Source organism: Brachypodium distachyon, chromosome 3 (genome assembly GCF_000005505.3).
Source record: "Brachypodium distachyon strain Bd21 chromosome 3, Brachypodium_distachyon_v3.0, whole genome shotgun sequence".
Taxonomy (NCBI): Eukaryota; Viridiplantae; Streptophyta; class Magnoliopsida; order Poales; family Poaceae; genus Brachypodium; species Brachypodium distachyon.
The window spans coordinates 18,332,501-18,402,016 of NC_016133.3; the positions used below are offsets into that span (position 1 = coordinate 18,332,501).

Consider the following 69,516-nt stretch of genomic DNA (forward strand, 5'->3'; position numbering starts at 1 on the left):
ACATGTATCTAAACGCCTTTTGGATATAGATACATCCATATTTAAACAAATTTGAGTCACTTAGGGAACGTTCAGAATCTAGGCTAGAACGGTTGTAGCCTTGCTAGGCTAGGTTTGGCGTTTGATAGTGAACAAATATTGTAGCTTTTGATATCCAGCTAGCCAGCTCGGGCTAGAAAAAGTTTGCTGCCGAGGGAGAGCCGATTTGGCTCGCCTCCGACGGCAAGCCCACAGCGTGCTCAAAAAATCCTACAACAACCGTCTAATCTCCTGGCTCACGTACTTACTCTTGCCATCCCTATCAACTTAACCAAATATGCATCCATAGCAAGGCTAGCATAGCCAGAACGAGCTAACTGGGCTAGCTGAGCAATAGGCCAGCTGAGCGAGAGAACCAAACATACCCTTAGTATCTGACGGAGAGAGTACATTGAAGAAGGCCCTTTGATAATTTGGCGAGGATGAGCAGGAACTAGGCAGGAGGGGTGGCTGACCTCGGCAGCAACCGCCATGTTCTAGGTCTCATTTGGCTGCCTGGATGCCCTTCTTTGCCCAGATGTTGATATCCCGTTTGCACTTAGGGGTGAGATTGCATTGGATAGGATGGTATTCAGCGGCAAACTCCAATAGTCTTATCTTATCTTACCTATTTCCTCCGTTTCATAATTCCTGTCTCAAATTTGCTCAAAAATGGATGTATCTATTCCTAAAAAGTATCTAGATACATGTAAGATTTCGACAAAAATTATGGAACGGAGGTAGTATTCTTTAATTTCGAGTTTGCGTCGCATTGTACATCGTCCCCTCTCCCAAGAAAAAAACCATCATATAAAAAAAACGCAACCTCCCCGACGTGAGACCTTCCCATCCCACGCACACAATCCCACCGTAACAACACGGTGGTTTGAAGGCAAAATGATTGTCGTAGGTAGTAGCCATGCGTCCTATCAACCCTTAGCAAGGTGGCTGCCATTACCCAATTCCTGTGTCCAGCTGGTTGCCATCGTGTCATGTGGCGGCACACATGTTCGTCATAAACTCGTATGAAAATTGGTCGGCCCTGATAGTGTGAAGAAATTAGTACATGTGTAATTATATGATTAGAAATTTGAAGAAGAAACAAATATTATATCTTGTGTTAATTATCAGGATATGTTTGATCGGCATGCATCGGTCATAGGCCTGTCTAAACAAGACAGGACTCACATACACAACAAAGCCATAGGTCTGTCTAAACAATCATTTTAACTAAATTTTTGTTACACATATGTCATTGGCCTTGTTGTCTATGCGAACCATGTTGTGTTTAGACAGACCTATGACTGGCACATGTCAATCAGAGATATCCTGATAATTAACGCAAGGTATATTATTTGTCTTCGTCTTCAGATTTCTAATCATATAGTTACACATGTCCTAATTTCTTCACGCTATTAGCGGGCAACCAATTTTCATGCAAGTTTAAGGTAAACATGTTTATTGCCACATGACACGGTGGCAACCGGTTGGACGTAGAAATTGGGTAATGGCCGCCACCTTGGTAAGGGTTGATAGCACGCAAGGAGGTTTGCCTACTACCTACGACAATCATTTTGTCATCAAACCACCGTGTCCTATGGCACACCAGTGATGCGACCGTCGTGCTACCTTGGTCGGAGGAGGACAGTTTGAGCCCTATATCAATCGAATAAACCAAACTGCTACGCTCTGAGTGCATCAGATAGATAGCAATTTCTTCCACATTCTAGTGTTTTTATTTGCGACCCTTTTGTTTAATAAAAAAAGAATATAAGTTATTTCGATTATGTACTTTGTTTGCTTTTTTGGAAAAAGATACTTATTGCTAGAATTCCAATTATATCAATGTCTTAATTAATTTATGCATGTTTATTATTCGAGTAAATTTCACGGAACCACAAGTTTTGCGGCAGGCTTTTCAACAAGCACTGACTTTTGCTAATTTGTCCACAAAATCACACGTTTTGTGTCCAACTGTCTCACTCCACCCAAAACACTGGTTTAATCACTGTTGACGGTATTTCTTATATGTGGGCCCCACATGTCAGGCGTGACGTCTTTTTCATTTGACCCCTTGCCTTTTTCTTTTTTTTTTCTTTCGCTCTTCTTGTACGATGAGCTGCTGCGGTGGGCGGCGTCGGCGGCGCGAGCGGGGGAGCAGGGCGGTGGCTCTGCAAGCAAGGCAGGGCGAGGCAGTAGGGCGTGCGGCGCGGGTGGTGGCCGCGTAGGGCGAGGCGGTAGCCGGGCGGCGCGGGGGGCGGCCGGGTGGGGCGGGCGCGCGACAGGGCGGGCGGGGCGAGGCAGTAGGTCGCGCGGCGTGAGCGGTGCAGCAAGGCGGCGGGCACCCGCGGACATAGAATCATGGCATCGGCAGCAAGAGCCTGGCCGACGCGGAGCAGCAGCAGAACCGTGGGGCGGGCAGGCCATGGTGGCTGCCGGAGTTGTACAAGAAGAAGAGTGGAGGAGTAAAAAAAGAAAAAAACGAGGGGTCAAATGAAAAAGACGTCGCACCTGACATGCGGGATCCACATGTAAGAAATACCGTCAACATCGCTTAAACCAGTGTTTTGGGTGAGGTGAGACAATTGGACACAAAACGTGTGGTTTTGTGGACAAATTAGCAAAAATCAGTGCTTGTTGAGAAGCTTCCCTCAAAACCCGTGGTTCTGTGAATTTTACTTTTATTATTCTGATAATTTTTTATTATTTACCGAGATAGACATTCACCTAGGAAGGGATGAGTAGAGTCGAAGAGAAAGGGGTGGGAGAGACGAGGATGAGCCTGATCAAGCGGAAACTCCCAATTCTCCTTCAGCTCGCTCGGGCCCCTATTTTGCATCTTTTGGGCCAGGCCCAAAAAGCTTTTGCGTGATAGAAAACAAAAGTGAAAAATGCGCCTGATGCGATGAACATCACCAATCGCGCCCTTAAAAAAGATACTCTCCCATGCGAATCAAAACATAATCCCCAAAAAAATCTCATATGAAAGACATTAAAAATCATGCTCAGTGCTCACCGAGTAACTGCCCATCGGATATCAAAACAGAATACCAGAAATCTCTATCTCCCCTAAAACATCCTATATAACCACAACCAATCATAATCCCGCCAACCACATGCCGCATCAAAATCTCCAAATCAATTCCTTCTCATATTAGGTACGTACCTCCTTCGCAAAGAGGCAACAATACATTTTCCATGTCAGGTCGAATTTGGCGTTGACCAGCCTAAACCGACATGAGAACCAAATTTACCTGGTAATAATACTTGAGGGATGAATTCGCTCAAAAAGAGTCAATGGATGAAGTCCGCACTTATGAAATAGTCGAGGGGACGAAAATCTTAGTTTCCAGAGCTGAACTATACACAAGGGAACAGTGAAAACATCGAGGGATGCAAAAATCAATATATAGTTTGGTGAAAATCAAGAGTGTGTTGTGCAACTAAGAAGAAAAATCAATATATAGTTTTTTTAAACAACGATCTGGTTTTATTTATTCAATGAATAACGTACATCTGTTCGAAAAAACTAAAACGACAACAAAGATTTCAGATAAACCGAAAGTTACATCAAAAATCTTTGAAGCCAACTTACACTTTGTAAGTTTTAGTGAGTCGCATGAGCCATACCCCCGAACGGGCAGCCCAGCGGACTACAAGAGTTCTTTAGTTATGTTGCGCTGATGGCCCGTGGCCCAGCCGGCCAGCCCAGCGGACTACAGCGTAGTGGAACGAAGCCAATCCCTACAAATAAGGCACGAATGGATGCGCTCAAAAATAAAAATAAAAAGGCACGGATGGATCCCCTCGAAAAAAAAAGGCACTGATGGAAAAGCGGAAAACTCCTGAAAATCTGGCTAACCCTCCCCCGAAAACAAGATGACCAACTTCCAAAGAACCCCAACCCCTCCCCAAACCCGCCGCCGCCGCCACTGCCACCTGCTTCGTTGAAGGATCGAAAAATCGCCGCCGGTTGGATCAATCTTCTTGTAAGTTTTCTACCCCCAACAGGTTGGAAGTTTCTTGCCAGCATTCCTCGTAAGGCCTTTGATCTTGACTCTTCGGTTGGTGTTTTGGCTGTCATGCGCCGTGCAGGCTACCCGTTCGACGAAATGCCCCCCAAGGTAACCAAGCGGTGGGTGCCGGTTAGCCGACCGGCGGGGACATCTCCCGCACCCGCAGCACGCAAGCCATCCAACGAAACGTCCCCGAAGGTATCGAAGCGATGGGTGCCGGTTAACCATAACCAACCTGCGGGGACGTCCCGCGGCGCAGGCAACCCATCCAAGAAAATGCCCCGGAAGGTATGGGTGCCAGTGGGGAAGTCTCAGGGGGCAGCCGAGCCCGCCGATCGGCTCAGCGACCTCCCAGATGCGCTCCTGCACCACATCATGTCGTTCATGAAGTCCTGGGAGGTGGTCCGCACTTGCAAGCTCTCCAGGCGGTGGCGCAACCTCTGGGCTTCTGCACCCTGCATCGACATTCGTGTGGGGCGCCATGATAGACCACCCACGGATATGGTCAAGTTTATGAACCGGGTTCTGCTCACTCGGGACATGCTCACGCCAGTCGACACGCTCCGTCTGCGCTCGGTTGGCGAAGATGATTTCTACGAGACTTATAATAATGGCAATGTCAAGAGGTGGATCCGCAATGCTCTCAAGCGAAGAGCTCGTGTTATCCATCTTAATGGCCATCTCCACAACTGCATAACACTGGATCGCATGGACTTTGTGTCTTGCCACCTCAAAATCTTGAAACTGTCATACGCCAAGCTGGATGATAGAGTTATGAGGCAGCTCTCTTCTCAGTGCCCTTCTTTGGAAGAACTAGATCTTAAGAGCTGTGTGGTAGATGGCCATGAGATAGTATCCTTCTCTCTGAAGAGTTTGATCGTGGTCAAGTGCAAGTTCACTATGAACCTCTTGGTGGATGCTCCAAACCTCATGTTGCTACGTTGCATCACACCGGAGAAGTGGGTTCCCGTGTTAAAGAACTCTGTGTCTCTGGTCACAGGCAGCATCAGTCTTGATGACTCTTTATTGAGTTCTGAATTTCATAAGGATGACGATGATGATGATGAATTCCCTCAGACTAGCGATGAAGATGATGACAATGATAATACAGATGCCCAGTGTGATGGTAAAAATGCTGCTGCTGACAGAAGTCATAATGAGGGATTTCTTGATAGTATTTTGTTTGGCGGATTTTCTGATTTCTGTGATGATTATCCCGATGACTATCCTGATGGCTATTCTGATAACTTCAAAGACGATTACGATTATGGAAGTGATATCAATAGCGATGATGATACATATGAATATAGTGAGATTGCAAATGGCTTTGAAGATAAATATTCTGGAAACTGCTATGATGATCTGGAATTCAGTAAGGGTGGTAAAAATTATGGCTTCAGTGCGAACTATGGGTTCAATGACTATAAAACCTTAGGTGGCCAAAATGTTCTTCACAGCCTTTCTAATGCCAGAAGCATAGAGCTGTTAGGTCATGCGGGAGAGGTATGGTTATTAACTTCATGGATGTATTACTGTTCAGTCTGTATCTTTACTTCTGTGTAATAAGTGATAGTGGACATGGTGCTTATATCACAAATTCATAATAATCATATGCAAAAGAAACTCGTTGGTTTTCTGGTGTCCATGTTTTTTTAACTCTATGCAGCTCAGTTAATAACTGGACAGATTGATGCAGTTTACTGATGTTGCATCATTCTTGAATGAATGGGCTTCTCTAGGGGCTTGCTATCATTTCGGGAAATTTATTTAGTATATTTACAATGTTCAAATCTTCACTAGGGATTAAGAATGACCTTTCTTAGGAAATACTTAGTATAGATGTGTATGCTCATGCAACACGTCATATACACCCATGTTCTTTAATTTGTTCATTTAACTAATGATCTTTTCTATGCTGACTAGTTAAGAGTATACATTTTGGAACGTTTTACTCGACCAAATATAGCTATGGGGTCTTGCAAATCACAAACCGTAGGACATTCTGAAGGTTATGGTTTTCTGGGGAAATCATACTTTTTATCTCATTGACTGCAAGTCTTTCATTGGTTCTATCACAAAATTTCCAATTTACCCCCTCTACTTTCGTGGGAACACAGGTTCAAACATTTTATTCAATCCTGTTAACTTTGAAAATTGATATAGATCACCCCTGTGGTGGTGTTTGAAAAGCAAAATTTGCCTTGTTGGCCGGTTTTGTATAATCCAGGTTTAATGCTGGCTCACTGTGTGAAGTGGCTTGCTGACATGGGCCATTTACTTGGTATCTCAATTAGCCAAGCCAGTCAGATGCCATGTAAGAAAAACCAAAAACAAACTGGCATGACTTTCAAAGTTCAGGGATTAAATACACAGTTTTATATTAGGTATAATCTGGACTTCTGGAAAGTAAATCGAACTTCTCCCAATAAAAGTTACTCCCTCCGATCCTAAATTGTTGTCGAAATATTACATGTATCTAGACGCTTTTTAAGAATAGATACATCTATATTTGGGCAAATTTGAGTCAAGAATTTAGGATCAGAGGGAGTAATAATTTTTTATCCCTTGCCTATGATTTGATGCCTTGGAAGCTTTTGTTAACTGAATATGGAACAGGCAACACTAGTGGCATGAGGTTTCTACCTTCTGCTTCCTAGTTAATATCAATGACTTCGTCACATCTAATTTTGTTTTTCAATTACTTAACAGTAAATTTGAGTTAGTGTTGCGGATCAAGAGCATTTGTAAATTGTAAATTTTCTATTATCCAATACTGCAGGTCAATTAACGAACTATGAAAGCTTTAAAATTCCTAGCGTGTCATATCTGATGATTCCAATAATGCTTTTGAAGTGATTTTGACGTTCCTTATATTACCATATAATTTTGCTTCAGCACAGTGTATAATTGTAGAACCAGTTATATAACTACTTCCATGTACACAGTTACTGCAGTACTTCCTCATATACTGCATAACTAATAATTTTCCATTCCTTTGTATATATGGAACAACTCACTTTTGTTAAAAACATGAAGGTGGTTCTGAGGAGGGAATCAATGAGTTGTCCAACTTTTAACAACCTGAAGACTCTGTCCCTTGGTGAGTGGTGTATCAGCAGGGGTGCTGATTTTTACATACTAATTCGCTTACTCCAGCATACACCGTGTTTGGAGCAGCTCTTTCTTCAGCTTGAAATGGTGCGTGCATGCATTGTTTCTCTCAATTCTTGCATTTTGATATATTCGTTTATGATTTTACTTAACAGCTCATCAAACTAATTTTTTCTGCCCTTCTTAAAGAACTTCGGCATTGAAAATGCATTAGGAAGATGTAAACCAAATGGAGGTTCATTTTCTTGCAAACACATTAGAATGGTGAAGATCAAATGCACCAAAGATGATCCTAGATTGCATATGTTGGCACAGTTGTTTAAGGCCAACGGCATACTGCTTGAGAAGATTTATGTGCGTCGAAGTGGGAGCTTCCGTGAGTACCTTGTGTTCATATATCTAGTTATTATGTTTTTGCAGTTTTAAAATTTTTGTTTAAGAAATAAGAGTCATGTTACCTTGTACAAGAAAACTGAGCTATAGTTTAAATGCATTTACTAAAAAAATTCAACCATATAATCTTGGTCAGCAAGATGTTTTGTTTTTAAATCTCTGCATTCACTGGATCTCTGATCTTTCTGCCAGATCTTTGTATGTTGAAGCGAAACAGGGAAATTAGCATTGCTGAAATGCGCGACTACCTGTAAAAACCCTTGCCCCGTTCAAAATACATATAAGGTACGAGTTCTTGTTAAGCATGCCTTTTTTTTCCCCCTGAGGTAGCCATTTCAGCATTTGATAATTGCAACATTGTTTATCTGTAGAATGCAAGGCACTTGAGCTGGGAGTCAAGAAAGCATGATTTTCGCAGTATGCTGGCAGTGCCTGCAGATCTATGACGGAGCTTTACCTTAGTCAATATCATCACGGGAACTTAGCAACTATGAGTATTCAATATTCATTTTCACCGCGTACTATCTTTCTTCATTCTCCTGTTTCGTTCTTATCACCGTGCATCGACTGCTTATGATTACCAGGGTGACTTGTGCTGAGCTCTCTTGCTTTGTTCTGGAGTGGCATTGTTATGAAATGAATCTGTGTGTTCTTTCCATTGAATGATGATCATATATACACAAGGGGAAGGGACACCAATACATGCATTGGTGTCCCAAGTTTTGGGCATTCGCTTCCCAATTTTCGACACGAATAGTTAAAACACTAACCGCCTAATTAACTATTAATTAACTAATAATTAATCCTAATTGATCATAATAATTATTCTCAACACTCTCCCTTGATCAATTTGCTCCGTTGATATGTGTATTCTTGAATCATCGTGGAATCTTGTAATCTTGTAATTTCCTTCAAAAACCCAGTGGGAAAAATATTGAGGAAATAATAATAATATTGATACGTTATGAAAACTCCGTTTAAAAACCTAATGGGAAAATAAGTAGAAAATGATATAATATATTTTGAATATTGTCTCTTGATGATTCATATCGAATTATATGAACAATAAATATGCCTTGCATATTATCCACAAAAACCCTGGTGGGGAAAATAGAAAATATGACATATAATCTTATGTTAATATTGTCTCATTAAAACCCTTTTATGAGAAACTAGTGAGTAAAACTCATAATAGGAAAAGAGTGCAATATGATGTTATGAACAGGTTAAACTCATGTGAATACTCCCCTTGATGCTTGCAAAATTTTAAGTCGTCGCATACCAATCCCATATACACATTTCTGAAATGTGGAGTTGGATAAGGACTTAGTGAAGAAATCTGCGAGGTTATCGCTGATTTGGTTTGCAAGATATTTATTTCCCCATTTTGTTGTAATTCATGAGGATACAACAGTTTAGGTGCAATATGTTTAGTTATATTCCTTTTTATATAACATGTTTGCATCTGGGCAACACAAGCAGAATTATACTCATAAATAATTGTTGGTGATTCAATCGAACCAATACCACATGATTGTTGTATGTGGTTAATCATTCGGCGTAACCATACACTTTCACGAGATGCTTTGTATAAAGCTATTATTTCCGAATGATTTGTGGATGTAGCCACTAGAGTCTGCTTAGAAGACTTCCACGGTATGGTTGTCCCACTATGTAGGAACACGAAACCGGTCTGGGATCTGGCATTGTGGAGATCAGATAAATAGCCAGCATCTGTGTATCTGATTAATTCAGAGTTTTGGTTTTTTTTTTGAAAATATAGACCTAGATCTTTAGTGCCTTGTAGGTAGCGAAAAACTTGCTTGACTCCTACCCAATGACATTTTGTTGGAGCTGCGCTGTGTCTACCTAGTAAATTTACCGCAAATGCAATATCCAGCCGGGTGCAATTTGCTAGGTACATTAATGCTCCAATGGCACTAAGATATGAGAATTCAGATCCCAAAATTTCCTCTCGATTACCTTTTGGTCTGAATGGATCTTTCTCTACGTCTAGAGATCGAACTACCATAGGTGTTTTGCATGGATAGGATTTGTCCATGTTAAATTTCTCCAAGTTCTTCTGTATATATGTAGCTTGGTGAATCAATATTCTCGAAGGAAGGTGCTCAAGTTGTAAACCTAAGCAGAATTTGGTACGTTTTACCCAAATCTTTCATTTCAAATTCCGTCATTAGATGATTACGAGCTTCATCTATATCCTGTTTGTTGCCAATGATGTTTAAATCATCAACATATACAGAGATAATGCAAAATCCTGCTTTGGATTTCTTGATGAATAGACATGGGCAGTCATCATTGTTAGAGTAACCATTTTTAATGAGAAACTCACTTAGTCGGTTGTACCACATTCTACCTGACTGTTTTAAACCGTATAAAGATTTATTCAACTTTACACGGTACATGTTGCGTCTTGCGTTAGTATTCGGAATTTGGATTCCATCGGAAACTTTCAGGTAAATGTCTGAATCTAATGACCCATAAAGATATGCAGTCATGACATCCATCAACTGCATAGATAGACGATTTTGAACAAACAATGAGATTAAATATCGGAAAGTAATTCCACTCATAATCGGAGAATGTGTTTCACTGAAATCAATGCCGGGTCTTTGCGTGAACCCTTGTGCTACTAGTCTCGCTTTGTATCTCACCACCTCATTGTTTTTGTTTCTTTTCTGGGCAAAAACCCATTTGAATCCCACTGGAAAAACATTTGGAGGTGTAGATATTACTTCTGTAAATACCTTCCTTTTATTGAGCGAGGCTATTTCTGCTTGAATTGCATCCTTTCATTTAGGCCAGACGGAGCGTTTTTCACACTCGGCTATGGTTTTTGGATCATGATCATTTTGAAGGTTGTTTGCAATCTTAGTAGAGAAATAAGTGTCGACAAACGTAGTCTTTCTATTGTATATTTCTCTAGTGTCTAAATAATTTGTGGAAATTTCGTTTACCTTTGGTGACTGTTAGCAATTTCCCGTTGCGGTTAAGTCCAGGTTTTTCGATGTCCCAGCATCAGTAATTGAGTGCACTATTGAGCTGGGTTGTGGATGTTGGTTATCCACTGGGTGTATATTACTCAATTGATCTCGGTTAATCAAATATTGACTCACATTTGTTGTTGTAGAAGGAGGTTCAGAAGGTTTATTCTTCTGTTTTCTTTGCTGTGGCTCCTTCGTTTGTTCCTTTTGTTGCTTGCTGGAAGCTAGATCCTTTTTAGTTGTCGTACCTCTCCTCCTCTTCCTTTGAACGGTAGGTGCAGGAGGTTGAGTAGCTTTTATAAGTACCTCCACTCTTTCGGATATGTTCTTTGCCGGGTTATAGGATTTAGTTACACCTTTGTAATCAACAAATGCGTCTGGTAAATTGTTTGCAATATGTTGCAAATTTATACTTGTCTGAACCTATTGTTCAGTTTCTTGAGTACGTGGATCTGAGGCGGAAATGCCTTAGACATTCCAGTTGATTTTCTGGCATTCTTGTTTTTGGTACTTTAATTCTCCCCCTAATGCCGGGAAATGATCCTCATTAAAAATACAATCAGTGTACCGGGCAGTGAATAGATCCCCTGTGAGAGGTTCTAGGTACTTGATAATTGACGGTGATTTGTACCCCACATAGATCCCCAATTTTTTATGTGGTCCCATTGATGTACGTTGTGGTGGTGAGATCGGTACGTATGTAGGGCAACCGAATTTTCGCAGATGGGAAATACTTGGTGGACTTCCATGTACTAATTGAAGGGGAGAAGTAGTATGATATGCAAGTTGGTCGCAATTGAATTAAATCAGCGGCATGTATAACCGCATGACCCCAACAAGTTGTTGGTAAATTACAATTCTGTAATAAAGGTCTTGCAATAAACTTAATTCTCTTAATAAAATATTCAGCCAAACCATTTTGTGTGTGGACATATGGGACTGAGTGCTGAACTTTAATTCCTAATGCCATGCAATAATCATTGAAGGCGCATGAGGAGAATTCAACGGCATTGTCCATTCAAATTGTTTTAATTCGATGGTCTGGATAATGAGCTTTTAGTTTAATTATTTGGCTCATTATCTTTGCGAATGCATGGTTACGTGTGGAAAGTAGACACACATTAGACCATCTTGTAGATGTGTCGATTAAGAGCATGAAATACCTAAATGGTCCAGACAATGGTTGGATAGGACCACAAATATCTCCTTCAATTCGTTCAAGGAATTTGGAGTGGTTCCGCTTGTATTTTAAGATAAGAAGGTCTTAAAATGAGCTTGCCTTGTGCACATGCTGTGCGTAAAAAATCCTGAGATTTTGGGAATTTTGCTTTATTAAGATTATGACCAATAGAATTATTAATAATTTTCCGTATCATCCCGATACCAGGGTGACCAAGGTGATCATGCCAAGTCTGGAATGTATTGACATTCTGAAAAATTATTTTATACGCAACATGGGCTTCAGGTTTTATGATGTATAGTACAATCCGGACGATAACGAAGGAATTTTTTCAAGAATTTGTTTGCCATATCCGTTACTTTTTGTAAATAGGAGAAATTCCTCATTGTTGTCATCGTGGATTTCTATATGAATCCCTTTTGACGGATATCTCTATAACTTATTAGAGTACGAGTTGAATTGGAATACAATAAAACGTCCTCGATTATTACTTGTGTACCCATAGGAAGTGTGATGATGGCACGTCCAGAGCCAACAATTAATGTATCGCGTCCAGCGATTGTCAAAATATTTCATTGTGTTTTAGTAAGGTTTTGAAAATATTTTGTTACCTAAGTATAGTGTTTGTGGTGGCGCTGTCCTCAAGGCAAAGTTCTTCGTCCATTTTGGATTGACTCTCGTAGAAACCTATATATGGAAAATGAAGAATTTTAATATCATTCTTAATAGATATATAGAATACATACAAATTTATTTATGTATTAAATTGATAATACAATATTGTAATTTACAATACATGTGTCAAATATGTAGGTACCAAAGTGCTGATACAATAATGTAATATTACAATATAGATGACAACGGTCACTATAATTTATTTACAACAATACTTAGGAACATAAATATAGATAATATCTATTTCGGAGGTAGGTGAACTAGTTTAGGTCTCCCAACATATCATTAGAAGTAAATTCAATGATCATGTTCTTCGTGCTCATTAGATCCTCAGACGATCGGATTGTCGGGTTGTTGCTTGGGTCCTCCTTGATATCATGCGAACAACCGGCTTCCTTGGAATTGTCGGATTGGAAATTGAAGTGTGATTTAAATCTTGGTCCTTGATGAGCAGGTCGCTTGCGTCCTACGGATTGGAGGTATAGATCTACCAAATGACGAGGGGTACGGCATTTTTTTGTAATATGCTTGTAGCACCCACATTTCTGACAAACTTTAGATTTGTCGTATTGTGGTTTGAAAGTGCCTTTCTCCTTTCCTGTACACATGGCTTGTTTTTCTTGTTGCCCTTTTGCTTGCCTTTGAAGTTGTTTGGTCGATTAGTCGATCCATTGAACTTATTGTTTTTCTGAAAATTAGCATGTACTTCAGGCAAAGGTGCAGTGCCTACAGGACGCTGATGATGGTTTCTCATTAGAAGTTCTTCATGCTTTTCGGCTTGAAGTAAAACATGGATAAGATCAGAATATCTATTGAATTGGCGTGCACGATACTGTTGCTGGAGGATCCTATCGGCCGAAAGCATAGTGGATAAGGTCTTTTCAATCTTTTCCGCTTCAAAAGGTTCCTTCTCGCAAAATTGCAACTTTGAACAAATTTTATGAACGGCATGATTGAACTCTCCAATGGATTTAAAATCTTGTAGACGTAGTTGAGTCCATTCATGTGTGGCTTCAGGCAGGCAAAATCACGGCCTTCTGCTGTTCATATCTAGTTTGAAGGGCAAGCCATAGTGTGTATGGATCTTCTTCCCTGAGATACTCTAATTTGAGATCAGCATGGATATGGTTCCTTATAGTATATAAGGCATTATATTTGTATAAATCTGCGATGGGCGGTTGTCCCTCTTGAGGAGGTTGTATGGTCGCTGAAAGACCATGTGACGCAAGGCTCACTTTTACGTCCATTGTCCAAGTTGGATAGTTTCGACCGTCGAGGGCGAGTTCCTCAAACTCTTTCCTGGTCATTTTGTCCTACATGGGGTTGAAAAACCATGGATTTTGTCAACTACTAGTAGGTAAACCCAAAATATTCTGGTCATTGTTGTAATTAAATTGCAAGAAAATGCATGAGATTTAATCAATGTTAAATTCATATAGTGTAGACCTCAAATAACACTTTGAAGATAATCACCGATTATTGGTGTAGATCTCTTAGTTCTACGCGAAAAGTTCACTGCTTTCAATAAGGTGTATGTTCCCACGGAACATTCAACGTCATTTAGCATTTTACCGTTATTGAAAGACTGTAGCACCTTTTGTTATTTTTTAATTTAATATTGGAAGAGCACGTTGAAGGTAGTCATTGTGTGTATTCGACACAATGAAGACCTTTCGGCACTACGCGAAATAATTCGCTGCTTTGAATAAGGTGTATGTTCCCACGGAACATTCAACGCCATTTAGCATTTTACCGTTATTGAAAGTCTATAGTACCTTGTGTTTCGCATATATTAAATTGAGGTAGTCACATAGTGATAATTTTTTGCTTATCACTAATGGAGATTTTTCTTAAATCAAGTCTAATTTGGGCATTTTTTTAATGCCATTTTGGGACTTAATCGTTGAAGCAAAACTCACAAATATGCAAGAAATAAAGATCGCAATTGCAAAGGCGTAAATATCACATGTAATAGGGGATGTATATCATACAAACACATTGAACACGACAATATTTACGTTGACATTTACATAGGAATATGTCTTTTAATAGAAATCCATCCTAAAAACCACTGGAATCTAAATAAATATAAGTGCAGTGACCTATAAGTATGTAAAATACTATATTAAATAGATACAAGGACCAAATCGCAAATAGCCGGAATTTTCCGGACTTTTCTGCAAAATGGCCGTAGCCAGTGAAGGGGGGCCGCGGGTTCGGGGGGTGGGCCTGGGCCTTGGCGTCCTTTCGGCCGGCCCAGGTAGGGGCTGAGGGCGCGGGCAGTTATAAGGTTGTAGGGGAGGCAGTTACGGTTAGCACCCCATCCCGCCGCCGCCGCCACCAATCTCGTCGCCTCTAAGCCCGTCGCCGCCTCCTTTGCTGCTGCCCGGCCGCCTCCCTCGCCGCGTGCCTAGATGGAGGAGGCCCCCCCCCCCTCATCGGAGGAGGAGAGGCTGAGGGTGGCCGGATTCCACCCGTCGGCGGCCGGCCCCGAGCGGTGAGCGGCCATGGCGGCCGCAAACTTGCGGAGGAGCCTCCGCACCTCCGGGTGGACGTCGTCGAGCCCTTCATCTTCGTCTCGGTCCGCCTCGGAGTTGCCGCAGTCGGTCGGATTCGCGTTGATGTCGAGGCCCGGCGGGGTTGGAGATGGGAGCGGCGGCGCCATGCCGTCCCGCGTCGGGCACGGTCCATGCCCGTGGCTCGGGCAGTACAGTGGCGGTGGTGGAGGTGCAAGAGCGAGGACGAAGTTGTCTTCATTGCCAAGCATGGGCGGCGCCGGCTCGGACATCATCCACTCCATAGAGGGAGTGTATTCCGGGGAGGCTGGCGGCGCGGTTGTGGACGGCGCGGTGGCCGACGGTGCAGCCGCACTTGGGCCGTCGTCGGGTGCCGGGGCAGTAGCCCTGCAGCCTGGGCGTGGGCGGCGGCCAGCCGCGTGGGTCTGGCGGCGAGGAGCCCACCGGCGACGAGTCAGGCGGCGCCGGCGTCCATGGTAAGCACCCCGGCGGTATCCTTCGTGGCCCAAGAACTCATGAAGAGCAACAAAACAAGAGACAGATCGTATATCGCCATGTTCCTCACCTTCTTCTCCTCTCTATGATTGTAGAACAAACGTGGCTGATAATATGTTATGAAATGAATATGTGTGTTCTTTCCATTGAATAATGATCATATATATATAAGGGAAAGGGACATCAATACATGCATTTGTGTCCCCAGTTTTGGGAACAGTTACAACACTAACTGCCTAATTAACTAATAATTAATCATAATTGATCATAAATAATTATTCTCACTGGGCATATTGCAAGGAGATGGTATATGGTCAATGCTTGTTTACTACTTCGTACCAGTTCTTTTTTTGCTTTCGTTCGTGAGCGAGATGGTGCAACTGATTGGCCTGAGATTGCGACAGGGTTATCCTAGTAGGCAGTTCTGCTGGTGCGGGTAGGGCGTGAACTGTTTAGTGGATTAATTCTTAAGTTAGCAGAAGTACACTGGATTAGCATATGCACACTTCTGGACTTTCCCTCCTGCCACAGGAGATTTCGTCCACAGAGCTAGGCTAGTTGTCTTGGGGTTAGGGGAGGTTGTGATGGTCACGACCTTAGCCCATTCAAGTCTGCTAACCTGCTGCATGCCCATAGGCCCGCGGTGCCTATATATATCCCATGCCCTCCTAAGTAAGCTGATTTTATTTATGCGAATTCCTAAGTAATCCCATGGCAAGGAGGAAGAGAACGAGGGAAATGGTGCACGGCGGCGCGGGTCTCATAGTTGGAGATAACAAATACTCCTCCGTTCCTGTAAACAACCCGATGAGGATGAAATGTAAAAGAGATTGTTGGAGCTTCTCGTGGGGGGTCTGCTTCGGCCATAGCGGCGTCCTTCGGCAGCAACGGCGGCTGTGCGTGGGCGGGCCCGATCAAGGCCCATTTCGGTCTGGTGGGCCGTGGGGGCTGTGGCGGCTTCCTTCCTGGTCACGTGCATGCGTAGCATCCTTCCGCGGCAGTGGCAGAGGCTGTAGCTTCGGTATGGCTGCATTGACGGCGTGCAGCTTCGAGAATCGTTGCGTCTGATTGTTGGAATTTGCAGGGCCTTGGTGTCGTGATGCCCTTCGACGGTGACAGGGCTCTGTTATGATCGTTGCGTATTATTATGGCGAAGTCTTGTGTAAACCTTATCGGGTTTCTTTTATTTTTCCTAGTACATCTTTATACTTCTATCTTAATTAATGATTTCGTAAAAAAAGCAAGTTAAAATATCACAAAAGCCTCGTGGTGGCTTGAAGAAAGCCATGCAAGTCCACCCATGTATTTGGGGTGCATGAATGAGCCATTTACTGAGTTGCCCACATCTGTTCGCATGCAAGATATTTCTCGTTAAAACTGTCAACTATCAGTTCGAAGAGAATCGCGTGCAGAGTACTGCAGGCACCTTTTAGCAATTGCAACAAAAACAAGGATCTGAGGTTTCGTAGACCAGGTTCACTGCAGGGTCAGCCGTACGACTCAAGGAACTGAGGTTTCGTAGACAATGGAGCAGCAGAACATGGAAATAGCGGCGCCGTTCATTTTCTTCAGAAAGCACCAAGCAAATATATATAGCCTCTCTTAACGTCGTCAACCACGGAGAGAATGTCAAGCCAAGATCGATAATAAATAAACTTAGGAGATGAGAACATAAATTTAATTAGCTCCCATTCGTGTCTGCGCGTACATGTAATCTTCGGATTAGCCCGTAAGCCATGGTGCGTACCTGATTGACGATCCGTTTTCTACCCCGATGCGGTTGATCAACTATTAGATTTTAAAATCTTTTTATCTCCCATAACGTGTACCCGATGGACGAATCATTTTTACCGTTAGCTTAAGCGTGTCGAGACCTACAAAATTTGATTAGTTTGCTGAGCATCAACATGCACCTATGTAAAAAATTAGATCATTGTATCTTTATGATTTAATGACAACTCTTGTTTGTTGCAACTCTTCAGTGCTCACATTTTGAGCTTGCGTAACATTGCAATGTCTAAACATATTTTTGTACTTGGTAAAAATGTTTTAAGGTGTCAATTTGCGTTTGGCAGAACAAATTTACATACCACGAGGGATCGGCGGATTTGACAGTGGTCCGTGCACGAAGGAGGTTGAGGAAATGAACAGTTGGACCTTTAAACGGTTGTCAGAGCGATAGATGAAGGACGTGGGCGGAAAATTTACGGGGACTCATAGAACTTTTTTAAGACCGACAATTTTACGGGACTCCTAAAACTTTTTAAAGACCGATAAAACCCAAAATATTTATGAACCAAGGCTGTACAAGGGATTTGCTAGAGATGCTAAGACACAAATGTGACCAGGTTCAAGTCCTAGGCTTGATGTGGGTGTCATATTTTCCTAGATTATTCCAAAATCGGCGATATTCTTTCAATGGCAAGTGATGTACCCATCGAAAGTGTGGCGCATGCGGTGACTTTATCAATCTCTCAAGATCTACCGGTTCAGTCCTTCGGAGCTGCTCATAGGGATAGTGTATGTGTGTACGTTCATAGGGGTGAGTGTACGCGCTGTTGTGACTCCCCACCCCACCCACCCAAATGCCTGGTTGTGAGCGTCTGCGTTTAAAAAAAACGGTCGGTAGAGTCAGGACTTGCTCCCAACACAAATGACCTAGGGTGACATGCCCTCGGGGTAGGCCCAGCAAGCGATTTCGTTGAGGCAGAGACGAGGACTTGCTCCCAACACAAATTGACCTAGGGTGACATGCCCTCGGGGTAGGCCCAGCAAGCGCTTTCGTTGAGGCAAAGACGAGAACTTGTCCCCAACACAAATGACCTAGGATTAACGGGCCCCTGGGGTCGAGCCCAGCAAGTATCCTCGTCTTTCCCAACTCCGTCTCGTCATCCCTGCCGGCCCCCCAAGGCTGGTATTCGCGTGCTTGCCAAAGCACGCAGGGCGATACAGGAGCCTTGGCATATCCATTTAACCTACCGGCCCCCCAAGACTGGTATTCGCGTGCTTGCCAAAGCACCCAGGGCGATACAGGAGCCTTGGCATATCCATTTAAGCAGTAAGGTGTTCAACTAAACAATCGATGCGGTACTATTTGCGAGCGGCGCGCTCCGCGCGAGCCGAGGAATCGCGGCACCGCCCGTTTGCCGAAATGGGCCGAAAGCCCAGTAAGCAACCGCCCGACGAAAATAGCTAAACGCGATCGTGGTACACAGTATCTGACCGACTAGGAAGAACATCTACCGTTGTTTACATGTCTGACCAAGTGCTTTGCTAGCCAGCTTAGTTCTTAGATCTCCTCTAAGTATCTCCTCTAAATATCTCCGCAAGGCCGCAACATTGTACTACGAAAGATGTGTCCTGTTGACAAAAACAAAGTGCTGCTGCAGGATCAGGATTCAACGTCAGGAATTCATACCATCAGGATGCACAAGGGCAAATAGAACTCAGTAGCCATGGGACTGGATCAACATGCCTTTGAGCCAACCTCTTCAAGAACTCAGCAACTATATGGTACTCCCAATGTCCTTAAAGTAGAACCTTATATGGGTCACAGCCCCAAGTGGTTCCTAAAGATTTCTAATGAACTGCCTTTACAACACTATCTTAACTCAGAGCCAACATGTCTTCCTGATGCCATCCTCCTTCAACGTACTTGGATTGCAGCCGCCTGAGGGCTTCGACTTTATCTGTCGATGCAGTTTCAGCAAGGAATGTTTGAGCCCAGATCTTCCGCAGTTCTGACAGGAAAATAATAATTAAGCAGCAGCAAACATAGTACTGTTGCAACTACTAAAAAAAATTCAAATCATCTTCATGCAATTTTGAGTAATCACATAGGGACGCCGAATAAGGGACTATCACTCTATGACGTGGATGAGGGAAAACGGAGAATGGATGCAAGAGCGGCAAGTTCAATCATACCAGATTTATGCATTGGTGAGAGGCACATGATTATCAAGTCAAAGCGGGAAACTTTCACCAAATTGTCTAAAATGCTAACTGCCAACTCTGCATCATCCCTGGTTATATAATAATGATAATTAATAATAAAGTAATAACAGCAAAGGTCATGAAAGCAGTAGAATGCAAGAGATGTAACGCGCAAGCATACCGGAAAATCGAGGCTGTGCACTTCACGATATCAATCAGAAAAGCCGATGAGAGTGCATTCTTAAAAATTTCCGGTAGGCTCGCTGGTGGAATTGACTGGTCACATAACAAGAAAGTGAGAATTTAGTAGCATACACATCAAGATCAAGCAAAGGCACCAAAAAAAGGGGGGCTGGGAATAAACCTTCAACAACTGTATTTGCTGGGCAGGGTCGTCAGAGATAGCTCTCCAAGAAACCTCAAAATCATAAGCTGTCTTTGGTGTCTTCACACTTTTTACAGTACTGGACATATATCGTGAAGCAGCACGCGATGCAAGATCTTGTACTGATATTTCTGGCCCAGACTTCTGTTTAGCATCTCGAGATTGCTGCATGAAATAGTTAAACTGTGATAGAAGAAACAACAAAAATACAAATTTCCCAAAGAAGTGTGAAAATTCAGTACTTTACATCACAATTGCAGCAAGAAAATAAACAGATGTTTCTGAGATGCAGGACACCTAAGTAATAATAGTGTTATGGACACTGTAGGGTGGGTTTGCCCTCCACCTCTTTCTTTAAGGTTTCCCGACAACCTGCACCCTCTGCTTCACCCCAAAAGAAACAGACAGGTTGCAAAGAGTTAACTTGCCCCGTGGGCGGACTTTCCTTTGCTTGAGTTGACATGTTTGCCATAGGAAGCCAGACCAGCTACTGAGCTGCATTTGAAATTAATACACATTTCGCATACCTGGTTCAATCGAGGATGGGTGGATGGGTTTTGAGAACTCCAGATACATGAATAGTTTATCTCACATATCCATAAGGATCAGATACTTTATTTCAGTAAAATAGCAAGTAGAACCACTTATATGCTATGAAGGCTATCCAATGGAAGATGCTAATTAGGCCATGGTATAAGCTGACAGTACCAACACAGAAATCATATACTCCCTCCATTTCACAAAGGTTGGCGTATTTTGTTTCGTTAAGACAAGGCTTTGACCGATGAAAACTCTATTGATATGTGTTTTTGATACATGAAATTTATATCAATGGATTCGCCTTTAAAAGTACTTGCTAATAATCATGATTTCGTATCATATAACTTACATATTAATAGAGTAATTCTTGGCCAAAGGCTTGTCTTAACGAAACAAAATATGCCAACCTTTGTGAAATGGAGGGAGTACGTGCTGGTTTTAGTCAACTCATATAGTCATATATCATACGCACACAATGTCATGGTAGTATGATAGCCAGAAATGCTGAAGTCAGAACGCACCTGCATATTATTATCTTTGAGGCCTACACCAGATGCTCCTTTGGACACGCCACCTGAACACTCTCTGATCCCAGCTGCAGCTCTCACAGACGAATCAACTTCCATGAAGCTGTCCTGTAGAATTATAACACGTATTACAAATCCAAACAGGTTGGTTGAACAGAAAAAGGTGGAATCTGACCAACTCTACAAGAAAGAGATGTGCATCACTTGTACGAAGGTGACAGGATGTATTACACAATTGTATTCATCACAAAGAACAATACAGAATTATTATGCAGTAGAACCTACCTTCTGCGGATCACTCAGTGGATGAGAGGACATATCTTTTTTATCTCCAGCTTTATCAAATTCAGAAATTGTATGTTTCGCTAGAACTGAACTTTTCTTGGCCATTTTCTACAGAAGCAATAACCTCGTAAGTGGAAAGGGAAAAAAAAAATCCAAAACCATCAAAACCTGTAACGCCTTGCCATCTTGAAAAGCCGTACTTTGTCACAACTTCTGAGCTTGAATGTGATCTATAACCAATAAATAGAAAAGAATTCACCAAACAGCTTACACACAAACACACAAACCTCCATGAGTAGCGCCTTTATCTCAGAATACTGTTTCCTCAACTCTGGATTGTTAGCATCAACACTTACAGCAAATTCAGCATCTGTATTGCCAATAAGTAATGCACACTGCTTGTCAATGCTGGAGCACAAAATAAATAAGCTCAAAAGGAAAGCAGGAAGGGTTAAAATGTAGAATACCATCCATTGCCTCCTTAAGCTTCCCAAGTCCTTTTCTGGCAGTAATTCGTCGTGAGTATGCTTTAACATAACGGTCATCCAGATTCAGAGCTTCAGTGCAATCATTCTCTGCCTCCTCAAATCTAATGAATACCACATAAAAATATAAGACTAAACCAGAGAGCGGTCATAAAACATGCTTTCAAATTCCACAACAGGAAACATACGAGATATATCACAAATAGTAGCAGAGAAGACTATCAGCGGTCTGAAGCTTTTGCTTAACATATAGCTATCTATCAAAATTAAAAAATGTATGTTAAAGAACCAAATAAGGTGAACTGGGTGAATCGATTGTAGCAACAAGCAATATCACATCGATGAGCATCCCAAGCTAGGAAACACAAGCATAGTGTAGTGGTGACTTGCCTCCTTAGTTTAAGATACGTCATGGCTCGATTTGCAAAAGCTACCGCTGTCGGTGACAGCGCAATACTTCTCGAGTAGCACTCGATCGCTTCAGCAAACTTTTTCTGCTTGAAATACTCATTACCCTACAAACAGAACCATTGGGGGGGGACATGTATATCAGGAGTTGGAGCTTAATTTTATAGCAAAAAAACAAAAGAAACCATTGGGGGAAAAACATGTATATCAGGAGCAGGCGCTTAATTTCACAGCAAATAAAAAAAGAAAAGGAATTTGCTACTTATTTCAGTAGCTATCCCGACCTGTTCCTTCTCCGATGCGGCGTCAGGCATGGGCTCGTCGTTCAAGTAGCTCGAGTAGTTCTTGTGGTTGTACCGAACAGCCATCTCTAAGCGGAAGAAGGAGAAGGAGAAGGATCCGACGGCGTTCGATTCCGCACAGCAAACGAACGAGAGAGCTGCGCAATCCGAGCAGGCTAGGCTAGGGCTTCCCTGACCAGCAAAAACGAACCGCCGAATCTTCAGTCAGAGGGGATGGGGTCGGCAGAGGAGGAAGAACAGGCAGGGGGCAAGAGGGGAAGGGGAGGGGGGCACAGGGGAACGGGTAGAGCGAGGGGCTCTGCCGCCGATCTCGTGCCTTCGCCACGCTCGCCGCAGCCCGTCGGTTCCAATCCACCGCGACCTCTGCCTCCTGCCGCTGCACCCACGCCGCCGGTGCCGCTCACCTCCGCCGGTTCCCGCAGCATCCTAGCTCGTGCCTAGCGCCGCCGCTTGCCGCCGGTCCCAACATCAGGTGCCGCTCTGAGCCACCGCAGCGACGAGGCAGAGAGACGAGGGAGATAGGAACGAGAGACAGAGAGAAACGAGAAAGATTCGCCCCGCCCCGTGAGCGGTGTGAGCCGGCCAAATCGACCGTGTCATGTGAACCGGTATTTGGGCCTGATTTTCGCTCGCGGGTGGCCTGTCCTTAAAACCAAACACCAAAAAAAAAACTATTTGGGCCAGTTGGCACCGCGTGGGCCGCCCCAACTCCTGAACCAAACTTACCCTAAGTAATCCGATGACAAGGAGGAAGAGAACGAGGGAAATGGTGCATGGCAGCGCGGCTCTCGTTGTAAGATAACAAATACTCCCTCCGTTCCTGTAAACAATCCGATGAGGATGAAATGTAAAAGAGATTGTTGGAGCTTCTCGTGGGGGGTGGGGGGGGTTCACCTTCCTCCGGCGGCGATGTTGGCAGTCTGCTTCGGCCATAGCGGCGTCCTTCGGCGGCAACGGCGGCTGTGCGTGGGCGGGCCCGATCGAGGCCCATTTCGTTCTGGTGGGCTGCGGCTTGCGGGAGTGTTGATGGCTCACGGCTTCCTTCCTGGCCACGTGCATGTGTAGCATCCTTCTGCAGCAGCGGCAGAGACTCTACCGTCGGTATGGCTGCATGGACGGCGTGCAGCTTCGAGACGATCGTTGCGTCTGATTGTTGGAATTTGCATGGCATTGGTGTCGTAAATGCCCTTCGATCTTGGCAGGGCTCTGTTATGATCGTTGCGTATTATTGTGGCGAAGTCCATGTGTAAACCTTCTCGGATTTCTTTTGTTTTTCCTAGTACATCTTTATACTTTTACTTCTATCTTAATTAATGATTTCGTAAAAAAAAACAAGTTAAAAGATCACAAAAGCCTCGTGGTGGCGTGAAGAAAGCCACCCATGTATCATGAGACTTAATTTGGGGTGCTTGAATGAGCCATTTTTACTGGCTTGCCCACATCTGTCGGCATCCACTTCACTTGTTTTGAGACGGAGATAGTATACTGCATGCAGGCACCTTTTAGCAATTGCAAAAAAATATTAAAAAAGTCGGTAACGATGATGACCACTGAATGTTTCTTGCACTGAACTAATCATTACACGCCGACTTGTATGCGGGATCAGCCGTAAGATTTTCAAGGAAAAACAGCGGGCTAAAAATCCGAATGCCTAGGATCATTCAGTGTAATTAAGTAGACCAGGTTCACTGCAGGGTCAGCCGTACGACTCAAGGAACTGAGGTTTCGTAGACAATGGAGCAGCAGAACATGGAAATAGCGGCGCCGTTCATTTTCTTCAGAAAGCACCAAGCAAACATATACGTCGTCAGCAACGGAGAGGATGTCAAGCCAAGATCGATAATAAACAAACTTAGGAAATGAGAATATAAATTAATTTAGCTCCCCTGCGTGTCTGCGCGTACATGTAATCTTCGGATTAGCCCGTAAGCCATGGTGCGGCTGCACGACCATGCACACGCACACGCCACCCCCGGCCTAGTTACCACTGCTTCTTCTCATTCGTGATGACCATGATGACCTCCAGGTATGGATCGACCACACAAGTAGCTAGAGCCTATATATACAGACACGATCAAACGCAGGATCATCACACAAATTTAAGCCAGCAGAAGCAACTATTCCACTTTCCACATAGGCAGAAGAAGAAACAAACGAGCGGAGACATCTAGCTTTCAATTCGGCAGCATCTGATCATCTCACGAGTTTGTGAATATTTCTGAAGGCGATCATGGCGCCGGCTCCAGCTCAAGTGATTGCGGTGGTGCTGCTCACAGCGGGCTATACTGCTTTGGCCGCTGGGTCGCCTCCGGCGCCGATCGTTTGGCAGAGGGCGACCGCCACGTTCTACGGTGGAGCTGACGCCTCCGGCACCATGGGTAACTAATTAACTTCTTACAAACTCATACGCTAATCTAATTAATGTTGCATCTCGTGCTAAGAGCAAATCTTTTAATTATCTACAACGACGCGCACATGCAGGTGGTGCGTGTGGGTATGGCAACCTGTACGACGAGGGGTACGGGACCCGGTCGGCGGCGCTGAGCACGGTGCTGTTCAACGACGGCGCGTCGTGTGGACAGTGCTATAAGATTGCATGTGATCGCAAGATAGACCCGAGGTGGTGCAAACCTGGCGTGACGGTGACAATCACCGCTACAAACTTCTGCCCGCCCAACAATGCCCTTCCGAACGACAACGGAGGCTGGTGCAACACGCCACGGCCACATTTCGACATGGCGCAGCCGGCCTGGGAGAAGATCGGTGTCTATAGAGGTGGCATCATTCCGGTCATGTATCAGAGGTACACACATGCTAATTGTATTGTGCTTTTGTAAGTAATTAATATTAGCTCGAAGTCAATCTAAAACCAAAACTTTTGATTAGGGTTCCGTGCGTGAAGAAGGGTGGCCTACGGTTTAAAATCAACGGCCACGACTACTTCAATCTCGTGCTTGTCACCAACGTTGCAACTGCTGGCTCGATAAAATCCATGGACGTCATGAGCTCCGATTCAAAAGATTGGGTCCCCATGTCACGCAACTGGGGTGCCAACTGGCACTCGTTGGCATACCTCAGCGGGAAACAACTCTCGTTCAGAATAACCAACACAGATGGGCAAACACTTGTGTTCGACAAGATTGTGCCAAGTGGATGGAAGTTTGGGCAAACATTTGCAAGCAAAGTACAGTTCAATTAATCATTCCCATCAGATCAAAATATAAGGTGGTTGATTCGATGCAGTACTTGTATATAGATGCCGAATGGGTCATGTCATGTACATATACAATATTAATATTGTGTTGTGTTATGTATTGTTTGTGTTTATAACTCATGGGGTGTATAATTTTAAGATTGCTTGATTTAATCTCAGACAGAAAACTGTTTGTACAAATCCTTATCTACGTGACAGTATATAAGCGATTTGGTTTGCACATCAAGACTCTCTTTCAATTCTTCTCTCAGCTAGCTCATCCGAACCCCTCTTGCTAACATATGGAGGATTTGTTAACTCTCTGGCCCAAAACTTGAAAGTAGGCATTGAGGGCATCATATTATCCTTGTCGCCCTTCCAATATCTGCTTAGCAAGCTGCCGGTTGCAAAAAGAAGATGATTGACTAGGGGTGCACTAGGTGCCACAAAAATTCTGAAATCCCATCGCTTCTTAACAGGCATGACAAGCCTTCAGGTGCTAACAAAATCAAATAAGCCGAGATGGGAGGACGTCTACCCTGGTTCGGTCAAAAATTCTCCGATCCCCGTCGAATATTAGAGAGAAATGAGAGCTTCCGGCCATAGGAATCTTTGTTTTTCATAGGAAAATAACGGTGCTGGTGTAGCCCACAGACTATGGCCATAGATAGAGATGCAAAAATGTTACCCTCAGGATACCCTCTGACTGTATTTAGTTCAAACAAATGAATTAGTTTTTTAAAAAGTGACGTGACATTGAAATTTTAATTCATTTGTTTTTGAGATCAATCATTTGGTTGAACTAGCCATAGTCCAGAGGCCATCTTAGGCCCTGAAACTCATTGGATTCTGGGTTCTCCTAAGCCCACTAAGCTGATCAGGTCCTCTAACCAAAACTAAGCTACGGTCCATTCTGTCCAGAAAAAAAGAAAAGGTGAGCACGGCTCACTTCAAAATAAAATAAAAAGCTGAGCACGGCCCGATTCTAAAAGAAAAGCTAATCACGGGCCATTCTGTCCAGAAAAAAGAAAAGGTGAGTACGGCCCATCACTGGGCCATCATCTTGAATTTTTCGGTCCACTGTCCGTACCACTTTCACCCCTAGCCCAGTTATGCCCACTAAGCCGATCAGGTGAGCACGGCTCCTCTCCCATCATCTCATTTCGGTCCTCTCAAAAAAAAAAAATCTGATTTCGGAATTCGCTCCAAAAAAAAACTGATTTCGGAATTTTGAAGTGGCAATACCACCATCTCGAAGAAATGTTTCTGCCGATCCATTCGCCCCTCTGAAACCCTATCAGACGCATCTTTCCTCCATGGGTTTTCTTGGGAAACTTCGAGAAGATCGCGCCCTGTGTCACCCTAAACCCGTGCGGGCGACAAGCGCAGGCCATCTGTTCGACAAAATGCGGAAGACAACAACAAAGGGCTGGGTGATGCGCCGGAGAACGGCGGCCGTCCGCTGGGTGCCGCGCCGCCGCCGCGCGGGCGGCGGGGTCGACCGCCTCAGCGCCCTCCCGGACGCGCTGCTCCACCTCATCATGTCCTCCCTCAAGGCGTGGGAGGTGGTGCGCACCTGCGTCCTCTCGCGCCGCTGGCGCGACCTCTGGGCTTCCGCGCCCTGCGTCGACATCCGCGTGTTCTACTCTGGCCGCGACGGCGCGCCGCCGAGGGAGCTCCGCGGCTTCGTGTACCGCCTCTTCCTCTTGCGCGACCCGTCGGCGCCGGTGCACACGCTGCGCCTGCAGTCCAACGACGAGGATGACTCCTTCTGCGATGGTGATGCTGACACGTGGATCAAGACTGCCATCAAAAGCAATGCCCGAGTTATCCGTCTGGATGGACGTCGCGGTGACTTTGCTTCGTTGGACCACACGGCCTTCGTTTTTTCTTCCCATCTCAAGATTCTGAAGCTGTCCTATGTTGTGCTTGATGACAGGATCCTCAGGCAGCTTTCTTATGGGTGCACATCTTTGTAGTAGCTGGATCTTAAGGATTGCTTGGTCACGGGCCATGAGTTTTCTTCTGCCTCTTTGAAGGCTTTAACCATGTCCAAATGCAAGATCGTCGTGGACTTCTCCATCGATGCTCCAAACCTTGTGCTTCTGCGCCTCATCATACCGTACATTCGAATTCCAACGTTTAAGAATTTGGGGTCACTGGTCACAGGCACTATTGTACTTGTTGACTCTTGCTTGGGTGATGACTTTCAAGGACTCAGTGATGCTGATCATTCGGGTGAAACAGATGATGTTGATGACGATAGTGATACAAGTGAGAACTATAACATGGGATATGGACATGCCTACATAGGTGATTATAGTTATGGCACCAACGGAACCTACAAGTACAGTGAGATTATAAGTGATTGTGATGATGAAAAGTATGGTTACCATGGTGACGGTCATAATTGCAGTAAAGATGGCAACTATTGTGACTATGGTGCAACTGCAAACTATGGACGCAATGAGAGTAAAAGTTTAGATGTCAATAGTGTTCTTCAGAGCCTTCGGAATGCTAGAACTTTGGAGCTGTTGAGTTATTCTGGAGAGGTATAGCTAAGACTCTTTTGTTGACATCTCCCTTTTAGTATGTCATGTTATTCCTTAACATGCATAGTGAATCCAATGGTTTGTTCCTTCCACAAGAACATGGCATGTCTGCACATCTGTTACCGTTTGCTCTGTATTCGTTTAATGACAATTTCCAGTATAAGGACAGACTCAAGTCTTCATACCTGTGTAACAACAATTAACATATGTAACGTAACAGAAAGAAAGATGAACCATACTACTATTAACTGCTAATCCATTGGTAATATGTCAACATGTGTCTTCTTAGGTGGATATGTGTTTTTTCTCTCTCTGTTAAATACTCCACTTCACTTGTATGCAGTACACACAATATTAATTTGATTTGAATTACTGTTGTTGTCTTCTGAATACTCTACTTTATGTGCAACATGAAGGTGCTTCTGAACAGAGATTTTAAAAGCTGTCCAACTTTTAGCAACCTGAAGACCATGTCCCTGGGTGAATGGTGTATTGCTGCTGACTTTGATGCATTAGTTCTCTTGCTACAACATTCACCTAATCTGGAGAGACTTTTTCTTGAACTCATACTGGTAAGCGTAATCACAAATTTGGTGCATTCCCATTCTTTTACTGTCTGACCACATGTTAAGTAATAGTTTTTTTATTCTGCAAGCAGAACTTGAACATCAGAAAGGCATTGGAAAGAGGTCTCAAACTGAAGGAAAGATCATTTGCTTGCAAACACCTTCGAATGGTGGAGATCAAATGCTCAAAGGATGATGTGAGAGTCCATATGCTAGCAGAACTGTTCAAGGCAAATGGTATACCCCATGAGAAGCTCTACGTCCATTGGCCCGGGTGAGCTTGTTGAGTCATGCCTTCTCTCAATGTAAATTGCGTGTTGCTTTGCGCCTTGCAATATAGTGTTATATCACTGCTTCATTTATTTTTCTAAACCATTTGCTCACAGATGTGCGGTGCACAGTTCGTCCGGGATGGCGCCCGTCCCGAGCTCTCTGATGCGGTCGGCCGTGGAGTCGTCGCCCGTGTCCCCAGGCCTGCTCGGTGCGCCACTGGAGCTGGCGGTGCACAGCTCGGTGGGGACGGCGCCGATGCGGTCGCCATGTGCTCCCGTGCAGTTGCCGGTCATGGTGGCCTCATCTCCGTTCCAGTCCGGTGGAATGCCTGAGCTGCGGAACTCACCGCGGGTCACAGCTGCGACGCCACGGGACCCTTCGCCGCCTTTCCAGGACATGGCGGAGGCCCCTGGAGCTGCTGGGCCTGAATTGCAAGAGGCTGACCCTTCCGACTGTGCCGAGCCAAAGGTGCAGCCATTGCATGAAGTGGAACAGGAGGCTCCACTCCATTGTGGTTCTGTCTCAGGGTGCGGGGCCAACTCTGTGCATCCGGTTCTCAAGGGGGCTGCTGTGGTCACGCGTCGCAGTGCAAGGATCGCGGCCATGGCTGACGCGGACGACACGGTTCTTGACAAAGTGATGCGCCGTGCCAAGCTGCGGGACCTCGAGTAGTACAGGTATGTTCTTCTGTCCATATATTCACCCACATTGCAACTTGTCTCTATTTCAGACCTCACCGGTATAATTTTCAATCATATAGCTAGCACAATGTCTTCATGAAACTTAATTTATTCTTGTGTCCATATATTCATCTTTTCTTGTGTCCTATATTCATCCTTTCTTGTGTCCATATATTCATCCTTTTTTGTTTTATTTTTCCTACCAGATTTCCACGGCGAGAAAATGATACATGTTGACGTGCAGAAAGCAGAGCAGTAAATCCTATATGATGATTGCAGTAATGCTTATGTAGTTAATAAGGATCTAGTTGGCAAGAAACCGTGGTTTACAGTTTTCCACCAAGTACTGATTGTGCTCGATTGGCAGTGACAAACCTTTGTGCAACATGGAAGACGGAACTTTTTATGGCTATCCCACTGTTGGAAACTGTGGAATGTGTTAAGATTGTCACAAGTCTCGCTCCTGCTCAACCAGCTGGGCGCTTCCGCTAAGATGTTTAACCATCCATTTCCTCAGCGGAATGCCCGTGTGTTGCAACGGAACAACAAAATAAAATGCAGTAACAAATGGCGGCACATTATACATCTCTTTTATTATTATTATGAACAATCAGAATGAGAACTGAGAGCTATATAGTGATTCACCGAACTTAGACTTGCATATTTCAGCTGGGACTTCAGTTTCAAGTTGCCAGAAGGAATTGGTTGACAAATCAGCATGGCACTCTGAACAAGCAATGGCTGCATACTTCATCTCGGACTTCAGTTTCAAGCTGCCTTGAAGGAATTGGTTGTAAAATTGTTAATTCATCACAATCCACTTAGTAGTATGAGTGGTAGTTATCAAATGCAAAAAAAAATAAAAAAAATCCATTGGCTTGGTATGTCAAATTATGGATCTTGCATGTACTCCCATCAATACATGGGAATCACTGGATTGTTGGATACCCTGAAACTCCATGAGCAATGAGAAATACAGTTTATAGTTGTATACAAAGTTCGTAATGAAATCAGTGACATGAACACGATGGTCATCAGTTCTTAGTGAAATCACTGTCATGAACACGATCTTCATCATGGCAGCACCCAACAATAATGTATGACTTGAAGGAGCAAGCAAGTAGTAGCCCCACCTTGTAGTCCTCGAAGGCAGCGTTCTTGAGTGGCGGCGGGCCGGCGGCTGGGAAAAGGTGTGGGCGGCTGCAGGCGCAGTGGGACGAGGAGGATGGTGAGGACCGTGCATCCAGAGGCTCTCGGGCTCCTGCGTGAAATGGCGGCGCTGCGCGCGTCCGCACTTCCTTTCGACCCCGATGAATCGCTTAATTTTGCCCACCGGCGACGACGAGGTGTCGGAGCTCGACGGCTGTCCTGGGTGCAGGGAGGCGCGGAGATAGTCGACGGTAATACGGTGTGCGGGGAGATGGCCAGATGGTCGCCTAGGGCGGGGAGCGAGGAGACGGTGACGACGTAGAAGAGGCCAGCGGCGTAAGGAAACCGTAGGCCGGGAGGGTTTTTTCTCGTTTTTTTTTTTGTTCGTGCGTGAGGGAGGAAAGGACGCACGAAGGACGACGAACCGACGCAAACTGAAAATTAAAGAATAGTATAGATAAGAGCACGCGCCAACAGGCCTGTGTGCACGGGCTTACGATTGATGCAAGGCGAGGCCAATCGGAACAGGAAGAGCTATAGGCGATTGGTTCAAAAGCCAAGATGTGATTCTCGCAAATGCAGTGGTGAAAAACAAAACAAACGGCCGAGCCTGTTGCAGTGGATCAAATGCCTAAAACGTCAATAGGAAACGAAGAATCTCTCTTAGTAAAGAGCTCTTGCGAAGCCTCAGTTACCTCGCACGTCCAAGAAATTCATTATACTAGAGTTTACACACACAGAGAACAGTTCGACGTTCAGGCTCCATGAAAACATACTCTCTGTCCAACAAAAAATGTTTTCAAGTTTGTCAAATTTAAATGTATCTAGACATGACTTAGTGTATAAATGCATTCAAATTAAGTCAAATTTAAGACATCTTTTATTGAACAGAGGGAGTATATAAGTTGATCTACCGTCGTCAGATATTCAGATAATCGTCCACGCACGTCTATCAGTTCTCTACCTGAGTGGTCGACTCGGAGACCGGGATTCCATCACTGTCGCCGCTCTTCACATCCTCCTTGATCTCCTGAGCAGAACGGACCCTGTGCCAGTGTGCCCTCGTGTAGAGGTGCTGCAGCATGCCGTCCTTGTCGCGGCCGTGCACGCCGCACAGCCCACAGGAGAGTGTGCCGTCCGCTTGCCGCAGCACGGTGCACTCCTGGCCCTCCACCTGGACCTTCACCTCCTGCCCAACAATGGCGGCGACCTCGCCTTCTTCGGTCTCGACAGCTTGCTGTTCTTGCGTCGCCGAGCTGTTCATTTTGGCCTCCTCTTTCTCTTCTTCAACCACTAGTGCAGGAAGATCTCCGACCTGTGCGGCATGTCCATCGATTTCCATTGGCGCTACCTCCACCTCATGCTTCTTGGCAACGGCGGCGGTATCCATGGTACTAACCGCCGTCTCCGGAGATTTCTCGTCGGAGATTTCCGTTGGCGTCACGGCAGAGTCACCGGCACAAGGCGCCACCTTCGCCTCATGTCCTGGATGAGTCCCCGGGATTTGGGTCTTGTTTGCAACTTCCACATCATTGGTTACTGCTTTCTCACCTGCTGCTGCTGCACCGGTGGCCTTGAGTTTCTTGGCGTGCTTCTTCCCGGCCAAGTGAGCCCGCATGACGCTCTCCGGCTCCCGCGGCAGCTTCACCTCGCAGCACTCGCACAGCAGGTGGCCGTCCACCAGACGACGCACCGTGTGCGACATGCCATTGGCCTCCATAGTCACCACCGTTTCTGAATCTCCACCAGCGACAACAGGAGCAGCAGTTTCGGTAGCCGTCTCCAGAGATTTCTCCTCGGCTTTGCTTTGCTTCTGCTGCTGCTGGACTTTGGAGGCGTGCTTACCACCGTCAAGGTGGCACATCATCGTGACGATGTCCGCGGTCCTCACGTTGCACACCTCGCAGAGAACGAACCCATCCATCTGCACCACCTCGTATACCTTCCCTGTCTTGATCCCCATCTTGATCTTCTTCGGCGTGTAGGCATCATCTTCCTGTTCCGGCCGCTGGTGCTGCTGCTCCTGCTCTGCCGCTTCAGGCAACGGCTGCGGTGGGGCGGCGGCGGCCACCTTTTTCCTGTGGATCTTCCCTTTGAGGTGATCTTGCATTCCCCTCTCATCGCTTGTTGTAATGCCACACACGGTGCATGCCAAGTTCTCCTTTTTGTTGCTTGCTGCAGGTGGCAGCTGTGTGGATGCAGCAGCAACGACATCAGAATCCTCCCTCTTCCTCTTGGCTGGTAAATGAGCTGTTGACCCATTTGATTTTGAGCGGACCTGTATGTATACAGTGCATGAGAAACACACGCGTTAGAAAAAAAAACTCGTTTAGAATTGTGAAACTTAAGGAAAAAGAGGCAAAGTTTGATAATTGTCACTTCAAAACAATGCATTTGGAGAAATGCGATTTCAAATTATGTATTTAAGGATATGCCGATAATGTTTTTGGTTAGCTTTGTCTATATAAAAAGAAATGATTGACCTTAATTAGACAAAGCTAAGAGAAACATTATAGGCATATCCCTGGATACAACATTTGAAGTGGAATTTCCTCAATTGTCAAGTTTTGAAGTGCCACTAACCATATTTTGCCTTAAAAGAGTGTCTCTCAATGAATATTATATAAATAATTACCTGTATATGCTTCCCAATATGTACACTAAAATTCAGCAAATATATATTCCTGTGCTTTTTTAGATGCCAAAAGTCAACAAAATAATACACCCTCCGATCCATAATAAGTGTCCCATATTTAGTACAACTTTACTATAATTTTGTTTAAAGTTGGATAGAAGTCAAATCCAATGGATCAAAATCACGAATTTACATAGAACTTGAAGCTATATACCACAACTCCACTGCTCCAGAAAACCCCACCGGTGGCCGTCAAAAAATGGGGTTAGTGACGGTGATCGTGTCCGCCACCAACCCTGTGCCACAGGTGTTTTTAGCACCGGTGGCGGGTATTTTACCCGCCATTGCTGCCCCGAGATCACCAATGACGGGTAAAATACCCGCCACTGAAGACCTCTAGACCGCTCACACTTTTTTTTATAACTGTCACAACTATAAATGTTTTAAAGACATGTCAAACATTTTTTAACTGACGCAGTTCTAAACGTTTTAAAGACATGGCAAACATGTCTTTCTCTAGAATTAACGAGACATAATTAGTGTCAAAAAAATTCAATAGCTGTCGCACCTATAAACGTTGAAACACATAACAATCATTTTTCCCTGTAGACAATAATGGTGTCACATAGATCATAACTCATTGCCAACCGATTTATGTTTGAAAAAATCAATGCAACTTAAAATTTAGCCACATAAAACAAAAAATAAACATATTCTGCTTAAAAATTGAATAACTGATATATAAAGAAAATCTTAAACAGAACCTGATAACTTTACATCAACAAATTCAGTGCATAAGACATTTATTTTACAGAAAACTAAAATAATCATGAAACAAATTCAATGGAGAAAACAGAAATATAGAAGGGAATGTATCATGTGAAAATCTCTATTCACTAGAAATTTGTTTTTTTAATCCTAGCCATGCATTAGATCTTATATAAACAGACCGGATAAAAAGTGGAACATCAAACCATTTACATGCATTTTATGAGAATCCACTGAGTTTTTCCACCTCATGGAGTTTTCATAAAATAGTTTTAAGTGATTAGAGGTTCCGCCTTTTATTTAATCTGTTTATTTGAGATCTAATGACTAGGATTGAAAGTAAACAGGTTTTCGCTGAATAGAGATTTTCACCTGATAGATCACCAATATAGAATGCTATGTTTGTTTCTTATTCTATTCTATTTTATCTTATAATAAGAATTTCTGGCATATTGGTAAGAGAAAAGAAAGCAATTGTTGGTCAACCAGATTGCAGAGATAACAGACAAAAAATTATGATTATAGACATACCGCAATAAAAGTTTGTGTATTACTTTGTCGAATTTTGTAAGAAATAGGGAAGTTCGAAAACAAATTCATTACCGCATTCTCCTCGCCCATTGGCTGGGTAAGCATGGCAGCCTTTTTCCTATGGATCTTTCCTTTGAGATGATCTTGCATTCCCTTCTCATCAGTTGTCGTAATGCCACACAACGTACATCTTAAGTCTTCCTTGCCTGTTATGGCCAAAACTGTCGATGTGGTGTTGATATCATGATTTTTCTGCTTGACTGATAAGGCTGTCGACCCATTTGGTTTTGAAAAGATCCCCTGCATAGATATATAAACAAATATTCATCAGTTATTAGACATGTAATTTATCTTCATTTATATATTTTAACATCAGATATATACTCACTGAGTGTATATTTTCTGACAAAGTCTCCAAATAAGACAAAATTTAGACAAAGATACATGAAACACTTATAACCACGCTAATAGCAGGTTATCAAGGCATCAAAAAAGAATTATGTAGTAGTCAGACAACATACGTGCTCATGTATTTTAAACAAACATGAGTTTAGATGATATACTCGAACATGAACATGAAACATATTGTTACGAGGAATGCAAAATCAAATACCAACTCATATTGGTCAGATCCATACCTATGTTTATTGATACTCCAATGACACAAGGCTGTATAATAACTACTTCAAAAAATTGGCCTCGTAACTATTCCAATTATCAACTAAATTAAGGCATGCAGTTTTCGAGGAAATATATATGCAAGTTTCATTATCAAAATTCAACATGAATGCGAGTAGACCAGATAAATAACAAGTTCAAACCATATTCTTTGGCAGATCCTCCTCAGCTTGCGCTGCCTCAGTTATTGGCTGCTCAAGCTTAGCGGCCTTCCTCCTGTGGCTCTTTCCTTTCCTGTGTTCTTGCATGGCAGTCTCACTGGTCACTGTAATGCCACACACCGTGCATGACAATTCTTTGTCCAGGTTTTTATTGCTTGTCACATTTGTGACAGCAACATTGGTATTTTTATGGTTCAACAATAAAGCTGCCGATAAATTTGCTTGCGACAGGGCCTGCATATAGTCGAAACAAAATTAGCATTCATCAGATGTGTAACTAGAGAGCATAAAACAACTAGCCGATCAGTAAGAGAAAAGATTATAACAAGTATCTGTCATAAATTTATATAAACTATCATTAGAGAGATCATTTGGAATATAATAGCATCTACGTCAATTAATAAAACCATGCATGCATGAGCAAGTTACAACCTACTTGTGTTACATAACATATAATGAATGCAGCTGAAAAATTAGGCAGACAAAAAAAAGATAAAAGGATTATTAATTGTTGAAAATCAGCGTGTACTAAATATAGGATGACAGAGGGGCGCAGCTAGCACATGCATGGTAACTAGCCTGGACTTTCTGGCAACCAATAAACTAAAACCATGGTCAGTTATGAATTCTTATCGAGTTTTTTTTCTCGAGACTTGGTTTTCCGTCGTGAAAACACCTCTGGATTCTGTCAGAAAGGCATGCGCATGATTATTATTTTTTTACTTTGGAGGATCTGGAAATTTGAACTAGCAGTACTTAATGTATATATAATCCATTGCATCTATGTGTTTTCTTCTGGAATACGTACATTGTATAAAAACTCGTCTAGCAACTGAAAATAAAGGAGATTAGAGAAGAAACATGTCATTATATCTGTCCCCCAAAATTAATACGTATTCCCTCCGATCCTAAATTGTTGTCGAAATATTACATGTATCTAGATGCTTTTTAAGAATATATACATCCATATTTGAACAAATTTAAGTCAAGAATTTAGGAGCAGCAGTTATTTTCCTTCAAGTAGTAGTACTACCGACGAACTGGTTAATGGCCTCATGATTAATCCTTACGATGAATGAATGAAATCATTAAATAGAGATTGGAAATTAGAAAAGGCTAATGACGCAAAGAATTCGACAAGTTTTTTTTTCTTTTGACAGCAGAATTCGAGAAGGTTTGTGTGTTGTTCGAACTTTGAAGGCAAAAGCGTGGAGTAATACAGAACGCCAACATTTAGGTGCGGCTTCCAGCCAGGATAAAAAAAAGACTCAAAAACATAAACGTGGTAATTAAGGAACGGAAGATCAGCAAACCTCGACTTCTTTCGCTGTCTGCGCCGCCATCGTCGTCGTCCCCAACGGAGCCGGCCTGGCTACTACCGGCCCCTTGGCACAAGCAGCGGCGGCCGCCGACTGGACGAACCCGGACGAGAGCAACGGGAAGCCCTCCTGCACGAGCTCACGGCGGACCTCGACCTCGAGCGCCACCCATTTCTCCTCCTCCTCGCGCAGGATCCGCTTCCGAATCCACTCCTTGGCCGCCTGTCGCTGCATCTCGTCCAGATCGGGCACCGCCGGGCGTGGCTGCGGAACCGCTGTCGCGTTCTCGCCGTTGCATCCCGTGACGTCGCCGACTTCGCACCGAGGGAAAAAACGAAGAGAGATGAGCCGCCGCGGGGTAAAATTATACGAGAGATATAGCCTGGCTCGATCCCAGCAGAAGCGCCATCGACGGCCGGGGGAGCGTAGGTACCTGCGGACTCGGATTCGGGAGCGCGGTCCATCGGCGGCGGGGGAGAGAGATCGCGCTCATCGCCGCTGCGCTTGTCGCCGGCGCGGAACTGGAACTCCATGGCCGGCGGTTTTGGTTTTGGTTTTGGGGTTTTTGGGGTTTTGCGGAAAGCTAGGCAGGCAACGTATGGGAAAGCTTTTTAGGGCACTGGCTCTGGCTCTGGCTCTGCCGTGGAAGTCTCAAGTCTGCGGGCGTGGGACGCGGTTTAGACTTGTTGTGGGCGGAAGAGGGTCGTGTTTATGAAGACGGCAAGCGAGGAAGACGGCGCAGGTTTGTTAGGGCTTATTGGGCCTGATGTGCGAGACGACTGCCTGCCTAAATTAACCCGGCTAATCGTGTCCGTCCGGAATTCGACTCCGCCGTCTAAAATTCTCGCTGTTGTTTCCAAACAGGCACCCAGCCAGAAAAATCTGTCGTAGCATTTTTTTTCCCAGCTTAATCGAGGCATGTTTTTGCAATAATTGATACATGCATGCATATATCGGTCGTTCTAGTCTCGCAACGCTCGTCCCTTGCGATCGAGTCGTCCCATCGGTGCCGTGCCGTGTCGGCTAGAAGGGACGCATAGCCCAGCGCGTAGTCTATTCCTTTAGCCCAAGTAATAAATTACCCTTTGGATCTTCTACTCCGGCTTTGGCTTGAAGATAAATCACCGCAGCAAGGACTGTCGTCTGCGGGATTGAAGATAATTAATGCTCGTCTTGGGCTGCGAGGTAAGGATCGTCGTCTGCGGGAGAGACGGTTCTTCCATTTTCACATTTACTATGGTGCCACCTCAGCTTTTTCTCCTATGTTCCAGAGCCAAAAACCGAGCGCTGGGACTACCCAAGTGCTTAGGGTAGCATCTTTAAACAGACCTTGAAATTAATTAAGTGCTAGATCAGTTGTTGTTCAGTGCGAGGGTGTCTTCTGGCGATATAAGTACGTGCGGAATGTGGAGGGCCATGTACGGTCTAATGGCTATATAACTACAGAAAATTAAGTTATCTCAGTCGCTTCATCAAAGCCATCTTTGTCAGTTTACGGAGGCGTCTTTGATTATGGAGCCAGTGATATACGTACTCCTCCTGTGTTTTAGTCCAAGACGGAGCTGGGTTGAGGGAGAGGAGGAAACTCACAGTTGGAGTCTACCTGTCCCTGAGAGTAATGGAAAACAAAAGGAAAGGAGAATACGGGCTGCTCCTGCTCCTGTGGTGGATTCCGGAGAGCAAGTGAGCTGGGCCAGAAGCTAGCCCATCTTGGGTTGGGCCTAGGGTTTTTCCATTACTATTTATTTTTCTGCTTTTGCCTTTTTTTGCGAGTATCTGCTTTTGCTTTCAATAAACAACTTCTAATTGTTTAGCTGAACTAGAAATCCTAGATTACTTGCCCTCAAAAAAATAAAATCCTAGATTACTATTAGCTGAACTAGGAATGCTATAACTATAGATTTTTATTAAGAATTTACCAAAACCCAATGGAGTGGACTCGGTGTCATGTTGGCAGTTGTGGACAAATACAGCAAATATATCACTTTTCTCCCTCTTTTTTGGGAGAAAACTTCTCTCCCCCTTAGGCCTTGTTCGTTTGATCACATCACTGTCTTGATCCAAGGGGAATGAAAGGGAAGGGCTTGGAAGTGATTGTCGCTCATTTCCCACCTCAATCCCTTCTAATTCATGGATTTGATATGAGCCGAACTAGGCTTAAGCAATCTTGGTAAAAAAAAAAACTAGGCTTAAGTAACCCTTCACGCTAAAACCTTCTCGGATAGCCTTTCAAAATAAAATAAAATCAGATAACATAGTTAAGCTCATTGCATGCCTAGTAATTCTGGTCCAGAAAGAGCACTGGATCAAAGTACATGGCCTCCCTCTCCAAGTATTTTGTTCTCTATACTTGTTGACTATTGGGACGGTAAGGCATTTGATGCATCACTGTCAGGATGCCACCGGGTAACCATTACCCATTTCCTTATCCATACCCATGCAATTGGGTCGGATATGGATAGAAGAGTTTTTTGCCCGTAGGAAATGGGTCGGATATGGACAATTGTCCACTGAAGTAACAGTTAAACGGGGAATACCCAAACTCAAGCCACGAGTGAGAAGGTCAAAGATCGACGGCGACCGCCCGGGCGCGCAGGAGCTGGCGCGGCAGGACGGAGGCGGCGGGGCAGCTAGGAGGCGCGGCAAGACGGGGGCGGCGGGACGGCCGCGGGGCAGCTGGGAGGCTGCGCAGCAGGGCGGGGACGGCGGGACGGCCGTGACGGGCGCGCAGGAGGCGGCGGGCGGCGGCAGGGCAGCTAGGAGGCGGCGCGGCAGGCCGGGGGCGGCGGGACGGCCGCGACGGGCGCGCAGGAGGCGGCACGGCAGGCGGGAGGCGGCGGGACGGCGGCGACCGCCGACGGGCGCGCGGGAGGCGGCGCGGCAGGCCGAAGGCGGCGGGCGGCCGCGGGACGGTCACGCAAGAGGCGGTCGCGGGACTGTCGCGCGGTAAGGTGGTGCTCGCCATCTGCTTCTCCTAGCCTCTACCAAAACCTGTTCTGAAATTCAGATTGCCCAAATGCCCAACAGGTAATGGACAAAATGGGTGATGGACATTACGGGGAGGGTGATTACGGGTAATTTTTACTTTGGGTATGGGGAGGGCAACACGTGGGTATACCCACCCCAACAGCATGCTGACATCACTGCCACATGAGCTACACACGCCGCTTTGCTACCATGTTGATTATTAGAGATGGTCTTGGACATGCGCTCCGTGTTCTGATCATGCAAGACAAAACCTGCCTCCTGGCACACGCCGCCTACCAAGCCACATAGTCGACTGTCCGCTGCCGTAGCCTGACGCGCATGAAATGCAAATGGTAGTAATACAACGCTGCATCTGTGCTGGATCATACAAAGGTTTAGTTCAGGTATAGTTGGAAAACCAACAAACTTAACCATGGTGCAGTGCACCTGCTGTCCATGGAAACAAAATCATCCGCTTTATCCGGCATCTGTCCCCTAGCAGAATAGCACAGACGACAACCAGAGGCTCTAGGCTCCAGTTAACAAAATCTCCCATTAAACGTATCACATGCAATTTGTTCCTATAGCTACTCATATGAAGAACATACACGGTCTGTTTATTTGATCAAAGATCAAGCCCTCGCATTCTTAATCAAAACTGAGCATGCAAACAGGTATCTGGGCCTAGGGTGGATTGCTGCTTCATTCTTTCAGTGATGATGGCTGACCAGAAGAAAGCCTCTCTGACCTTGCCTTGTTAGCCCGTTCCATGTAATCTTGGTGAGACTCGTGCTTTGCCCCTGCATTGGATGGGACATAAACTGGAATCAGATGGTATTCCAGTATCAAAAAGAGTAACTGAAAAAAATGTATAATTTCCTGGCTGGTTTAAATCAAATAAATGCTTCTCTTTTTCTCAAGCAGCTAGATTCGTGATCCAATGGCAAAAGCACCATTTGGACAGTCAAGTGGGACTGTATCTCCTAATCGTATCTGCTATTCCGTGTTAAAACACAGGATACCACTCTGAAAATATAGAGGCATGTGTTCTATGATGCAAAGTATTCAAACTTATTATACCACTTGCAGGGAACAGAACAAGCCTCTCATAGCTATAGTTATCAACCGCAGGCTTTTAGTTAATCCTTTGCACAAAACTACATTTAAACAGAGGGGACACAAGTACATGGCCATGACGTCATAGTTCATACTCAACTAAATATTTAAATTATTAGTTGTAGCGAGTAAACGGCAGTCGACCTTGTAACCGGCTAGAGCACATTTTCAATGCGCTTGACAAACTATGCTGGAAACGATAAAATAAGTCGGAGTTGGATGATGATTGTGTCTATGTGCCTACCATTTGAACACCATAGATGCAATCATGTACATCAGCTAAAGGAATGGCAATAAGAAAACTAAAACACCTGAATCGATGGGCTGAGCCTACAGCCCTAAACACAAAGAGAGGGAAGAGAGTTTGGGCCGGCAGGGTGGATTTCAGCCCACTAAAAGGAAAAGGACTTGTCCTTTTATTTAAAGGCTGAAATAAATTTAAATTCAAAACGAAAATCAAATGTGTTCCAAAAGTTCCAAGAAAATTTACGGAGGGTATTTCGAATATCTAATGACTATGAAAATATTTAAATAGGTTGGGTATTGGTTTAACAAGCTTCTTTACTAATCCAAAACACCTTTTAATTAATTCCAACAAGAACCAAATTAAATATTCTTTTAACTTCCTCTGACATAATATACTGGGCTATATAAAAACAATTAAGCCCAAAAAAGTCAGGATGTTAGACTTAACAACCCAAGATGTCCTGGAATTCCAAATCACACATGTTTTCAGCACTTGATGATGTTGTGGATGTGCCCGGTGTGCCGATGTGCTATATATACTACAGAAACAGATATGTGTACCACCAGCAGTGATCAAAATTATGAGCGAGCCTTTTTTAACCAACACTGTACCACGAATTGCCAATAAAGTGCATCTACACCACACATCATGGCTCTTTGCAAACAAAGGTTGACGATAAAGAGCATAGGGATCAAGGGATGATTCTGCTAGAGACAACAGTGTATTTTTTTCCATGTAATTGGTCATTTGTGATGTCAATGTGAAGCTTGTGTTGATAAAACCTGACCAATACAGCACCTATTTCAGAATTCCAAAAATAAACAAAATCCTGTAAACGAAAATAAATGAAGTTCTGAATCCACGTTGTCCTATAAATACCCTCTTAATCTGAATTTTCGGATCTTTCTCTCCATGTTTTTTCTTTGAAAATGTAAAAACTCTATTCTTTCTCATTGCATCTGCCAGGCAAGAGTCCAGCAGCTACGGCCTCTTGATCCTGTTCCTCCACTAGAAAAGTGTGCACAAGACATGTTTCATGTTGACACCACAGGACAGCCATGCTGCAGACACGTACTACTGTGCTACTGTGGTCACGGTCGACCAGTGGTTTATTGTGGCATTGTGTCCTCGCCGTGGATGCAAATTGCAGCAAAAGTCATGCAACAAGCATCAACATGTTGCTTGTCCTTCATGGATCTCAATTCTTTATCCTCTTCTTGCACTTATTTAATTATTCAACTGACCAACTGTATCTAGCAATAATCTCTAGAATTCAGGATCCATCTTGTAGTTGGTTTGACAAGAAGTTTGAAAGCAGGATACCTCATGGCAATCCCTCCTTTCAGTTTTAACTATTGTTGCACATGGATGATTGAGTAACACATTAATATTTGATATGTTCGATAAACTGTCTAGAACCGGCCATAAGTAATCACAGAACCCAAACAATCTATTTCATTGCATGTTAGTTAAACAAATCTCAATCATTAATATGCAACGGTAATTAACAAAAAACTGAAAAACAGACTGTCATGAGATATCTTGTCTGCAAACAGCTCGACAGCCTAACTACAAGACGGACCCCAAGCCTGGGAGCTTTGAGATGTGTTTAGTCAGTTTATTATACCTATATGGATGGAAGTTAGAAAAAATAATAAATGTTAAAAGCACGAGTGATGAGAACCAGTTGCAAAGCCCTGCACCAGGGACAGTTTCCTAGTAAACAGTTTATGTGCTAATAAATGCTAGTGGCTTAGCACTGCACCATGAAAATACCAAGTATTGATTTGCTGGTAAAGCTATATATGCTCAATATTTTGTACACAGAACGCCTGAAGCGACATATTAAGGGGGGCCATGGACTGGGTTAAAGGGTTATGAATACCCAGGCTCAACGGCAAATTAATTGCATTTTTTTAGCACTACGAAATTTAAAAATAATGAATACTCCACGTAACTAATATTGAAATGAAAGGCCTAAAAACAACTTTGATCATGGTTGCAATGCACATATTGAACATCAAGTATTAGGACAGTTTCTAAGTGCATGGTACAAAGGCACATATTTCTTTTGTGCTAACCTGTCTCATGAAGCTTAAGAAATCCACAATTTTATGACTGCTTGCAATACAATGCAAAGCATGATATGCATATCAACCAACAAAAAGGTATACATGTATAACATACCCCAATAATAGCAATCTGTTTCCAACTTTACAATTTTGCTACTGACCATGGCATGTAGGACTGAAAACGATTATCCAGGAGAAATTAAGAACTGGAGACACTAAAAACCTTATCCCAAGGAGAGAAACAGTACAGAAAATTAGTCTTAACACTGTTTGTGCATCTCCCCAAATTCTGACCACAAGAGAACCCAAATTCCACAAGAACATGACCTGCTTTGACTAATACCATCCTTCATTTATATATACAGTGGTTTTAAGTGGTCACAACCGAATCAAACCAGTACAGTACAATTTCCCAAAACATACCATAATATCGATCCCTAAGCGCATCAATTTCAATCAGCTACTGGATTCCAAGTCTACTACCATCGCAGAACAAATAAAAAATTGTCCTCACAATCAGAGCCCCAATCCTTTTTTGTTTCTGTTTGCAGTTAATCGAAGTTCCAATCCTTTTTTGTTTGCTTGCAGTTAATCGGAGTTCCAATCCGACAAGCACAAATGGGGTAAAATGAGTAAAACAAATCGTACCAAACTTTAGATTACAAACCCTAGTTCTCCTCAACGAGCTGCACACCAAATAGGACGGTGGAACAGAACTGTAGCCTAACTGAATCTGCCGAGTCTTCCAAATTCCACGCAAATCACGAGAGTGACAGAGCGGACGAAGAGACTAGAGTAGAGATTATGGTTTTCTGTGTGCAGGAAGGGGTTTGATACCTCGAGTCATGAGGTAATAGGGCACTCCGAAGATGGCGGCGAAGATGGCGATGCCTGCGACGACGTGCTTCTTCTCCCCGCTGTACAGGACGTGCTCTATCCGGGCGCGGAACCCCCCGCCGCCGGAACTGGTGGCCTCGCCTCCCATCACAGCCGCCGCCGCCGCCTGTATGCTGTGGGAAGCTGGTGTGTTCGTCTGGGAGGTGGGCTACGACTAGAACTCAACGAGTGGTGTTTGCGGCCTTGCTGGGGCGTTTTTTCCCCTCAAATTGGCTCCTGGAGTATTTTTTGCGTTTCGTTTTCGGTCCAACGGACCAGATGACTCCCAGCTCCACAATCGACGCATCGGAATCAAAGAGTCAAGCATTCCCCAAAACTCTTCCCTCTCGCATGGCGGCGCCGCCGTTCGCCGCTGCCCTCCGCCGCCACCTCCTTCTCCCCCACCGTTACTCCCTTCTCCCCTCTCGCCACATCAGCCGCTCCACCGCCCACCCCCTCTCCGACGAAAGTGACTTCGAGTGCGACCAACCCCTCCCCCCAGCTCCCGACGACGACGACGGCGGCGGCGAGCTCAGCTCCTTCCTCCACCGCGTCTCCCACGCCTCGTCCGTTGCTTCTTCCCCGAAGGAAGCCCTCTCCCTTCTCCTGTCCTCGTCCCCCTCCTCTTTGCCCCCGCCGCCAGCCTCCCCCTCCCTCCTCGTCCGCGCGCTCTGGGAGCTCCGCCGCGACCCGGAGGCCGCAGCGCTCGCGATTCGCTGGGGCGAATACTGCAGTGCTTCATCTGGGGCTGAGGGGGCGGGGTCGCCACCGGCCGAGGCATGGCACCTGGCCATATGGGCTGCGGGGAAGGCGGGGCGGTTCGACCTCGCGTGGGCGGCCGTGCGGCGGATGCTGCACCGTGGGGTCCTGACCCGCCGTGCCATGATCATTGTGATGGAGAGGTATGGTCTGATGCTCATAATATGCCTGCATTTTATGATAGATATACCCTAGATATAATATCACATTTGTGTAGTAGCTTTATGATAGTTCTCTGTTAGAATTTATCCTATCTCTCTGTATAATGTAAGGAAAATGTGAGAGTTTGCCTCATGCATTTGATTTAACGATTTGCCACTTGATGCCTCTCTAACACGTGAGTCCAGGGATCAAATGCTTATAAGACAGAGTGACAAAGCATGAAAATACCCCAATTATGTATGCTCGACGGTAGGCAATGTGATGTGGATGTTTTATTTATCTCATTTTGAGTGGGTTACTCTAGTACCTTTTAGTGGTTTTTCAGACCCAGCAATTGAGCAAAGGAGGTGCAAACTTATGACATACTACAAATCTGACTACATTGCAACAGAATACATCATAGCAAAAGTACATTACCACCTATACAATACACTAGTGAAATAGGAAAATAATTACGAGAACAAGAAAAAGATGACCATGGGACCATAACATGGTTAGTTCGCCGCCATGATTCAGTGCTTTAGATTTGCCTTTAGGAGAACAAGTCAAAAGTAGCCAAGTAGGTGAAGCATTTTCTGTTATATAGACTTATATTTTGAAATACTAACTCCAATTGGTGAACATAACATGGATAATTTTGAGATGTTTGTCTGATTTAGCCATGTGTTGTGCATTGCTTTTATTGTGGTTGTAGAAGGGTAGGAGAATGGTTGAGCTATAGGTGCATAATTTTTTCTAAGAGCTAAAAAAGTGACTGCCTGCTCGTGCAAAAATGCTTTCAACATAGGAAGCTTTTACGGCTCCTTTTTTATCAGATGTTCTAGTCTTCTATCTGTGTGAAGATGATAGTATAATCAGTAATGATGTAGTATATGTATTATTGGTTCAACTTCTTATATTGATGCTTGGAAGTGTCACAAGTGCTAACTTACCATCTTGATTATTGATTGTAGTGTTGTTGGCTTTCATAATTCTATGATTCCGTTCCTTCGATGTTCTCAAACTGATGTGTTGCATGAATATTCCTACATTTTAACCCATTTAACAGCATGCTGCTATGGGGCTATAGTTTTATTAAATCATTTTTGACACCATAACTATATTTTGCTTTTGTAACGCCAAGACCAAAGGCAAAAGCAGTTGCAGTCATTATAGTCACATGTACATGTATTTTGTGTTACTGTTATTGTTTTTGTACCATGGTTCTTAAATTGTATGGCTGTGGTTATGAAATTTCAGATATGCAGCTGCCAGTGAGTTGGAGAAAGCACTCAAAACCTTTGATGTGATGGAGAAGTTTAAAGTGCAAGCAGATCAAGCTGTATTTTACTCCCTTCTCCGTGCTCTTTGCAAAAGCAAAAACATAGAAGATGCTGAGGAGTTGCTTCTCATGAGAAAGAAATTCTTCCCACTTACAGCAGAAGGTTTCAATATAATCCTTGATGGTTGGTGTAATATAATTATTGATGTGGCTGAAGCAAAGAGAGTTTGGAAAGAAATGTCAAGTTACTGCATTACTCCTGATGGTACATCATATACTCTCATGGTCAGTTGTTTCTCAAAAGTAGGAAACCTTTTTGATACGCTGAGGGTTTATGATGAGATGAAAAAGAGGGGTTGGACTCCTGGTATTGGTGTTTATAATTCACTTGTCTATGTCCTGACGAGAGAGAATTGCATGAAGGATGCAAAAAAAATATTCAGTAAAATTATAGATGAAGGTCTCCAACTGAATGTTGAAACATACAACAGTATGATAATTCCACTTTGTGAAAGTTGCAAGCTTGACGAAGCGCGGATTATGATGGGAGACATGATAATGAAGGGCATTGTTCCAACCATTTTGACGTACCATGCGTTTTTGAAACAAGAAGGCGTTGACGAAACATTGCAGCTATTGAGAAAAATGAAGGAAAATGGCTGTGGCCCTAACAGTGATACATTTCTCATGCTTATTGATAAATTTATTCAAGCGAATGAGTCTGGAAATGCTCTGAGAGTGTGGAATGAAATGATAAGATATGACATTAGCCCTGCTTATTCACACTATATGGCGGTGATCCAAGGTTTGGTTAAACATGGATGTATACCAAGAGCTTTAGAGTATTATGATGAAATGAAGGCAAAAGGTTTTGCTTCAGATCCAATACTTGATAGGGAATTCAAAACATTTCTGTTGGCCAACAGAGACCATTGGAGAGGAGCAGGAAAATATAATCTTATTCCACAGCGAAGCAAACATTTTACAAGACGCACATGAATTCCATAACACGTGTGGGCCATTAAGCATGCTCCGAGTGCTTATTTGTATAACAAGGAATTTCAAGCTTACAAAGGTAAATGTGAATGAATGTGATTGTTAGGTATGTTCAGTTAACAACCTCTTGAATCCTGCTAATGAACATGGAACCATAAAAGTTTTGGCTTGAGTTGCTTCTTCTGAATGATTTGTCTTTGAGCTCAGTTTCCTTGTTCCATGTGGATGTTATCCTTTTCAAAGTTCTACTTTAGGTATGGGTCATGGTTATCATTGTTCTATACTTCCATGGTGAAAATGTGACTACAGTGTGTGTGTTATTGCATGTCCAGTCGCTTCATACCTTTGTCTACCTGGAATTTGCAGTAGGTAGATTGTTTTGCCATTTGCTTAAGAGTTGCTGTTCTTAGGCCTGGTAGTTTGGATTGCAGTGGAATTTTTAGTTTGGTTTTATATTTGGTTTCTGTTTGATTGGCCAAAATGGCTGTGATGGTAAATATGTTAGGTTTAATTTTGTCTGGGCTTTAGCTTGGTTTGGATTGACTTTTTCGGTTCAAGACCCGTTTCAGATCATGGTTTGGGTCAGTGAACTCATTCAGTTGGTCTTGGTTTCTTGCCCTGGCAACGGGCGGGTGCTAGGCTCAGGATTGCCGTCGATCAGAAGCTCCCTCTGCCGCCCTCCCCAATCTTCTCTCCATCACCTGAGCTCCCCCACAAGCAGACGCTGCCCATTGTCCCCATCAAGCTTCCTCAAACTCCACCCATCGAGCTGCATCGCCTCCCCACCGGATTTGAGTTGACACTGCTGGCCGGCCACGACCTCAGCCCACTGTGTGCAAGTCCTGGGCTGCCCTTTCCCCATCAGCCCATTCTCGCCGCCATGAGGGACCTGTCTTCACCTGCAATTCAATCCACCCACCTGCCCCTCTTGCTTGCAGTGCTTCCAGGTATAATCTTTTTCTTCATCATCTTAGGATCAAGTAGCACAAAGATTTTGTTAACTCACCTCACCCTACCCAAGCATGGAAAGAAGCAGGTCACCACATGCTACCTTCTCCAATCCTATCCTTCATGGATCTCACCCTACCCAAGCACGGAAAGAAGCAGGTCACCACATGTTCTACTTTATCAATCTTAATTTTCCTTACGAGTTACGACCGACACACGGTGTATTTATGTAAATGTGCTATGGACCTGTGCCGTTTCATAGTTTTGTCCTGCTTTCGGAGTTTCTGATCCATCTCCCAGTAGAAAATGTATCCTCGCACTGCTCGAACATCAATGTCTCCTTTTGCCCCTCTTTACATTGTTGCAAGGCAGCTGTATAATTTTAAAATGATTTGGGTTTCCTCCATCAGCTAATATTTTCTAGTTTCTATGCATTATTCCTGCAAAAAAGCCATAGCTTTCTTAACAACCTACCTGCTACTAACTAACTTGCTTTGCTATCTGGCTTATCAGGCCAATGACATCTTGGACGAGGGAATAAAAATGTTTCCAGCAAGGAGGCAGTGGCGAAAAAGTTGATGCAACTTTCTAATTTCCAGCCGTTTTTACTGTTTTAATACTACTGGTAATTAGCATCAACGGCATGGCAGGAAGATGCAAGTGCATGGTCGTCCTGACTTATTATCCCAGAGCCAGATTTGAGCCACAGAAAACCCAAAGTGAACAAAAGCACTCTTGTCAGTTGGACACGAACTCTCGCTGCCTCTATGGTCAGACGTCTTCTTGGAATGTGGTCAAGGTATGCTAATCTAGTCCTCTCTGTTTTTGTTTCTCTCGCCAAAAACATCATCAAAATATATACATCTCATTGTTTCCTGTGGTTTGCTTCGTCCAGTTTGCTGATTGCCAAGTGCAGCAGCATATGAAAGACCTGAAGTTCCAGCCCTTTCAGTGTCGGCTAAGTCGAGCAGACCCGTGCGCCCTATTACAGTCCACTTCATTTGCTATTTCTTTCTGTAATTTGTCATCTTGAGAAATAAGATGCAGTACTGTTACCTGAGAGCGAGATCAGACTATTTGTGACTTCCATCATTCAGAGTGATACAGTTTACTTGAAAGCGAGATCAGACTATTTGTGACTTCCAGCATTCAGAGTTGGGATATCCAACCAAATTGGCACTTACTATCTCGTCTTGCAACAGATCAGTTTCCTCTGCATCTACTTGCTCATCCGTTGCTACAGAAGTTCTTTTTATTGCATCAATTGTTTAAACGCTCGTGTCATATACTCCAACATTGTTTAGTTACGCATGTATTTAGACAGTTGCGACACTTAATACCGGATGGAGGGAGTAGTCCCTAACTTTGTGTAGGATAAAAAACTATGTGAAAAGATATATGGAGTATCAATCGAATGAACTAATCAAAAGATTGCGACACATATTTCTATTAAGTAGTCATAATGGAAGAACCTGGGATACATACAACGTAACTAGTTTGAAAATGAAGCATTCTTCTAATACAAGTGACACACATTTTGGCGCTTGTTTCAGGAAAAAAAAAGTTTAGAAATAAAGCAATACTACTATCGGGTTAGAAAAAGAAAAGCGATTGTAATGAACCACACGTGGCTGATTTCCACCTCTGTTGAGAAACCCCATTGTAAATAAAAATAAAGCCTTGGTGCCTTAGGCATGTCGGGAGTTGTAGTTTCGAAGGCGTGAGCTTTGGGTCTTGTTTAGCTAGGTACGTTGAGTTTATTGTTCGATTTTCAGTGATAAATTTACTTGGACGTGCAGCCTTTAATTATTTGGAAACAATTTCATCCAGTGATAGATTTTCGTGATTGCCTTCATATGCTTGTACCTTCGTGCCTATTTGTTTTTGCGAATACCTTTGTGTTTGCTATAAAACCTGGATATGTATGGTCCTGATTGTTTCAATTCCGGAGAGGAAAAGTACCCCATGATGATCATATCTGAAGCGACTGCCCTACTAAATGGTGTTCCACGAACCATGTTCAAAAGAATTAGATGCACCCATTGTAAAATTCATTCCTCCAAGTTTCCAGCGAACATCTTATTGCTGGAAACCTGGGTCTGGGTCGCTGGGAGTGGGTTTTGGAGAAAACAGTTCTCGGGTTTGTAATTGGGGATTTGGAAACAAAATTGCAAAGATAATAATATTTATATTACATTATTAGTTGGCTAATGCATTGCGGTTGCACGTTTAGGGTCAGTACGTTGTGTCTTTAGATTCAATATAAATTCATCGACTCATAGTACTAAAAACACGAGTTGTGACAGACCCAAAAGATTCCAGCTATTTGGCTAAATGTAACATCTTGCGTTGCTTTAACTATGTTCAATTATCCATCAGTGCCCATTCTTCCTGAGTACATCAATTATGATTTCATTTTGATTTCAAATCAATGACATTGTCTCTATCACACATAAATTTATCACATTATTTTTACATCGACTTATTATATATCGGAATTTATATCGCGCGAACGTTCTCGCGCCCGTCTATCTGCGCGACGCTCCTGGCCGCTCATTCTTTCGCGCGCACGATTCCAGCGTATGCCACGTGTTCTGCCGTCTCAACTCTTTCCACGTCAGCGCCAGCATGGCTCTCCACGTGCACCGTGTTGCGCTCGCGTTCGAATCTCCGTTGCTTTGAATGGCACGGCCCAGAAGTAGCAGTTTGAACCTCGGCAACCGCGCCTGTCCAATTTCCCCTCGCTCGCTAATCTGGCGAAGAGGAGGGCGATTTCGTCTGCATCTTGCCGCCGGCAAATCGTGGTTTCGGTCCAATCGAACGGCGCAGCAGAAGGTATTCCCTGTGCCCTTCTCCCCGAGAGCCATCTGTTCCTACTCACTCGCCGCCCTGTGACATTTTTTGGCACCATATTTCGTCGTGGATTCTGGTAGAAGGTGGTCTCGCGCGAGAAATTCGTGGCAGAATTCGTTCCTTAGGGGGGGGGGGTGTACCGTTTGATTGGCGGATTGGAGAGAATCGGTGCAGATTTTAGTGTTGATTTTTCGGATTTTGGCATGGATTATGCATCTCGGCGTCAAGCGGTGTGGGGTGTAGGGTTTCGCAGTCTGTTTTTCATGGGCATGCGTGGTGTAGATTCGTTTCGTTTTTGTGTTGATGATTAATCGCCCTTCATCGCCTATGTCCTCAGCATGCCTTCGCCGCCGGAATCTGTCCGCCACCACCACACGGAAGATCCCCAAGCCGTTACAACCTTCGGATCCACAATCCATCCAGAACCGTGCGGATCCGGCCAAGGTTCTGAACCTCCAAATTTTGGTCGAGGTAATTGACTTGTTCTCTGCTGCTATCGATGGCTCTGTGTGCTACATAATTAGATTTTTGTTTGTGATCCTTGGTACTTTGCTGAGTGAAGGTTTGCTTGTAGCATATTGATAGCAGCAGCACATTATCATGCACTTGTTATTTATATGCATTCCATATAAATATGCATATGAAATTGTGATTAAATTAATTAAATTGAGTGTTTCTTTAAATTGCAGTTACTTGTTGTAACGAGAAATGAAAGTAAAATCTAGTCTTCTAGGGTTGCCAGGAGACTCAGTTTTTGGTGTGATGAATCTGTGCAGAAAGTTATTGGGCATCAAATGCTTTGTTCTGAAAGTAGAATTTATTAGGGCGAAAAGAGAGCTTCAGCTTAAGGAGTAGTTTTTTCTTCTTGATGTGCTCTATTAAATCTTGTATTGATAGCTTTAGAGCATACACACCTACTTCAGATTTTAGTTATCTATACATAAAGCTAGGTGTTGAAGCCTAGGTATGTAAATCGCCATCTAATGGTTCAGATAACAAAGCTATATGCAAGTTGATGTCAAGTTGAAGCCATGAAACATGTCAGGAAGTAAGCCATACCAAACCATCCTAAATAATTAAGATTTTTGTACAAGTGCAGATAAGCTATATAAGCATGAGTGTTTGGTTGTAAATCGACCAAGTGCTGGAACATAAGCCTGACTTGAGAAATTACAGTGATTTAGCTATTCTGTTAGGCTAATAATGGGATAATGGTTGATATATGAATAATTTACTTGCAAGCCTGTATAGGGAAGTGTACATGTTTGAGTTAAACTTGAACATATCCACTTGAAGATTCAGTGAAGTGCATAATAGTATCTATTTTGCTGCATCATAGATCTGAAAAGACATAAAGAACTATTGGAGCTTAAGAGTGTTGTGGTGTTGCTATGTTTATTAGTGTCCAGTGTGTTTGTCAAGACAAAGATACATTACAAGTGTCATCATATTAAGCATCGTACTACAAATATTTTTTCACTAATATTTTTTCACTAGAATACTTCACCAAAATATCTTAGCCGAGATATTACTTAGTTCTCTGTGAAGATATTGATCTAGTGTCTTCCATGATAAAAATCTTTCATTCTCATGTAAATTTCCAAGCTTTCTAGAATAGTTTATATTTGTCATGGTGAACTTGTTTGAAATCTTCCATGATAAATATCTCAACTTTTATGCAACCTCTGAAACTTTTTAAAATATTCTAATCTTGTCATGAAACATTTACTAGAAGGATTCTTGTAAATATCTTATTGTTACAATTATGTAAAATATTCAGAATCTTTTCTCAAGTATACATTGTTAATTTTCAACACACCGTCTACATTGTCGGCGCTGTCACCTAGAAGTTAGGGTCTCGACGGAGAGAAGACAAAAGTAAGTAAGTAACATGACCCTTGTTTAGTCATCGGTACATAGCACCCATAACATAAAAAATGAATATAACAAGCATGTTTATGTACATACCTTACAGCCTAGTGTGGAGGCAGTCAACTTTTCTCATACATGTCGAGCGGCTAGTCATTTTCGTTAAGAAGAAATCGCAAGTATAAATAAGGCAAACAAACCCCCAAACAGGGAGCAAAGAAAGAGAAAAGCATGAAAAAAGCCCAAAGGGCAACTATAGTCTATACAGAGGAAGATTGTGTAATTATGAAACTCTCTCGGTTCATGCTGCGTTTGATAGAGATTGTGAACATGAAACTAAGGAATATTATCTCTCATAAACCAATCCTAGCAGTAAAGGATGACTATATTTTTTTTAGCCTGACTAGATATTTCTTGCGGCAGAGGAAAAGAACAATGCAAGAAGAATGGTGATCAAATTAGTGCCACAGACAAGGTACGTACCTAAAGCAGTAAGATGGCCATGGTTGACAACATTGCTGCATGGGTGTAGAACCTAGGATCCACTATCCGGTCGAAGTTATTGGTGATCATAAAACTATACTTTAGGATCTGAAAGGTGTCAATTAATCATGGATTACCTTGGGTTGTCAGGTTTGGTGACGTCCATCTTGACCTCCTCCACCGGCACTCCACAGCTTGCTGAGGCCACCGTCGACTTGGCCAATGTTACCGGGATGCCAGTTTCTTGCACGTCCAGCTACTTTGCAATCTTTTCGATCCTTAGGCTTTGTTTGGCAGCCGTGGAAAGAAAACCAAACCAATCCAACCGTAGATTTAGCCATTTAGGTGGATCCCTTTCACTCCACCTATTTTTTACGAACTTTCACTCCACCTAATCCCTACTGTAACTATTGTCAGAAAAAAAACGTCCGAGTAGTTTCTTTTAAGGAATTTTGGGTTTAAATGGGCTGAGTTTAGCCGTGGACCAGCCCATATCCAGTTACACGCTTATTAGAGTCTCAGGTGTCTTCCTGAAAAAAAAAAGCCTACTCAGGTGTCCGCTCGTTGACCGTTTCTCGAAGGAACAACGGTAAAATCCAAATCACTGCTGCAAGCAACCTGGAAACGAACGTTCCAGGCAACGGCTAGTTTGACCGGTTGCTCCTTAAATACTCCTCATCATCGCCTCCTCCCACTGCACCCACAGATCGAGCTCCTTCCCACTCTTTCCCTCAATCGTCCCATTGTCTTCTCTTTGATCCCTCTAATGGCGTCGCGTGCTATTCTCCTGTGTGTTTCGCTGGTCCTCGTTTTCGTGGTTGGCTCGGACGCCAAGGACTTCATCGTTGCCGGCGTCGACGGATGGAAGGTGCCGGCGCAGCCTGACGCACTCAATAAATGGGCGTCGGCCAACCGATTCCACGCCGGCGACAACCTTGGTACGTAGATTCCGCAATCAATAAGCCCTTTCTTCTATCTAAAATCTCAATCCCATGTTCGATTCATTCGCATCCTCTGTATTTTTCGCTTACGCTGTTTGATTTTTTTGGATGATCCGCGTGCAGTGTTCAAGTTCAACGGCGCGGCGGACTCGGTGCTGGAGGTGACCCTGGACGACTACAACCGCTGCAGCACGGCCAGCCCCATCGCCGCCCACAAGACGAGCGACGCCACCGTGAACCTGCCGCGCTCCGGCCCGTTCTACTTCATCAGCGGCACGCCGGGCAGCTGCCAGAAGGGGGAGCGCCTCATCGTCGTCGTCATGTCCGAGAAGCACGGCCGCCGCAGCGGATCCGCGCCGGTCCCGGCCGCCGCGCCGGCGCCGTCCGCTCTCCCCGCCGGGCTCGCCGAGGTGCCCCCCGCCGCCGCGCCTGCGCCTGCGCCCGCTACAGGTGCGGCCGGGAGGGCGGCCGGCAGCGTTGCCCTGCTTCTTGGCGCTCTCCTCGGAGGCGTGCTCGTTGGGTTCTGAGATGAATGTCGAAGTTAATTAGTAGGTTTATTTTTAGGGATCTCGGTCGGTGGATTCTTTGATTAGTCTCTAGCTTTGGTCTTGAGCTTATAGAACAAACAAATGTGCTTCTTCTGCCCGTAGAAGAAGAGTGCCGTCGGGTGAATTGAAAGCATAAATTGGTAATGGATTGATCCAGATGATTGCGTGAGATTTCATATGTCTTAATTTGTCTCCGTTTATTTTGCCGGTAAACTGTCTCAAATCGGAGGCGAGGGAGTAGAGAACGTCGGGCTTGTAAAAGAGGATGTGGTGAAGGGTATCTGTCTGTTTGGAGGCCGCGTGCTTATATATGATAAAGAGATAAGGATTACGGAGCTAGATTACAGCAACCTTAACAACTCACACGGTTTGAACTAACCGGGAGGAACATCTACAACTACCTGAACATCTACAACAACCTGAAGATATTCTACTGTAGATACAACTACTTTCAACACTCCCCCTCAATCAAAACCTATCTAGGTTGAGATTGTGTCTGAAGGCTGTCAACTGTAGAACTGACAGAGGTTTTGTAAACCCATCCGCCACTTGATCACCAGTGGATACAAAACGAATATTCAGGAGCTTCTGTGATACTCTCTGTCGAACAAAGTGATAATCCACCTCAATATGCTTAGTCCTTGCATGGAAGACAGGATTAGCAGATAAATAAGTTGCTCCAAGATTATCACACCACACAGAGGCTGCTTGTGGCTGCTTGATTCTGAGTTCCTTTAGCAAGTCTGAACCCATATGATCTCAGCCGTAGCATTGGCCAGAGACTTATATTCAGCCTCGGTACTTGACCGTGACACTGTGGCCTGTTTGCGAGCACTCCAGGAAACAAGATTACTGCCAAAGAATACTGCAAAACCACCCGTCGAACGTCGATCATCAAGACACCCAGCCCAATCTGCATCAGAGAAAGCACTCACCAAACTCGAGTCTGATTTCTTGATGCTCAATCCAGGACCTTGTGTATACTTCAGATAACGCAAGATACGTTTAACCGCTGTCCAGTGCATATCATTTGGTGCATGCAAGAATTGGCAAACTTTGTTGACAGAAAAGGAGATATCCGGCTGAGTCAATGTAAGGTATTACAATATACCAACAATACTTCGATACCTGCTCGAATCCTCTGTCCCAAGAGGTGCACCTTCGGCTATGGACAACTTCTCAGAAGTACACATAGGCGTGTTGACAGGTTTACAATGTTCCATTCCCATCTTGCGCAACAGATCCTTGGTGTATTTCTCTTGAGAGAGAACAATTCCCTCCCTGCTTCTTTTTACCTCAATGCCAAGGAAGAAACTCAAGTCACCCAAATCTTTAAGGGTGAAGTCAGCACGCAAATCATGGAGCAAAGCCTGAACTGCATCTCCTGATGAACTAGTCACAATTATGTCATCAACATAAATAAGAACATAAATTGTGACATTTCCCTTATTGAAGAAGAACAGAAAGGTATTAGCTTTGGAAGGGGTAAAGCCAAGCTGCTGTAACTTTGTGCTCAACCGAGCATACTAGGCTCTTGGGGCCTGCTTCAACCCATATAGGGCCTTATCCAACTTGCACAAATAATTGGATTTAGATGGAACCTCATACCCTGGTGGTTGCTTCATATACACTTCCTCCTCCAGAACACCATGAAGAAACGCATTCTGAACATCAAGTTGACGAAGACAGCATCCTCTGGACACAACTATAGAGAGAATAAGTCTGATAGTAGCAGCTTTAACAACCGGACTAAAAGTGTCTTCATAATCAATTCCATACCGTTGCTTGAAATCTTTGGCTACCAAAGGAGCTTTGTATCTATCAACTGTGCCATCAGATTTTCTTTTGATTTTATATACCCACTTACAGTCAATAACATTGTTACCTTGACCAACGGGTACGAGATGCCAGGTTTGATTCCTCATTAGCGCAGAGTATTCTTCGTCCATTGCCGACTGCCACTTGGGATTATCCAACGCATCATGCAACGTCGTTGGTTCCCCGTCGGTGCTGCACATAAACCCATGCTTACCATACCGTATAGTTCCATCGGTAGGCTTCATCGGCTTGATTACTCCATGTTGCAGCCTGGTGCGGAGCCGTGGGGGTGATGGTGGCGGTGGCGGTGGTGTAGAAGATCCGTCTGATGCAGAAGATCCGAACGAGGGCGGTGTGGTAGGTGTAGGAGATCCGATGGAATCACCATGAGCCACATCCGGCATAGAAGATCCGCGCGAAGGGGAAAGATTCCCACCGCCGGACGCGCTTTCGCCTGCCACCGATTGATTGGGCACGGATCCCGCGGGCGATTCGCATGCACCCGAATCAGCACCAATCCCGGAGGCGGAAGAATCCTCCTTGGCGCCAGCGCAAGTGTTGTTTGGCATAATCACCGTCCTGCACAGAATCGCTACCCAAAAGATCAGTAGCACCTGCAGGATTATTAGTCATATGATCTGCAACATCTATTGCACCCCCTGGATATATGGGATTAAGAAGAATTGGTGGCAGAAGAGAAACTTCAGACCGGAGTCTAGCACCCGCATTGGGATGAAGATTGGCAAAAAGAAACACAGATTCATCAAAGATCACATCTCGTGATATATAGACCCGACCGATGGAAATGTCCAGACATTTGTATTTGTACCCCTTATGGAAGGTGTTGTATCCTAGGAAAGCACACTGTTTGGAACGGAAAGATAATTTTCGTGTATTGTAGGGGCGCAAATTGGGCCAACATGCACACCCAAAGATCCACAGGAAGCTATAGTTAGGTTTCTCATCTAGCAGACGTTCCATAAGAGTAAGCGAGTTGATGACTCTACTAGGAGTACGATTTATCAGATAGACGGCTGTGAGAAAAGCCTCATCCTAGAATTTTAATGGCATAGAAGCTTGAGCTAGGATAGAGAGACCAACATCAACTATGTGCCGATGCTTCCGTTCTGCAGAACCATTTTGTTGGTGTGTATGTGGACATGACACAAGATGTGAGATGCCAATTTTCTGAAAGAAATCATTGAGCTTGATATATTCACCACCCCAATCAGTTTGCATTGAGATGATTTTTCTATTAAATTTCCTTTCAACACGTTGCTGGAATTCATGAAATTTCTGAAAAACTTCAGATTTGTGTTTGAGAAGGTAAATCCACACAAACTTGCTATAGTCATCAATGAAACTTACGTAGTAATCATTACGACCGACAGATGTGGATGCAGGACCCCAAACATCAGAAAACACAAGTTCTAAAGGAAAACGAGAAACACTCGATGAACTAGAATAGGGTAACCGGTGACTTTTACCCTGTTGACATGCATCACAAACAGACGCTTTATTGGCTCTTTGATAAAAGGAATTTTATTCTCCCTAAGGACCTGCTGAACAATACTAGATGCAGGATGACCAAGACGACTATGCCACCGAGTGATGGACGACTTCGCTATTCCAAAAGCCTGGAAAGGATTGGCTACTCCAAACGCCTGGAAAGGATTGATGGGCTTCAAAGGATAAAGGCCTCCTTCACATCTGTCGTGGAAGAGGAGTTTCTTCGTTTCCCGGTCCTTAGTAAAGAGAGATTTAGGGTGAAATTCACAGAAAGCATTATTATTAGTGGCAAGATGGTGAACGGAATCTAGATTTTTACGAGCACTAGAAGCACGAAGAACTCTGTTCAATTGTAGATTGGAATTAGGGGTGCAAATAGTAGTATGACCTATATGACTGATATCCATACCCGCACCATTGGCCGCATGAATTTGATCTTGGCCGTTGTATCGCTCCCGCACCGCCAGCTTGTCCAGCTCCCCAGTGATGTGGTCGGTTGCTCCCGAGTCGATGCTTGAGACCTTTGCCTAGTGGTTTATTTTCTGGAGTGCTGGTACTTTAAGAGCTGGGGATCATTTCAGTTTCAAGAAAGTGCTTGATTCTTTATTTTACTTTCTGCAACTTACCTTTCAAACTACTCTCCTTTGTGGGAAAGACCGCTGAACAATGTCCTTGTAATTGAAATCGGGAGCATTGCTCCTTCTCTAAAAAGAGATTGGAGGTTTGGTCCTGGTTCAGTGACCTCATTTTCGTTTGGACATGGTTTTGGGTCTTGCTGTAGAGAATCCTTGCACTACACATGAAACTGATCGATATTAGCTCAATCAGGTGCCATCATTTGTTCCTGTCCATCTTGTATGTGGTGCTCCTGAGCCTCAGCTTCTCATTCTCTCAAATGGGGGCAACTCTCACTTGCTGTACTTTGAATTACTTCGTGGTGTCAACTGCCTCCCATACCTTGCGTCTGTGTGGTTATGAAGATAAATAATATTGGTATGCATCTGTGCCAGAATGCATTCGGCGGTCGACTGCTCATGTCAGTTCTCGTTTTGGGGACATGCTGTGTGTTCTGTGGGTTAAAAAGGGAGGGTAAGAAGACCCGGCGATTTGGAGGTACACTACGCTCGGTGACTCTGAACTAGGGCCATACATTCCTGAATATTAGATCCCATATTTACAATCTTGCTGGACAAGGTTAGTGACAGAAAAACTGAACGGTCATTGCTATAAATAACAGTCCTTTACCAGCATGAGTTGAGACAAGTCAATAGCTGAATATACTTGTGACAAATCACTGTTGCATGATTCTACCGTGATGAAATATATGGGTATACAGAACTACTGAACATACGGAATCCAGGAAGATTTACAGATTAACCAAAGCTGCAAGACTATTATTACGGTATAAAAAATCTCCGAGGACCTGATGGTAAAACATTCATTAGCACCAAGACAAAAGACAGCACAATAATATTTCAGTTTCAGTAAAGGGAGAGGACCACTTTTGAGATGTTTTTCATTATGTTTTTGAATAGCAATGTCAACGGCTCGTCCACTGTGCTTTCCGGTTCTGTCCGCTTTGCCCGCAACGTACCAGACAGCCGCAAGCACACATGACGTTGTCCAGCGGCGCCGCCGCTGAGCCGTAAAAAGATCTCCAATACGGCAATACGATTGGGCTGTCCAGGCGGGCAGAAGTAGCAACCCTCTCTTGTTCGCATACAGAGAATCGATACATCAAATACAACAGAAATTTGAGATCAATCCATCAAATATTCAGAGATCAATTCACAGAAAATTTGCACATAATATTTTCTGAAAGTTTGAACTTATCCCGAGCTGTCAAGAGAACAGATCAAGTTTAACCAGCAAAAACACAAGAGCTGCTGAGTTTTTCTGAAGCTATAGCTCTATGCAAGAGTTTTGAATTGTTTTGCTGAGTTTTTCAGAAAAAGGTGAACTGCCAAGGTCCAAGCTGGGATTCAAGAGCCGCCACACCTAAAATACGGTACAGAAATCCAACATGCATAGTATACGTTGTCTAGATGGATATTGGGCCTGAAAATTGAGGTGGGCTGCAGGGGACTGGGCTGGGCAGGCCTGAATTCGTGCGTGTCTGTTTGTCGATCGGGGAAGCAGATCGATCTCGGCCTCTCGGGAGCAGGGAAAACAGATCGATCGGGGAAGTACAACCGCCTTTTAAACAGATCGATCTAATCACCTAGTAAAAATCTGCCGCTTCTGTTCCTTCCGTCCCCACGTTCCCACTTCCCAATTCCTCCTTCAGTTTCCTCCACGCGACCCAGCGGCCTGCAGGCACACCACGCCACCACGTCTTCTCGCCTTCTCCTTCAAAATTTCTGCCCTGACCACGCCATCAGCGGAGGCATTAAGGCATCAACGGAGGAGACGCCGCCGTGCCGCCGTGCCGCCGTGCAGCAGTGCAGCAGCCAGCAGGGTATGTATTGGTTCTAACTATCTTATTGTTGGATTTTTACTATACTCGTTGAACACAAAGTAATATATATATATATATATATATATATATATATATATATATATATGGTATTATAATGATCTTTTGTATAGTTGTATTGTATATGGATTTTTTGTGTGTAAACTTCGCCACCCCTTAAATTTTTTCCTGGGTCCGCCACTGATATGAATTTGAGTCATCATCCATGACATCAAGCCTGACGATGTGAGGTCAAGAATGGGACTAGTATAAAGAACCTGGAATGGACAAACAAAAAATGTAGAACATGTAAAATGTCATAGCAAAAGCATGTAAACAAAGGCCTGTAGAGTAAGGGCCTGTTTGGTTGCTACCCTGAACCAAAATGCCTGACCTGACCACCTGCCTGTGACTAGTCTGAGGTTTGTTTGGTTGCAACCCTGAGACTTTTAGCCTGAGAAACCTGCCTGTTGAGCGTGCCTGAGTCAGGCCTAGAAAATCAAAGGCCTAAATGTCTCCAAAGTAAATACTTGCCAAACTTATTCAAGCCATAACACTATAACAACAAAGTAGAATGTGCATAACGCACTGCACTTATCCCCACAAGAACTAGTTCCATAATATACAATAAAGCAGCAAACGTTGTTGACTGTTGGCCAATAATTTTTTCTAGAGAAAATCCAGATCGAGCCCATCTTGAGTAAAGAACACATTTCTTAAAACCAATATGTCCTATGCCCATCAATCAACTGAATAAATTGAACCAAGGACCACTTCACCAGATATTACCTCCCATTTATTCTTAACTAGACAAGCATCCAAAATTCAATAGAATGTAAGCTGATTTGTACGTACAGGTCATGTATAGAATCTGAACTTTTTGCAGAATTAACAAGACATCTCATGTACAAAAGCTGAAAAAACACCATTATCCCAACCTAAACTTTTTTGCAGAATTAACAAGACATGTCACGTACTGAACCTGAAAAAACATCACAATGCGCATCAACTAGCTTTCACGTACTACCGCAGGTTCCATTCTGAAATCTCTAAACATGCTAGCCAACTTATGATTCCAAAACAACAGCTTGCACACATTGTCTGAAAAATGCTAGCCACTTTGCTGAACTTTCTAGCTGAATTCACTAACAAGTCAATATGCTCTAAACATTGCAACATAACAAGATTGAGCCTTGAAGACAACTTTACCAGATGCCATTTCATTGGATTAGCAGCTCCTCACCATGAAGCATCACATCCATCATCAGAATCATCAAGATTAACAAAGTAATCCGGATTTGGAAATTACATGTAAACAAAAGAACATTTGGTGGAATGTTTAATGCAGTACCAAATGTGTAATGCTAAAAATTCTAAAAAGAGCTTACTAGCAGTTCTTGACTAGTCTTGGAGGCAGAGTAACACCTCAGTTGTCTCTGTGGAAAACATGATTCGGTAATCACTAATAACCCGTTGGCCAGTATTGAATATAAATTCAGATGATACCGTTGAAACTTTGATAGCAAGCACATCACGTGCAATGCATGATAGGACAGGATATTTGCTTGAATGTAGATCCCACCATCCAAGAATAATGAGCTCATATTTGCGAGGGAAGAGATCGTCTTTCAAGTATGTATTGAGTTCATTGGTAGCTTGTTGTTGCTGCTCACAAAGATATTCATCCCAATCTTCCATAACGTCATCTTCCACATCATTTTCAGCATGATTTTGTTCTTGTGTGATCCCAACAATTGGCCGTCCCAACTTTGTGGAGTAGTCAACAAAGAGGTCTTCTATAGTTTGTTTAACAAGACTAATAGTCTCATCTGTGTCATATCCAAATGCACTTTGAAGACGGAACACGATGTAGTCCAACTTGAATTTGAGGATCGAAGACTATAGGTATGCACATCGATAAGCATGACTCTTTCCGACATTTTTTGAACTTTTCCTTCATTGATGGAATCATTTCACGGATGATAGTATTTTGACCTTGCTTCTTTATCCAACAATACCTTGATACTCCACATCTGTGGAAAATACAGATGGGCTGTTGGATAGGATGAAGATGAAACTATATCGGTTGCGGTGTAAAATGTTTTCAAGAAATTGCGTATCACTTCAGCTCGCTTCCACTCTTCAACTGAAGAGTAAAATGTATAGTTCAGCTCCTCATAGGACAAGGTCCGAAAAGCATTTCTAAATGGCAATGCATACTTTGACATAAGGTATGATGAATTCCACCTTGTTGGCGTATCATAAGAAGGACGTTTATCACCAGAAATTCCAATTCTTGCAACTATTTCATCAAATTTGTCCTTTCGAGCAAGGGTACTCTTGACAAATTTCACACTTTCTCTTATGTTGTCAATCAAACATTTCAAAACCTTCAAACCATCTTGGACAATGAGGTTCAGAACATGGGCTGCACAGCAAGAATGTAGCAAATTTTCATCAACATGTAACATTTTCCTAACCAGCAGATTTTCTTTCACATACTTGACCATGTCATTTACAGAAGCATTGTCTAAAGTTATGCTAAAGATTTTATCCTCAATATTCCATTCTTGGATAGCCTTTAGCATTGCATTGCAAAGTGACATTCCGTCATGCGGCAGTTCCATCATGCAAAACTTTATGATATTCCTTTTCTGATTCCAATATTGGTCGATGTAGTGCAAAGTCATAGCCATGTACCCTATTGTTTGGTTGGATGTTCATAAATCAGAAGTTAGAGATACCCTGCCCTTGAAATCCTTGAAAAACTCAGCATGGCTGACCTCTGCTCCTTATAGATTCTCATGCAGTCTTCTTTGATGGTATTCCTGCTAACCATCTTAAAGGCAGGATTCAAACTCTTGGTAAATTTTCTGAACCCAGAGTGCTCAACTATGGAGAAAGGGAATTCATTCAACACAATCATCTCAGCAAGTAGTCTTCTTGAAGTTGCTTCACCAAAATCCCAATGTTTTGCTAAGCTTGCATCAGGAGATGAAACTGCACTCCTAAGCTTCTTAACGATCTGATTGACCTGTGATCTAGTTGTGCAACTATTCATGTGTCGATGCAATGAGCTTGTAGCATTTCTTTGTGTTCCGAAGATCTCAGTACAATATTTTCATTTCCCACTCCAAACTACTCCATGCCGATACATCGATACAAAATCTTTCCACACAACAGATTTTAGCTTACGTGGTTTCCTTGTTGGTTCATCAACTAGACAAGCAGTGGGAGATGGAGTAAATTGGCTTGGAGACATTGGAGATGGGGACCTATCTTGGCTGCCTGTGGTATTATCTAGCCTTTTCCTTTTCTGAGACCTTTTCCTTGATCTTGTTGGTTCATCAACTGGACAGGCGGTAGGAGATCGAGTTAATTGACTTGGAGACATTGGAGATGGAGACCTATCTTGGCTGCTTGTGGTATTATCTAGCCTTTTCCTTTTCTTAGACCTTTTCCTTGATCTTGTTGGTCTTTGGATTGTTGAGATGACCACATTGACACCTACTGACTTGACAACTACAACTAGAGAGGACCTAACGGCTGGAGAGAACTTGGCTGCCGGGGAGGACCTGACCCCAGAGAGAACCTGGCTGCCAGGGAGGACCTGACCGCTGGAGAGAATCTGGCTGCCGGTGAGGATCTGACCAAATGAGAGAACCTAGCTCCTGGAGATATTTGGACCACAGGAGAGAACCTAGCTGGTGCTGGAGAAAGGACTCTTCGACTGGATTGCATAACTGAAGAACCACCAGCATCCTAGGTTACAAGACATGAACAATGTCAACAAAATATATATCATGTTAACCTGGCCCACCTCTACAAGCTCAACTACTTCTCTGGAATCAACCATGGTCAGATAAAATAGCTCACCTCTACAAGTTATGGGATTAACCATGGTCGGATTAAATAGCCCACCTCTACAAGCTCAACTAAAAATCAGGATACAAGCAAGGCATATAGATACAGAGAAATATCACCTCAAGTCTAAGCTATCAAGAATGCTTGCTTAAATGTATAGATAGATGCATACATATTGGTTCAGTCCAAGCAATCATATAAGCAAACTGAAAGGGCATTTCTCTCCTAAGTAGTTTTGGTGGTGATGACAATGTGTTTTATTATCTTATCTTGTGCTAAGTATTTCAGGTTTTATAAAGAACTCGACACAAGATGAATTGTGGACCCCTAAAAAGGAAAAAAGCGTAGCGGTGTTTAACGGCTTTTTCGGTTGTTTTGAGTCATAGGACATCCGTACTATTAAGAGGGGATCCACAAGGGAAGGTAACGGGTGAATCAATTTCACGTACACATCCACACAAATTGCAACCACTAAAAAGCCTACCCAAAAAGGTGTGAGTCAAAAACTGTTTTCGGAAGGTGTTTCTGGCAATTCAGGATTCCAGGCGGCGGAAGTTCCGGGTGAACTTCCGCCCAAACCTCCGGGTGCTCTCTGTTAGTCCTGGAGGAATTTGCGGAACTTCCGGTGAATTTCCGGAACTTCCGGTCAGCCGGAAGTTCCGGCTACTCAGCGGAAGTTCCGGCCTACCCCAACCTGTGCCTAAAGGCTCGATTTTTGGGAACCCACTTATATACCCCTTCGTCCCCAACGAGCCAATTGACCAAGTAAGTAGCCAAGAACACCCCAACTCATCTCAAGAACACCTCAAGCTTAAATCTTCAAGATCTCCCTCCCTAGCCACTCATAACTCTTGATTCTTTGAGAATTGAAGGAGAAGATCTTGCTCTAGGATTTCAACAAGTCAAAAAGTTGATTCCCCTTGTTTTCTTTGTGTATTTCGTTTCTCTTGGGTTGTTGGGAACCCTAGACGGAAGCGGTCACTTTGAGCTCTCTCTTGGTGTGTGAGGAGCTTGAGGCTTGGATTGGGAGCCTCCTATTGAGTTGTGGAGTTTGCCCCGGTCAAATTTGTAAGGGTTCGGCGTTCGCCCTCAAGGAAGCCATTAGTGGAACTCACCTCACCTTTGCGGTGGTGTGAGAGCTCATCCCACCATTGTGGTGTGGTGATTTGGAGAATAGAGTGAGCCTTCGTGGCGTCTCTACCTTTGTGGTAGAGCACTCCTCCAAACGGAGACGTACACCGATCCCAATAGGTGGAACTACGGTGAAATCTTCGTCTCCACGTGTTGTATCATTTCCCCTTTACATTCTTGCTATCTATTGTTGCTTCGGCTATTGCATTTCATTCTAGGGTTGCATTCAATTTAGAGAATCTAGAAAGCCCTAGGATTAAGTCTTTGTATCTTTCAAAAAAAGAAAAAGAAAAGCTAAAATTTGTTAGTCTCCTATTCACAACCCCCCCCCCCCTCTAGTCGACCATACCGATCTTTTAATTGGTATCAGAGCCTCGTCTCTTAAGTAATGCTTTACCGCTATTAAGAGTATGGCCGGCGATGATGGGGAACCCATCGTGAAACCCCAAGAAACCGAGGTGATAGATGACAATGCTTCACTAACTTTTAAATCCATCAAATTGCTTTTGGATAGCATGCACAAAGTTATTCTAGATAGTGTGGACAAAAAGATTAGTGAGCACCTACCTAACAAAGCCTCCTCTTCTTCTACCGAGCCTTTCTATGCCAAGCCACCAAGTGCGGTGGATTTGACTAAAGAAGATTCGGATGCCGAAGTCCGTAACAAGGCTAAGGCTATCGAAGAGAGTGCTACCAAATCCCAAGGTAGGGGTGGCTATGGGTTGTATAGTGAGGTGGCTCCACCACCTGAATATAATCATCGCTACCATAATTTGCCACCTATGTATAATCAAGGTGAACCCCCCATGCTAACCTCTACTAATTACGTTGATTGGTTTCATTCCATGAGGACTCAATTCAAGAGCACATAAACGGAGTTGTGGAGAATTGTTGAAGAAGGTTACTTTGTTCATGATCCAAAGAACTTGTCACCAAGAGAGTATGTGGACAATCAACTCAATGAGCATGCCATTGGAATACTCCTAAAGGCTCTACCCTTGGAGTATAGAACATTTGTCCGTGGTGTTGATTCCGCTAGAGATGCCTGGAAGCTTATTGGTGATCACTTTGACAACAATGAGAGTGTTAGGAAGTTAAAGTTTGAAAGGGTCATCAGTGAGTGCAAGAACTTTTTCATGAAGGATGGAGAGGTTCCCGATGAGCTTTATAGGAGAGTCATCACCCTTGGAGCCAAGATAAAGGATCCATTCAAAGATGGGTACCTAAAACCAAAACTTAAACTTGTAAGAGGATGCTTCCGATGGATCTTCATGGATAGTGGATAGTGGATGCACTAATCATATAACCGCGAGCAAAGAATTGCTTGTGGACGCGACATCAAGGTCCAAGCAAGTTACATTTGGAGATTCTTCACAATCAACGGTATTGGGACTAGGCAAGGTTGTCATCTCTCCGGATACATCCATTGAGAATGACATGCTTGTTGAGTCCCCTTGATACAATTTACTTTCGGTACTTCAACTTGCACATATGGGTTTTTATTCCTTCTTTGGCACAACTAGTGTGACCCTTTTGTGGAGCAAGACTCTTAAAGTAGGCTTTGTTGGATATGTGGAAAATGGTCACTATGTGGTAGATTTCGGTAAGAAACCCACTAGAGAAGAAACATGTCTAATGGCTAAAGTTGATGTGGGTTGGCTATGGCATCGCCGTCTAGCCCATGTCAATATGAGATCTTTGCAAAGTCTCCTCAAAGGTGAGCATGTGTTAGGACTAACCAATGTTTCATTTAATAAAAACCGCGTGTGTAGTGCTTGAATTGAAGGGAAGTTACATGAGAAGACACATCACCACAAGATAATTATCACTTCAACGAGGCTCTTGGAGCTCCTTCACATGGATCTCTTCGGTCCTCTTACTTATGATAGTCTTGGTGGTAAGAAATATTGTTTGGTTATTGTTGATGATTATTCTAGGTACACTTGGGTATATTTCTTCAAGCACAAGAGTGAGACCCAACAAACCGTCATCGACTTTGCCAATGAAGCCCAACGCCAATACAATGCAAAGATTATGGCCATTAGGAGTGATAATGGCTCCGAGTTCAAGAATTACACCTTGATTGAGTTTTTGAGTGACGAGGGTATCAAAAGACAATATTCCGCTGCGTATACCCCTCAACAAAATGGTGTAGCGGAGAGGAAGAATAGAACTCTCATGGATGCGACAAGGACAATGTTGACGGAGTTCAAGTCTCCATACAATTTTTGAGCTGAAGCAATCAACACCACATGCCATGCTACTAATCGGCTATATCTCCGCAAGATATTGAACAAGACACCTTATGAAATTCCCACGGGACGCAAGCCCAACCTCAAGTACTTTCGGGTATTCGGTTGTAAGTGTTTCGTGCTTAAGAAAGGTGTTCGTTTATCTAAATTTGAGCCCAAAACTTATGAGGGCATATTTGTTGGCTATGCATCAAACTCCCGCACTTATAGAGTCTACAACGAATCCACCGGATGTGTTGAAGAATCTTGTAATGTGGAGTTTGATGAGAATAATGGCTCTCATGTGGGGCAAGTTGATGTTGTGGATGTAGATGATGAAATTTCTTCCCAAGCCATACGAAGAATGGGCATAGGTCAAATTATGCCCGTTGAGGATCCCCGTATGGAAGAAGGAGAAGGACAATGCTCTACTTAAATGGAGCCCTCATCTCCACAAGATCCACAAGCTAACCAAGAACAAGAACAAGTCCGTCATGTCGATGAACAAGTTGATCAAGGACAAGTTCAAGCAAATGTTGATGTTGGTGATTCTTCACCAAATGATGTCCAAGATCAAGATCTTCAAGATGTTCAAGCTTCCATTGAGCCTCAAGATTTATCTCAAGAAGCTATGGAACGTCGGGCCATGAAGATTGCCTCACGACTTCAACGTCAAGAACATACCTTGGACAATGTCCTAGGAAGTGTCAAGAAAGGGGTAACTATTCGTAAACAATTAGCTAACTTTTGTGAACATCATGCTTTTGTCTCTTGTGTTGAGCCCCAAAAGGTACAAGAAGCACTTGAGGATCCGGATTGGCTTAATGCCATGCATGAAGAGTTGAATAACTTCGAGCGCAATAGAGTATAGTCATTGGTGGAAAGACCAAAAGATTGCAAGAATGTCATTGGCACTAAATGGATATTCAAGAACAAGCAAGATGCACTTGGACAAGTGACAAGTAACAAGGCAAGATTGGTGGCTCAAGGTTTCTCCCAAGTCAAGGGTATTGACTACAGTGAAACTTTTGCTCCCGTTGTTCGCCTTGAATCTATTCGTATCTTACTTGCATATGCATCACATCATAACATTACTTTGCAACAAATGGATGTGAAAAGTAAATTTCTAAATGGTCCACTAAATGAGTTGGTATATGTCAAACAACCACCGGGGTTTGAGGACCCTCAATTTCCTAACCACGTGTACAAACTTGATAAAGCCCTTTATGGCCTCAAACAAGCACCTCGAGCTTGGTATGAGCACCTAAAGGAGCTACTAGTGGATCGTGGCTTCGAAATTGGGGTTATTGACCCCACTCTTTTTACTAAGATGATTGGTGGTGATTTGTTTATATGCCAACTATATGTTGAAGACATTATATTTGGTTCTGCTAATGGTGTGTTCAATGATCAATTTACTAAACTAATGACTGAAAAGTTTGAGATGTCTATGATGGGTAAATTGGAGTTCTTCCTTGGATTTGAAATCAAGCAATTGAGAGGAGTAATCTTTATTAATCAAGCAAAATACATCCAAGACATGGTAAAGAGATTCAAGATGCATGATGCCAAAAGTGCCAAGACCCCAATGCCTACATCAAGCTCTCTTGATCTAGATCCCAATGGTAAAG

At 43.7% G+C, this 69,516-nt stretch overlaps 8 protein-coding genes and 1 long non-coding RNA gene across 18 annotated transcripts; 6 read left to right on the plus strand and 3 right to left on the minus strand.

Moving 5' to 3' along the window:
* The first annotated feature begins 2,997 nt into the window (after positions 1–2,997).
* On the plus strand, positions 2,998–8,201 carry LOC100835729. Its single transcript, XM_010236231.3, has 6 exons — positions 2,998–4,007; positions 4,114–5,537; positions 7,071–7,232; positions 7,335–7,521; positions 7,731–7,823; positions 7,910–8,201. The coding sequence occupies exons 2-5, from the start codon at positions 4,131–4,133 to the stop codon at positions 7,790–7,792; spliced, it is 1,818 nt and encodes a 605-aa protein (XP_010234533.1). The 5' UTR covers positions 2,998–4,007; positions 4,114–4,130; the 3' UTR covers positions 7,793–7,823; positions 7,910–8,201.
* Positions 8,202–18,778: 10,577 nt separating this feature from the next.
* On the minus strand, positions 18,779–22,843 carry LOC100837285 (RNA polymerase II-associated protein 3). 2 transcript variants are annotated; one of them, XM_003573589.4, is made up of 11 exons: positions 22,679–22,843; positions 22,257–22,445; positions 21,955–22,079; positions 21,547–21,668; positions 21,367–21,449; positions 21,080–21,187; positions 20,789–20,902; positions 19,707–19,892; positions 19,524–19,618; positions 19,334–19,431; positions 18,779–19,149 (listed from the first exon to the last, which is right to left on the minus strand). In XM_003573589.4, the coding sequence occupies exons 1-11, from the start codon at positions 22,697–22,699 to the stop codon at positions 19,016–19,018; spliced, it is 1,275 nt and encodes a 424-aa protein (XP_003573637.2). In that variant the 5' UTR covers positions 22,700–22,843; the 3' UTR covers positions 18,779–19,015. The 2 variants fall into 2 exon arrangements, with proteins under 2 accessions (XP_003573637.2, XP_014757102.1); XM_014901616.2 differs by having other exon boundaries at positions 22,548–22,835.
* Positions 22,844–24,361: 1,518 nt separating this feature from the next.
* On the plus strand, positions 24,362–25,641 carry LOC100837589 (expansin-A24). Its single transcript, XM_003573590.4, has 3 exons — positions 24,362–24,652; positions 24,756–25,077; positions 25,161–25,641. The coding sequence occupies exons 1-3, from the start codon at positions 24,505–24,507 to the stop codon at positions 25,471–25,473; spliced, it is 783 nt and encodes a 260-aa protein (XP_003573638.1). The 5' UTR covers positions 24,362–24,504; the 3' UTR covers positions 25,474–25,641.
* Positions 25,642–26,401: 760 nt separating this feature from the next.
* LOC100836038 lies at positions 26,402–29,950 on the plus strand. The gene is given in 5 exon segments (XM_010238197.3): positions 26,402–28,019; positions 28,436–28,591; positions 28,678–28,859; positions 28,972–29,535; positions 29,745–29,950. Coding segments are annotated over 4 exon segments (2,133 nt in total). The 5' UTR covers positions 26,402–26,783; the 3' UTR covers positions 29,531–29,535; positions 29,745–29,950.
* Positions 29,951–31,633: 1,683 nt separating this feature from the next.
* On the minus strand, positions 31,634–37,280 carry LOC104584080. The gene is made up of 5 exons (XM_010238198.3): positions 37,213–37,280; positions 36,774–37,093; positions 35,443–35,694; positions 34,694–34,921; positions 31,634–32,965 (listed from the first exon to the last, which is right to left on the minus strand). Exons 1-5 carry the CDS (start codon positions 37,241–37,243, stop codon positions 31,640–31,642), a joined length of 2,157 nt encoding a protein of 718 aa, XP_010236500.2. The 5' UTR covers positions 37,244–37,280; the 3' UTR covers positions 31,634–31,639.
* Positions 37,281–38,817: 1,537 nt separating this feature from the next.
* LOC112271598 lies at positions 38,818–40,233 on the plus strand. Its single transcript, XR_002964867.1, has 2 exons — positions 38,818–39,730; positions 39,807–40,233. It is a non-coding gene; the product is annotated as an uncharacterized LOC112271598 (long non-coding RNA).
* Positions 40,141–44,270, minus strand: LOC100837901. Its single transcript, XM_003573591.4, has 2 exons — positions 44,019–44,270; positions 40,141–40,546 (listed from the first exon to the last, which is right to left on the minus strand). The coding sequence occupies exons 1-2, from the start codon at positions 44,164–44,166 to the stop codon at positions 40,449–40,451; spliced, it is 246 nt and encodes an 81-aa protein (XP_003573639.1). The 5' UTR covers positions 44,167–44,270; the 3' UTR covers positions 40,141–40,448.
* Positions 44,271–44,301: 31 nt separating this feature from the next.
* LOC100838200 (pentatricopeptide repeat-containing protein At1g80880, mitochondrial) lies at positions 44,302–49,382 on the plus strand. Of its 9 annotated transcripts, none has more exons than XM_010236235.3 (6): positions 44,302–44,959; positions 46,218–47,314; positions 47,794–48,182; positions 48,257–48,342; positions 48,697–48,982; positions 49,079–49,382. In XM_010236235.3, the coding sequence occupies exons 1-2, from the start codon at positions 44,337–44,339 to the stop codon at positions 47,236–47,238; spliced, it is 1,644 nt and encodes a 547-aa protein (XP_010234537.2). In that variant the 5' UTR covers positions 44,302–44,336; the 3' UTR covers positions 47,239–47,314; positions 47,794–48,182; positions 48,257–48,342; positions 48,697–48,982; positions 49,079–49,382. The 9 variants fall into 9 exon arrangements, with proteins under 9 accessions (XP_010234537.2, XP_010234538.2, XP_014756722.1 ...); XM_010236236.3 differs by having other exon boundaries at positions 48,266–48,342; XM_014901236.2 differs by having other exon boundaries at positions 48,269–48,342.
* Positions 49,383–54,062: 4,680 nt separating this feature from the next.
* LOC100836347 (early nodulin-like protein 3) lies at positions 54,063–55,055 on the plus strand. The gene is made up of 2 exons (XM_003571553.3): positions 54,063–54,326; positions 54,453–55,055. The coding sequence occupies exons 1-2, from the start codon at positions 54,155–54,157 to the stop codon at positions 54,854–54,856; spliced, it is 576 nt and encodes a 191-aa protein (XP_003571601.1). The 5' UTR covers positions 54,063–54,154; the 3' UTR covers positions 54,857–55,055.
* Positions 55,056–69,516: the final 14,461 nt, after the last annotated feature.

Coding starts and splice junctions, on each gene's coding strand:
- LOC100835729 (XM_010236231.3), top strand. CDS start 4,131: ATGCCCCCCAAGGTAACCAAGCGGTGGGTGCCGGTTAGCCGACCGGCG. Junction 7,233..7,334: donor TCTTTCTTCAGCTTGAAATG/GTGCGTGCATGC, acceptor CCCTTCTTAAAG/AACTTCGGCATTGAAAATGC. Junction 7,522..7,730: donor GCGTCGAAGTGGGAGCTTCC/GTGAGTACCTTG, acceptor TCTTTCTGCCAG/ATCTTTGTATGTTGAAGCGA.
- LOC100837285 (XM_003573589.4), bottom strand. CDS start 22,699: ATGCTGCGGGAACCGGCGGAG. Junction 22,080..22,256: donor CCGCATCGGAGAAGGAACAG/GTCGGGATAGCT, acceptor TTCTGTTTGTAG/GGTAATGAGTATTTCAAGCA. Junction 19,150..19,333: donor CTCACCAATGCATAAATCTG/GTATGATTGAAC, acceptor TTTTCCTGTCAG/AACTGCGGAAGATCTGGGCT.
- LOC100837589 (XM_003573590.4), top strand. CDS start 24,505: ATGGCGCCGGCTCCAGCTCAAGTGATTGCGGTGGTGCTGCTCACAGCG. Junction 24,653..24,755: donor TGACGCCTCCGGCACCATGG/GTAACTAATTAA, acceptor GCGCACATGCAG/GTGGTGCGTGTGGGTATGGC. Junction 25,078..25,160: donor ATTCCGGTCATGTATCAGAG/GTACACACATGC, acceptor ACTTTTGATTAG/GGTTCCGTGCGTGAAGAAGG.
- LOC104584080 (XM_010238198.3), bottom strand. CDS start 37,243: ATGGACCGCGCTCCCGAATCCGAGTCCGCAG. Junction 37,094..37,212: donor TCCCGAATCCGAGTCCGCAG/GTACCTACGCTC, acceptor CTCGGTGCGAAG/TCGGCGACGTCACGGGATGC. Junction 35,695..36,773: donor AGACAGCGAAAGAAGTCGAG/GTTTGCTGATCT, acceptor GACTATATGCAG/GCCCTGTCGCAAGCAAATTT.
- LOC100837901 (XM_003573591.4), bottom strand. CDS start 44,166: ATGGGAGGCGAGGCCACCAGTTCCGGCGGCGGGGGGTTCCGCGCCCGG. Junction 40,547..44,018: donor CTATTACCTCATGACTCGAG/GTATCAAACCCC, acceptor CATCCAATGCAG/GGGCAAAGCACGAGTCTCAC.
- LOC100838200 (XM_014901238.2), top strand. CDS start 44,337: ATGACTCCCAGCTCCACAATCGACGCATCGGAATCAAAGAGTCAAGCA. Junction 44,960..46,217: donor ATGATCATTGTGATGGAGAG/GTATGGTCTGAT, acceptor ATGAAATTTCAG/ATATGCAGCTGCCAGTGAGT.
- LOC100836347 (XM_003571553.3), top strand. CDS start 54,155: ATGGCGTCGCGTGCTATTCTCCTGTGTGTTTCGCTGGTCCTCGTTTTC. Junction 54,327..54,452: donor CCACGCCGGCGACAACCTTG/GTACGTAGATTC, acceptor ATCCGCGTGCAG/TGTTCAAGTTCAACGGCGCG.